A 71172-nucleotide genomic window follows, 5' to 3' on the forward strand; every position below is an offset into this window, starting at 1 on the left:
GTAGCGTAGGAAACCTATAGGTTCTCCATCTATTGGTGTGGATAGCGTATAAAGATTAACTTTGGAGAAAGGTCGGGGAGGATAAAAAATATTTACAGCACATTGATCGATTTTACTTTTTCAATATTGCAGTCAAAAGGGCAAAGCTGTTTGTAAGAAGGTTAGATTTAAGCTGGATTCGAGACTCACTGGATCACATCTCACTCTGGTTATGGATTCAAAGCTTGAGACCTCGGAGGCTCCGTTCCCATCACTAATGCTAAGGCAATAAACATTATCAATGCTCTTTAGAATAACATGTTGACACGAAAATTTCAAAATCTAAGACTATTTGAAACAAAAAATAAAACTATCAATTTAGCAAAGTATGGTCTTATTGAGGCAAATTTGCCTCATTTTGGTCAACTAAGATTGTAGTAAAAGTAATTTTGACGACCAACACCGGTACATAATTTGTCGAGTACCGTTTGTGTTACGAATCACTTTTTTAAAATCAAATTAATTGTAATTTACTTCTCCAACTCTAATAAAAATCTCACTAACCCATCCTTTTTGGTTAGTCGTGACCAGTTCTGAGGGAGACGGACTTCGTTTTCAGCGTGGCTTCAAACTAAGACTAGATGTTGTTCTTATGATTCTGTAAAGGATAATTGAGGAAGAGCCGCCAATTTAGGTTTTCTAAACCATGGAAAGCGTTTCACCTGTAATGAGGCCATCACGAGTTATGAAGCTTCACAGTTGCGGCAGACCTGAATGGCCCACGCTGTAAGCAGGGTCAGGGTGAGCAAGCTGAAGCCAGTTTTTTAATGCTCGTACCTTGGAGCTAGGGGCTTGGACGTTAACCGGTATGAAACTACACTGGCCAAAGAGGTGAGCAAATGCTCATTCTGCGAGCCTTTACAACCTGTACAACCTGGTACACTTGAGTTGAGACTAGAACTTTGGGTCATGGATCAAGATAAGGTATTTTATGCTATGGAATGCGTTTACAGAACATCATGAACGGAATGAAAAGGTTCCTCCCCAGAGACAAAGTAATGCACGAAATATCAACTGCTTCTCTCGCCGAAAAGAAAAGCGAATTCCATCAATTAACTAGTTGGTGTTCCAGTTCATCCAGTTCATTTAATTGATAGAGATGGAGCTACACGAAGTAAGATCCTGCTTGTGTCAGATCGTATCCTTTTCCAGAGGTCTCGGGGGGCATGCAATTCAGGATCAAATAAAAGGAAAGGTCGCATCCTTTCCCAACGTGCAAGGCCAGACCACAGGCTCAATTTTGTCTCTAGCATGGACAAGACTTGGTACTGTCTCCTGGAGCAAATGAAAAAACGGGTAAAGGAACGGGCTCTATAAAAAAAAATCAGTTTCCACGACCATGCCTACAGTATTTAACCATGATAACTTTCTGCACTTAAGGAACCATGGTAGCTGAGTGGTCTGTGGTACCCAATAGAGGCACGACATGTTTCCCCAGAGGGTGTGGGTTCAAATCCCGCCTACGGAGAAAACCTTTGAGACCAAATTCATTTGCACTAAAAAAGATCTTCATTTAAGAACTGTCATACTCGCACATAAATTATGTGTCAACTACACGTATCAATTATGTCTTAAATCTTGAAATTAAGTGTCCATACATCTACGGTTGATAAGCAAAAGGGCAATTTCCTAAAGACTACAAATGTGCCATGGATGGAACGAAATTCCTGTTATAGTTGAAAATTTACTAGGATTATTTCTAAACAATCTTAGTTCTCTCTCATTCACTTGTTGTATGTAGCAATAGCAGACATAGTTTATCTGTTTTGAAACGAGCGTCATTTAATCCATAGAGCTTGACGCGAGTGTTGTCAATCATTCAGGGGCTGGTAATAATTTTGCATGACAGGTTCACCTCATAACTTTCGTTTGTTGAGTAGCGAAAAAGAAAGCGGCATAATCAACGAATGACTGAAGCCACTTAACCGCAAACCTTTTCATGAGATGAGTTTGGATGAGGATGTTTCATCTCCTTTTCTGATTGTTTTCCTTTGAACTCAGGTCATTTCTCAAGATTTGTGAATGAAACCAAATTGACCAAAGTAAGAGAGTCAAGCCGTTAGTGTAAAACCATTTTTTGTGGACTTCTCTACCGCTGCTGGGAATGGAATTCACAGCAATTCAAGACAAAAAACTATTTCATTTTATTAAACTTTATTTTCATCATTATTTGATCAATCAACGAATTTGAGTTGGCAGACCGAGCTAGTCCTTGAATGTACGGTAGATCTGGAATGTTATCTAAAAATTGGTCCAAGTCTGACTTGAAAGATGCTACCGGATCAACAAGGCCTACTACTTATTCTCTACGAATATTAGAGGGAAGCACATAAAATCATGAAGGAGCCCGAGAAAGAAGAGATGTGGACTTCATTGTTCGAACTAGCTTGATTCTCGAGGGCTTAAAGGTGCTCTCAAAACGCACATTAAGCCTCTACGGTCACTAGAATTGACCCTAAATCCTGGGTTGGGACAAAGCTCATGGATGCTTTTGAAAACGTACAATATCAGATACCTTTCTACCTTCTCTGAGTACTGTACAATCCCAATCTCTCTAACCTCTCCCAATACGAGAGCTCTCTCATATCCTCAATGTTCCTAGTAAAACATCTTTGGACCTGATTGACCTTTTGCAAACCTGCTGAACTCATTAGAGGGCCAAATGGGCGAAGCATATTCAAGATGTGCTTAACAATCGACTTGTACAGAGTTAGCATCGTGATGCTATCTCTGGACTTAAACGCCCAATATATACAACCACATGTTTGAGCAGCTTTGCCCCCTTCAATTGGATATGCTCATTGAACTTTCCATTATTTTGGATATTTATTCACTTGGCTCATTTTGGCCTTCATCACTCACTTTGACTTTCCAGATGTTCCTGAAGGCATGGCTTAACAAGAACAAATATAGCTGTTTGGAATATGCCTTCAAATGGAAAAAATACATTAAGGGTATCACTTCATTTGGGATCAATAACGTACTAAGTCTTCAATTTACCTGATTTGGATACGGACAAGACTCACTCCTGCGCTTTAAAAAACTGGGCTCTGGAGTATGACATGTTAGGGTTGATCAGGAATTTTGGTCAGGAATTTGTCCAAGTCAGATTTAAGTCTTACGAAGGATCAACATCTCCATATTCTCCACGAATATTTGAAAGCAATTTGCTCAATGGTGGAGCCCGAGAAAAAAGAAATTGGACTTCATTGTTCGAACTCGCCTGGAGCCACAAAGGTTTGAAGATGTTAGCCAAACGTACAATTTGCAATCCGTTTTAGTAAATAAATTGCAAAGGACTTCCTGAAATATTGAAATTGTGTCATGTTTTAATGTACACATGTCGTTGGAAAGAGTCATTTTTGATCAGGTCTAATCTCACTTCATACAGTGCGAGCACAATAATCTTTTTGGGGCTTTTTTTATGGTCTAACGAAATTTTACCTATTTCATCCACTTTGTGTATCAATTGTGTCCGTGGCCATATAATTGGGCCTAATGACCACACCAACTACTTGCAAACGTAGTTTTGTGCATTGTGTTTTCAATTGCGTTTTTCCAACTTTTGAGGCTTTTTGTACACATTCAAATTCTTTTTTGCCTATTTTTATTGACCTGTAGTTTTAAGCCCTAGTGATAAATTAACCTTTGGATTGTCATGACGTGTTCAAATACAATGGTTCTCTTTCGCAAGGACAAAGCTTAAGCACTCACCCCGTTCACGAGTTTGATGATTTTGTTTCAACGAAATGTAAGGATGAGTTTCCTGACGCCTTTGCGTTGAACCTTCAAATGAATTTGTTTGTGCATTAATATTTGCCCGCCTTTAATGAGAGCGAGAACATCAAAAGAGACAAGTTATGTTTCCTTCATCCAATAGAAGTCATCCCCAGATTTCGAGCTTGGAAACTTCATACTTGAAAAAATACCCAGGTGTTCGTCAAAAGGGTGTTGTTGGCTTGCCCAATGTGAAAAGGTGCTCTTCTATCCAAACACAATTTTCACAGCTTTCAGAAGTATCAAATCAAGAGCTTGAAGATCCTGTTTCTCTTAGCAAGTGCGTAGAAAAGGGATTATGGGTTATGTGTCTGCCTCAACGGCAATGGCTCTTTGGGTCTCCTGATAACCATAGACATTCACTCCCTTCTCTATCTCGAAATTTAGTTCCCCGGTTTGTTTCGTGTTCCAGATGTGGCCTAAGCCACGCTGGCGACCGTGGTCTGCACCGCAAAACTCCGTTCGTCAAATCCGTTGAGGCTCGAAAGAGAGGAGCGGATCTTCGAGCTCGCTTTCTTGGGCATAATAAATAGAGGAAGCTAGGTTAGTTACTAAGGATCTAAGCTAATACCTAGACATGTGGTACTTGTTCTCTTGAACCTTTTCCAGCATAATGGTGTTATAAAGAGAGGAAGCGAGTAGTGCTTTTGTTCCAAACATTAAAAATCAACCGACAAAGGTGGAGTTCTTAAACCGATGATCTTCAAATGGTGAGCGTGCAGTTAGAGCTTTTGACTACCATGTCCTTCGGTTTCAATGCACTAATAGTTGGCATGAACGATTTAATGTCTCTTTTGGAGGTAATAGTCATTACATATGAGTTTTCAGGCACACCTTTACCTTGCAACTGGCGCATATGGGACCAAACTTAGAGCACTGTCATTGCCATTGCCAACTTCTGTTAGGGATTCAGGCACCCAGAGTGGAGTAGAAAAATCACTCATATGCTGAAACAACAAATTCCTTTGCTCCTTCTTTGTTTCCAAACTTGGTTAACTTGCGAGTTCGGTTGAAAAGTTTTGAGGACTCGAGCAATGGCATCACATCTAAAATGTAGATTTTTGAGACCGTACCACATGATAAATCTCGCAGAGCTTTGTGTCTTTCATACTTGCGTCAAGTATGTCCCATATTGAGCAGATTGTTTCCAAATGCTCTCCTTCCTCAGATTATCCTTTCACTGCCCGTCCAAAGGATATCCTGTGAGTCCTAAGCGCTAAAAACATGCAGGTTTTCGTTTGTGGAAAGACATCTAACATTACGTACTTTTTCCGTTCTCATCTTAAAGAGATATTTGCAGAGATCATGGCCGTTTCCCGAAAACTTGTAAGAATATCTGTTATTGCAGAGTGTCTTCATGGGAGAGGCCCTTTGGAACATTGATTTCCATTTAATTTATTTTCACAGGACCAATAGAGTTGGAAATGTTTGAAGCTATCAAGAATTTAAAAGAGATTGTCCTGAATATGTGAATTCCCAATGAAATAAAATCAAAAGTTTTGAAACCCTTTACTGTTATGAGTTGGAAGAAGATCTTAGTGAAAATTCGTGGACGTCGGCAATTCTTGAAAAGTGTGATAAGCATGGTCACTAGAATATTCCAGTTAGACTTATTCTATGGATTTTACTAAAAGGGGTCTTGTAGTCTTCTCTTCAAATTTGGTGCTTTTTTGGTAGTGACAAAAATAAAAGATCAAGGACAAAATGTCGCAATTTAGAACAGCTTTGGGGGTACCTGATCCAACTCCTTCATGTTCGCAAAAATGTCTGAATATCTGCTCAAAAATATCCCAAATTCGATTATGGGTAATCAAATTCATCAGTAATTTTATTCCATTTACCTTGGTTCAATTCCCCAAAAGCATGAGAAAAGCCAGAAGACGTGCTATCTGTGTGAGATGTGCAGCACGAAATCTGAAATACGTAGATAGTGAATCAATAATTTTGGAACCATGGGATCACTAACGTACAGCGAATGAACAGTTCTTGAAAAGCTGTCATTGCATAATTGGAGAAACCCCTAAACAACATGAGGCTCATGCCTGCCGGAAATTAAGCTTCCAACCAACCTGACTGGCCCTTTGTATTGAGGCGGTGGGTGCCCAGAAGCTGTACTACATTATGTAAGGGGCTTTGGGAGTCTCGAGGCTTATCCGGTTTTAGGTGGAAAAGGAAGAAGCATTTAATGAGGCTAGCTTTCGTGACCAAACTATCTGACCACAAAGTCCATCACCTTGTGAAAAAACGTCGAGCACAAAGGGATCCCAAGAAATTGATCAATTCAATCGTTGCCCAGGAAATCTCGCTCACCTTCCTCCAGACCCAATTGCAGTCTAGGGGTCATTGTCTAAATAAGAATACCAGTCTCGGCGATCCATTCAATTGATGGAATGTGCTTGCCTTAATATCAGTTTTGGAGACCTTTCACCATCAAACTGCTGCCATTAGAGTACATCTAGGGTTGAAGGCATTTACATCTCGATTCAAGCTTAAGATTTGGATCTTCAACATTACAAGTATTATGAAAGTTGTTCGAATCAAAATCGAAACAAAGTCAATATGTTCAAAAATGATTTATAGCAGAATATGCCACCAATCATCTTGACTCAGGACTTGATTGAAGAGTCAATCATGGCCTTTTAAAATTCCAGAGACAGGTTCAACTTTCAAGAAAATGAAGTAAGGACAAAATTCTTGATCTGCAAATAACTGAGGGCATTATGAATTGTTGAATATCGATTGATGAAGCCAGAGGAAGATGGTTACTACATCTATATATTCTGCGTTAGCATCCTTTTGTTAATTGAATTCACGATTCCGTATATCAAGCTCTTCAATATCAATGCAATGTAACAAATTCACGCTAGATTTGCTACTCTCATTGAGGATACTCTACCAGAGTATTTCTGCTACTCATACCTACAGCCAGGCTTTGACAATTTTGATGCAGCTTTCATTCCACCTTTTCAATCCAGCCAAATGTTATGTTGTGAAGTGTAGAAAAACGAGTTAAGGTCACAAAACAAGGGGCTAAACAGGACCAGAAGGACTGTGTTCCCAAGACATAGGATTGATGGTTAACCATTGATAATTCATGATTATATGAGATATTTTTTATCAAATGCTCAATCCTGATACGACATTGGGCTATCGCCTTGAATCGTCAATTACGAGCACTGTCCGAAATAAATCTGGAATTAAGTGCAGTATCGATTCTCCACTCCTTACGATTCTCATTTTGGCTCCTCAAAACGCTTAAAATAACGATGTGATTGCTACCTTGAAATATTGTAAAATGAATGATCAATTAACTTATGGTGGAAGACAAATTGTCGTCAATGGCAATAAATACGGTAGGTACGATAATAATCTGAATAATATCAATTGCTATCATTTGGGTTTGACTGGCTCTCGTAGTGTAATTGTCACTCCATTAAAAGCATGTTGGAGTCGTAATGCTTCTCTCCAATTATCCGTCAACACTCATCCACTGTTTTGCCCCATATTTGCAAAGTATGGGATCTCGTTTTTCCAGAACGATTACTCGTTAATAAAACAATGCATAGCAGAGTTCTTCACTTAATCCAAACGAAACTAATGATCCACCCGTCGACAAAGTTGACATTTGTTTTCTTATCGGCCATTCTTGGCTAAAGTCCAGTCAAAGCTCGTTGTCACAATGTTGTTGTCCTTGTTGGCATTGCTGGAACACATGTCACTCGTGAGTAAGTAGGGCTGTAAATAAAAGGCAAATAAAATGGCTAAAAAGAGCTTCAAAAGTAAAAACACAAAATGAGCAATTCTGTCGACATATCTGCACGTTGAGTAGGAGCCAGAGAGGACAGCATGTTTCAAAATGGCTAAATCACGTTGGACCTTGTCATATCTCATGGTAGAACGATTGTTTCCGTCGCATTATCTTCTGTTTCATGGGACCAGACATGTAATGACTTTGTCTGCCGGACCTTAACACAATTCATTTAATCTATATTTTATTTATAATATATTCTGACATTTTGTCTCTTCGTTTTTAATAAAGGCAATCCAATTTCCGTCCTAGAACGAATTGAATTCATATTGAGACACTTTTTAGCCTAACGAATTTTACATTTAGATAGGATATTGAAAAAATATTGCAACTTAAATTAGATTTCTAATGAAATCAAGCGTGCCATTGTTTAAATCATTCAAGGTTACGTCATAGGGACTTTTTAACAAAACTGGACGCTTGTAGAAAGGAACGAGTTGGAGTTGGCAGACCAAGCTAGTCCTTGAATGTACGGTAGATCTGGAATGTTATCTAAAAATTGGTCCAAGTCTGACTTGAAAGATGCAACTATGTAGATCAACAAGGCCTACGTATTCCCTACGAATATCAGAGGGAAGCAAATTAAACAATGAAGGAGCCCGAGAAAGAAGAGATGTGGACTTCATTGTTCGAACTAGTCTGGATTCTCGAGGGCTTGAAGGTGCTCTCAAAACGCACATTAAAAACAATGACCCTAAGCTACCAAAGGTTTTAACCGGATAAAAACATGATTCAAATTTAGTAAATGCCATTTGCATCCTGACGTAGAAAATTGCACGCAATTGTAGCCCAAAAGAGTATCTATTTGCTTAAATTTGAATTTATTGCCATGAGATTGGAATACATGAGTCAAGCTCGGCAATCTTTTGTGCTGCCAGTTTTGGCAAACTCCGCTACCTTTTATTGTTTGTAGTTATCTTTCCGGCCATCTTTGAAGCTTTTTCCTAGGTCCACTCATGACACAGAATCTCTCTATACATCTTCATTTGCAGACTTGGAAGGACGACTAACTATCACAACATTCCTGACATTTGTGAAGAATGTACACAATGGGAATGCTGCGATTTGTTTCACAACAATCCAAAATTCATTTGGTCAGAATGGCGAGATCTCGAGCTTAGAAATCTCAATTGGATCGCTGAAAAGTAGTGAGAGATCAAAGGGTGTAGACATCCAAATGTTCCGTCTCTCAAGAGCTCAGTAAACTATTTTCATTTCTTAGTTAGCCTTGGGGAGAGCACAATATTGGATGGGGAACGAGTGTGTCCCACTTAGAAAGAAGATAAATCACAGACTTGACCTCCTTGATCTCACATCCATTGGAAATCGCCTTATGTGTCAACATCATAAATTTCTGCTCAAGACCAATTTGCTTTTTGACATTTGACATTATTTTGAGCAAAGGTCGGGCTCCGACAGAAAAATATAAGGAAACACTGGTCTCTGGAAAAAGATATTCCCGAGAAATTGTGGAGGTGGTTGGCCTCATGAAAAAGAAGAATCCAGTTTTACTTGGAAAGAGGATCCAAAGAGAGCGTCAATTCCCTATAAGTTCACCAATATCAATAGAAACGACACTAATAACGCGTGTTGTAAAAGGAAATTAAAATAACAACTGTGGGTGCCCATCGGCTACTGCAATCAACTAGATTAATGTAATTAAATATTGGTTCAAACTTGTCTTTTTGTCCTCTTTTCAAATAAGCGATATTTGCCGGCGGGATTGCTAGGTTGACTTCTGGCATTGGGGTTTGAACACACGACACCTGAGAAAAAGATTCTTGGCTTGTTCACGCTCGGCCAGAAAAGCTCCTTATAGGTAAAGAAATGAACATTTATTTTAATAAATGACTAACCCATTAAGTACATTGCTATTGTGTTGTTGTTTTTTAGTGCACGGTGTTACAAAGCGACCCGTCATGAGAGGCATCATCGAAATGATTATTGCGGAATGAATTTGCAGATTCGAATATTACGGGCTGGATTTGTAGATTTTAAATTCGCACCTGCGGGGCATTGACCTAGCCAAAAAAACTGAATGAGGATGTCAAGATGGCGATAAACGAGATTGTTATGGATTTTTATTGTACCTCACATGAGTAACATGGAAGGGTTCTTCTGCAGCCGAATTATGGCTGCGCACTCTACCGTCAATAAACGTTTCCCAGCCAAAAATGCCTTTCGACCACCATCCATGTGTTCTAAAAAACTGGTCTGTCTGGCTTAGCCTTGCTTGTTTTGCGCCCTAATTTCGGTTTTCGGTATATAATACAATGACGTCTTGATTTGCTTTCCCTGATCGGGGGTCATGGTTGGTCTCTGAAAGACAAGACATGGAAGGGCGTTTCATTTTTTTGGGGGGTCAAGTTATGTCGATTAATTTTCAGGGTCCATTTTTACTTCTATTTGGACGACCCTGCTACTCAATTTGGTTGTCAATGTCGGTGGGTGCTCCGAGGAAAATACGTTTGTTCCGAAACATGGAGGCAATACATCAATATTTCATTCCAGTTGAAATGGAATCTTCTCCTCCCTTTCTCTTTCTGTTGGTGAGAAAACACCTTTTCGAGATGAGAAATACATTTCCAGGGCCATGTCAAGGTTAAAAGTGATAAAAAGATCAATGCTGTCAAGTATAGTGTACCCACGTAGATGTGAGGGAAGTTTTGTCACATTAATCTCCTTGTCAGTTATGTAGATATATTTCGGAGCTTATCATGACACTTTCAAACTATTGTAGATCCATCCCCACACACAAAAAAAGTTGTGTTTCTTTACCTTCATTGTTTCTTTATTCATTCTATTGTTTTTTTGTAAGTACCGCTTAAAACACAATGTGTACATATATATAGAGCAATGGTAAAGGAGAAAGAAAAATGCCCCCAAACAGCCCAAATGCAAGCTTAAAGCTAAATAACGAATCCCAAAACATCGAATTTTGGTACGTAAAGCATCCCACGGGTCAATGGTCCGGATGGTGAACGCCTTATAACGGACAGCATTCCTCGAGTGACAAGGGGGTACACCGAGAACAAGTTCATAACTATAACGTGATCTGAAGCGTCTTTGAAGAGCCACAACAGATCAAAAATTAAGCAGTGGCAGTCCAAAGAGAGAAGGTCCCAAACACGAAGTTTCTCAGCCTATGGTACTGCTGTACCGTACATCCGGCAGTGGCAGTCCAAAGAGAGAAGGTCCCAAACACGAAGTTTCTCAGCCTATGGTAATCCACGGGTCTTCTTTGGAAGTCTCGTCATTCGCCTTTGAATTGACTCCAATGCATCAATCGATAATTTTAGAGCTGGAGACCAACACGAGGATGCATATTCTAAAATCAGGTGGACTTCAGTAAGGGTGACTTTACACTAGGATGGAAAACCGAGACTGAATCTGGTTTGAGGATTGAAGTTGAAGTAGTGCTGGGGCGAGTTCGGCAAAAGACACCAGTCCAGAAGAGAACTCCAGTCTTTCACTGTACTCCAGTCGAACAAAAATCTCGCCCCAGCACTAGTCCTACTTCCATCCTCAAACCGAATTCAATCTCAGTTTTCCATCCTAGTGTAAAGCCGCCCTAACGTAGAAGGCACGCAGTGTCTCAAGGCGTTGAGTCATGAAATGAAGCTTCGATATCGATGATGGGATTGGCTCTTGAGCTTGCAGGAGAACAATAAGAAGCAAAAAAGAGCTTTTGACTCCCATGTACGACTGATAGATGGACCTTCAAGAACATTGGCCAGAGTGACTGTGTTAAGGCCAAAGCTCATTTGATGACATTTGGACCCGTTGAAAACCATCTGATTTAGTGGTGCCCAAACAAAACTCGATCGAGTAAAGGTTTTCTCCGAAGCGGGACTCGAACCCACGCCCTATGAGGAAATAAGACGTACTTATATCGGGATTATTAGACCACCTAGCAACCATGGTTCCGAGTAGTGTCTGAAGCACAATTCCTTTGCTTTAAGTTACATTTTAGAGCTTAAACAGACTTTGTAAGTAGATGAGGGGACCCGTTACGTGATCTGACAACATACGTAATTAGAGAGCATTTAGCCCAAGAAGAGCTCGCAATAGGCGATGCCTATTCAAAAAACTTAGCATTTAGGTCACTGCAAGAGTCACCTGTTTCAAAGTGCCGACTGGATTCACTGGAAAAGAAACGGTTGGATGTGTCTATTTTCCTTGACTTTCTTGGGTACAAAGACCCCCCTCGAGGATTACTTCAAATCAGAGTGATCAGGCAACTCAGCGAGCCTCACGGTCGAGAAGATCAACAGACCGTGAAAAGAACGGTAAAGGTCTCTGAGCACTAATTTGGAGACGACTAGCTTTGTGTCGTATTAATCATTCTGGCATAGAGGACACCATTAACAGCCATTGCCCTTACTCAACTAAAGCGGGCTTATGATTGCGTTGAATCAATTTACGCTTGGCTTCCCTAAGTCACACTCGACAAATTGGTAGGACCTTCTTTGAGCTTGAGGGTTGTTATTGTGTATCTTGATTGTATCTTGGAACCGTGGGTCATAATTGCCATTCTTGCTCTGATGGAACTTGGGCTCAAAACACTTTTCTATGGTAATGTATCCACTGTACTAGCCGCCAAAATGGATCAATGAATTTACCTAACCAACAGCGTCTGTTTGAGACGTTTTAGGTCTAACGAAGAGGAAATTGTGTCAATCAAGCGAAGTGACTGGGCAAAGTGCCACGAGCACTATGTATTTGGGTCTGAATTACCTCAAGGGATTCGGGCGACTACTCATTATTAAATGATTTTTACATGACCTTGTCTTAATTCTGAGCCACGTTGGACGGCTAGAAACTTGCGCACTCTCTGTTTCAGAGAAAACCTGAATATAGTCCAAAACTAATCGTAACCCCATCGATAGTCTTCAGCATCTCCATGAGGTTATAAAAAACCTGATTCGAGTACAGGAGATATTGATTTCTTATCCCAATTGGACTAAATTGATACAATGTCGCTGCATGGGTCAAACATTGAAAAAGGGTTTAACGACATTGTAAAGGCGTCAACCACACCTACAACAGTGTGATACATATATCGTAAAATGATACAGTTGACATGTTTCTTTTATCTGGGAGTTTTAGGGTCTCGTACATGGAACAAGTTATGAATCACATGCATTGGCAAGCATTGGTTTTATGTTATCATCTTTTTCATGATCATCTCCCTATTTGTTGCGGGGGAGGGGGGGTCATTTTTAATTGGAATTTGTCTCCAACAGTCTGTGAGCAATCTGTCAATTGCAATTGGTGCATCTCGTTTATCGAGTGTTACCCGTGCCAAGAACGTGCAAATTCTGAGCTACTAATTCTAGTGAGAGAGATGTAGTGTAGAATGTGTGCTCAAAGGCCGTCAATAATCCCGAAAACACAAGAAAAATTTTCAACATATCACCACTGTTGACAGGCATGTCACTGCACTCTCAATGCATATTCATGACCCATTACCGTGCCATTTAGCACAGTATATAGGCCAAGTCGACATTGGCTGGATTCTTAAATCCTGGTCGCTTAACGAATACACTCGAAGTAAATGGCCTTCTCAGATCTTGAACCTCATGTCTCAAATCAGACTTCGAAGCTCGTACAGGAATTGAACCACGTTATGCATTGTTTGATATTGAAGTTTATTCCATCTAGTTGGTAGTTGGAACTATTTTCACATGTTCCAATGTCTGTTCTGGGATTTGTCCCGGGATGCAAGGCTCAAACCTCAACCAAACCAACCTCGTTGGTGATGTGGTCTTCTGGGCTCTTCTATACTATTACAAAACCCAAGAGCGTTTCACTTGATGCAGAGGGCACTGATTATGCCTGGCAAGCTTCAAAAGCAGAAAGTAAATATGTGTTTGAGCATCGCTTTGAGCATTTCCACTTTCAGCCTCTCCGTTTACAGCCTTCTGATCATCGAGTTTTTAAGGGGGTGCTTTATGGGGCGTGAATTTGCTCCTCATGAAAGCCCTTGTGCCATCGTGTGCTTGCCAAAAGGGCTCTCATTCATCGCAATATTTGATTGGGTGCTCAAAACCTCAATGTCAAAACCTACTGCTATTTTAGCAAATCTACAAAGACCCAAGTTAGAACCAAGAACACAAATCAGGTAGTTGAGGGGATTATGAGGTTTATTGTTTGAAAGATGGATGAGTTGGGAGGAACATAACTATTGTGTGCAAGTGCATAGCTTAAATAGCAAGCGAGGAAGGTACAGGAGCGAGTGTGGAGACTGTGTCAATTTGTTCCAACTTAAATTAATCGAAAGTTGTTACAGAATATTACGTACTACATTGTCATGAACATTTTTTGTAAGGATTTTTCGTTGATTATATTAACTAACGTCTTGAAATGCTCTTGGTTAGAGCTCATAAAAGTCCCATTTTAAGATAAGTTTAAATCTATAATGCATATACACCTGTGCAATATTTATTTTCAACCTAAGTTTGCTCTACTAACTACCAATAAGCTAGACAGTCTTAATTTGCGTTGCTAATCACTACTAAATCTTTATTTGGTCAAAAATCATGACAAAAATATTTGTCAAAAGTCTACTTTAGCTTGAAGTAACATGGTCCACATTGATAATAAGATAATGAAGTTCTTCAAGTTCTGAAGACGGTTCGATAAATCATCATACAACTTTATGGAGAGGTTCTAGTAGGATTTTACTACTCATTGCTCATACTTTGAACCAGCCCCCAAAAATTGTTCAGTCCAAACCGAAGTTCCTACAGTCAGCTTTTTCCTCTCTTGANCTGTGCAATATTTGTTTTTAGCCTAAATTTGCTCTACTAACTACCAATAAGCTAGACAGTCTTAATTTACGTTGCTAATCACTACTAACTCTTTATTTGGTCAAAAATTATGACAAAAATATTTGTCAAAAGTCTACTTTACATGGTCCACATTGATAATAAGATAATGAAGTTCTTCAAGTTCTGAAGATTGTTCGATAAATCATCATACAACTTTATGGAGAGGTTCTAATAGGATTTTACTACTCATTGCTCATACTTTGAACCAGCCCCCAAAAATTGTTCAGTCCAAACCGAAGTTCCTACAGTCAGCTTTTTCCTCTCTTGAGTCCACGTCGAAAATCTCTAAGTGCATGTCGGATATTAGGGCATCAACACTCTTAAAAGCGTGATTATCTGGCCCAAACTTGGTGCTGGCCCATGGAACTTTTCCTTGAACCAATTTTCCATCCATTAGGAGACAATAGCGGATAAAAGCAAATGTTCAAAGGGCCTTAGGGCCTCTCCGTCGGCTCACGTTTCCCCAACAGGGAGGGAGTGCTAGAGCAATATCAATATATCACCTTTATTAACCGCATCTCGAGATACCATAGCGTGCGAGGGAAGTACGGACCCAAGAAGACCCATTGACGGTTCAGCTTACTATGTAGCGTAAAAGCATATAGTACTTACCGCTATCCTTGCAGTGCTCTCACAAAATGGAACTCCAGAATGAATTGCTCAAGCAATTGAGAAATGTATAGGATGTCATTGAGCTCCAAGCGCATGTTGGTTTCCATCATCTGGAAGTCTTGAGGCGATCCTACTATATTATCAGTTGAGCGAAAAGGAAAACGGAAAAATAAATTCACAAATGGATGTGCAACTTGAATTAGTATGAAAAAGAGTGCCCGATAAAATTAAGCCCTGAAGTACTTTTACATTTTTGTACAAAATCGCTCAAGTCCAATGTCATGATAAACCATCGGTAAATGAGACCAAAAGGTGCAGCATTTAAACTCATCAATTAGCCAAGTCACGTTCCGAAGAAATTTGACTTGTCCTGTACTTCAACATCCGGTTAATTGAAACCTTTGTTGTTCGTAAGCTCATCATTGGCCAACTAACTTTTGGGCCTTGCTGTTGTTTTCTGTGGATGAAGACAAGAGACAAACATTACGACCAATCCAATTCAATTTTCAATTGTCGACCAAGTCAGGGCTCAGGGCTAAGCTGTGTATCAAATTTCAACAAGTTTGCACTTTTGGTCTAGTTTTGGCTTAATTTCAGAATACCTTTTGGCCCATCAAGATGATAACATGAAATGAATAACTGATTTCATGTTTGCAAAGTGCAAGTTGGAGGTAACATTGTCTCCATCTTCCACACATGAGGTCGTTATCAGCTGTGGGTTTTAGCGGCAGTTTGAAATTAGTATATTCTATTGCCCCTCTCCGTTAGCTTTACGATAAACAACGTTCTTAAACGCGGGAAGCACATCTTTTTAATCTAAGATATCATTTTCGCTGTTTCTTTATAGCGTCTTAAATCAGGATCGACCTTTTATCGCCGATTAGTTGCAAGGCTGGTTAATGATGTAAGCCACTTAGATCTGTAGAAAATAAGTAGATCTGTAGAAAATAAGTAGATCTCCTTGCTTTAATCTCTAAGTTTCATATGTGCCATAACTCATATCATTAGCGAATTATATTTTCGTCAATGACAGTCGAATGCATGAGACAGTGCTTGAGTTCCTCGTGAGTGCTGTAAAAAAACACTCCATTCAGAGTTTCAATGAGTACAATGCTTGCATCTTGAAACTAATCACCACCAGAGATCCTGTCTGGCATGTGGTTATTAATAAGAACAACACATTGGGTTCAAGGCCTACCTTGAGCCCCTTAGCAAAAGCGAATCCACTTATCCTTGTTATTGCAACCTAAGCAATATATAGACACACTCTTCCAATTTCAAGTTGAATAGCACATTTGTTTTCGTTTCAGCAGAGTCTCGAACATCCTCGAGCGATGAGGCTCTCCCACGCTTCTGCTATCCACTCATCTGTTCCATTCAACGGCAAATAGAACTCTTTAGTGTAGATCTCTAGGCGGCTTGGGTTGTCGGCCTTGATTTGGCCTTCAAGCCTCTGGGTGAAAGGCTGTCCGGTCGGCTTTTCTAGAGACATTTGAATCTCGTTCTGAGTCTCGTTGAGCCACAGAAACAATGGTGGTGCCCAAGGGTGCGGAATTACTCTGGCAAGATCAGATTCAACGACACGGCGTGAACCTCACATTTGAGGAGTTCCTTCTGAATCAGACCAATTTTACCATATTTTATACGCCCGTACCCGAGCTCAGCGAGGAGGTGAGCTGTGAGGAGCCATCCAAGGAGCAAATGCAATTCTACTTTTTTGTCGCTTGGTGGTTGGAAGGGGTGATCCAAATCGTCCTCGGATGCCTTGGTTTTATTGCCAATTCAATGGCCATTCCCATCCTTTTGAGCAAGGAGATGAGCAGTATCTTCAATCGCTTGCTCACTTGTCTGGCCGTGTTCGACAACATTTTCATCGTGTGCAGTGTCCTGGAAGCCTTTCGAAAGCACATTGGCAGCACCCAGCTTCACGAGTACGTGTTCGGGTACTTCTTGTACCAGTTTCATAACATGATCTTGTGCTCGTGCATTTATATCACAGTGGTCTTGGCCTTGGAACGTTATCGAGCTGTGTGGCGACCAGTTGAGTACCATAACAACGTGAATGGCATCAACCCATGGCGAAGAGTGATGGGCTATATTTTGCCCGTCATGGTATTCGCCGTCATTTTCAACCTTCCAAAGTTTTTTGAGGCCAAATTTGTGGAACGAACCATGTACCGGGAGTACTTTGACGATGTCCAGGAGGAAATGGTGGAGGTAAGTGAAGCAGGAGGTACAACAATTGGAACACTGCCCCCCAACTCCAAGGCTGATGGTGCCAATTCAACATACGGAAACCTCGATTTTTTTTCTTCCTCTTCTTCAGGTCAATTACACCACGACACTTATGGCGCCCACAGCTCTGCGGCTGAACGTCAATTACGTCTTGTGGTACTCGAACGTGGCGAGGCTTCTGGTGACGGGGATTTTCCCTTTTGGTGCGCTCACCTACCTCAATTTCAGGATTTACACCGTCATCAAAAGAAGGCGCCGAATGACCAACCGGCCTCGAGGAGCGCCATCGGCCGCTCAGAAGGCCGAGGAGGCTCGACAGGCCATCGTGTTGCTCGTGATTGTGGTTCTGTTCCTCATCTGTCATACCTTGAGGATTATCCTGAACATTCATGGGTTATTCAGCTTGAAGATTGTCCGCGAAAGCCTCAAGAACGGTTGCTCGGGAGTGGTGCAGACGTGGACCCTCATCGGCACCTCGATCTCGCATATCATGCTCACTATCAACTCGAGCGTCAATTTCATCATCTATTGCTTCATGTGCACCACATTTCGAAGGATATTCTATCAATGGATCAACAAACTGATGGGATTCTCCGTACTTCCGGATGTGCAACATTCTGAGGCCTCAATTGTGGTCGAAGGACAATCCAACGTGAGAGAATTGGTACCGACCCTAGTTCCCGAGAATGAATTGAACACTCACAGTAAGTCCTTCGTGATATAAAGTCCCTTTGGATTCACGTGCTCTCTTTCAACGAGAGCTTTTCTCGATTCTTTTGTTTCAGCTCAGTTGTCAAACAACCCTGATCTCGAACCCAATGGTGGGAACATGGAAATGAGGTCTTGGAAGGACAAGACGAACGGCGTGCTTATGCACTTGTTGAAAATCCGCGCTCAAGATGAATCGAAAGTGACGAGTGATGTTTGAGATCAACAGAGTCTAAAAACCTGAATAAAAGTAGACCGAAATTGGGTCGGTCCGAGCTCTGTGAGAAACCTTCCAGATTTCCACTCAAATGGCTGTTGATCCAACCAAATCAGTGGAGCTGTAGCTTTTGCAATGCCCTCGAGCACTATCGAATCATCGCCATTGGTCAATAAATTGGAGCTCTTCCCGTGGATCCTTTGCTTCAATGTCAATGTCCACGAAGCAATCGAACGAAAACGGAATGATTCATTGATGAATGTGATGGTAGCTGTGTATATTGAGCTATCTGATTCGTGTTGATTGTCTGTGATATCCTAACTTCCTACCAGTAAATCATACATAATTGGATCGTCTCGTTGGTCCCCGCCCCAATCCCCAATGAGAGTGGACTCCATGTTTGGTCGTGTCATAGCGTTTTATTCTTCTCGTTGATGGTCAACATGGCTTCAATGAACAAACATGATTTTATCCTTGTCAGATTCGCCGTGATTTTCGCTCCAAGTGTTGTTTGGGAATTTTGAGAACAGCTATATTTTGTGTTTGATCTGCCGACAATGCTTTGGTGTTCTGTCTTTCTCATAAATGTTCTGAATAAAAAAGCTCAAAAGGGTTTATCCTCCGCTCGTCTGATCTCTGATCGCATGAAAACGGCCTTTTTTCGATGATTGCTTCATAATTATCTTCTTTTATCCGGGAGCGAACCCTCTTTCTTCAGTCTTGTGGAAGAGAAGGTTCTGGTTTTTGTTGAATGCCAGGCAATGTTTTAGTCTGATTAGGTCACTTCGTTATTTGTGTTCACTCACTGATTAGTTTTATTTTGTTAGTTCAAACATTCGCTTGATCCAAAGTTGGAGAATTCATGATCAACGCTGAAACGAAAATAGTGATTGGCTTCAGTTTTCAATTTCTCCACCGTTCTGGGCTGAAGATAGCTTGTGAACCCCATTAGCCATTGTCTTTGAGTATTATAGAATAACAACTTTACACATTCCAAGTTACCCAGTCTTTTCCGCAAACTGGTTTAAGAGTCTCCATCTAATATAATCCAAAAACGCTAACTGATACAGTTAACGTGCAACCTCTATCCAAGGTCATTAAAAAATGCAGCGATAGCTCGTAAAATTGTCAACACGAGGTTTCACTGTGCTAGTATTTAACGAATGTAATGGCGGTCACTTTTTGGTCGGGATGTGTTGTCCCGGCCAATGCATTGGAAAGATGCTTTGCTTCGTGGTGGCTGAAAGATGGCGTGGCATGCTGATGCATGTGATACATACCAACATGGAAGCGCCTCTCTCGTGTCTGAGGCGGTCAATCTGACCTTCAGCATTGCGGGTACGCTCCTCGGCATCCTCCATTTGTTGCTGAGCTTTTCGGAACTTGGCCAGATTCAAGGCCGCAATCTCCTCGGCATCCTCGATCTGTTTCTTGTATCTGGAAAGGAAACCAACACAATGGAGGTGGATCATCGAATCTGACTTTTCCATGTAATAGGTGAGGATCATTACGTGCGATTACGCATGTCAGAACAAGATCGTTCTGACACGTGTGAGAGTTAACAGACCAATACACCACACGCGCATCAGACTAAATAGGCTAATCTATTGCGATCGGATCCTAAGTTTGTGCCTAAATATGGGTGGAGTGCATCTGCATTTGGTGAACAACGACCTTTTCGACACGATTTTTTTCGTTTCGTGGGATTGGTAATTGGGATAGCTTGGTTATATCCACCACCATCGTACCTTTTTGGGCCAAGCAGAGATGTGTGCACAATACCCATGAACCACTGGTATCAAAATAGCCTTTGTTGGAACACGCCTTATTTTGTGTGTATGTCCAATCAAATAACAGCGAATACACGACGAAGTTATCAGGCTTAATCGTAAAGAAAACCCATTTATTCGTGTCTCTCTGGATTTTCCGTCGAGAATGCCTTTTTTCCCCCGCAAAGGACATGGATACTCACGCCTGAGTGTTCATGCTTTGAAAGACTAAAAAGGGTACTACGACACCAAATTTGGTACAACTTCGCATTTCATTCTCAAGCCATCAAGTGCAGTGTAAGTCCTTGGTGTATTCGCTTGAAAAGAAAGTCTATCAAAAGTTCTTTTTTCCCCCATGTCAACCTCATTCCCCATTCAAGAAATCGAGATTGGCCAGGCGTACGTTCAATTCGATCCAAGTAGCTTAACCAGTGCAAAAGATCACGACCAACAGAGGACTTGGATGGAACCTTTTAAGTCTTGAAGTGCGACGCCATCAAAGGAAAATTGGTCACCACCGATGTGGTTCTCAAACTGAAACCTGGCCTTTGGAGTTTGGACGCCTGTTCCATTCACATGAGCCCCTATTCATGAAATTTTATGCTTGATACTATAGAGTTCAAGCACTGCATTCCTGTCTACTGTAGGTAGGTGGATGGTGCACGTTTTGCTCTCTGTTTCTCGGTTATATTGTACGAAAGAGCGTAAAACTTGAAGGGGTGTGTTAAAAATGGAGCACTTCTGGCTCGTTGTTAAACGTGGTAGTTGAGAGACCATTCCGCGTAATGGCAGGCATCCACGTATGAAAACGTGAGCTTGTCTGGTCCTCTCGTTGATATTCAGGTTCGTGACAATACACAGAAAAGTCATTTCCTCGGAGAGACCCCAGAAACAGATGATCTTGTTTCGCAGATGTTGAAGATGTTTACCCTTGGCAATAAAATAGTAATCAATGTTTGAGCCACTCAAACACTATCTTCCGTCTCTGGGTAAATGGGTAATCAGTTCCTCCTCGAGGAGGACTATTTGCCAGGAATCTCTCTTTTTGTTCCAAGAAGTCTTGGTAATGTATAGATAAGAAGTGACTCACGTTCGAATCTTGCCCTGAAGTTTGTCGACGAGATCGCTCATATGATCCATGTTCTTCCTGTTTTCGTCCGATGTAAACTGCATCTCTTTGATGCGTCGATCGGCCTTAATGGCGTGCTTATGGGTTTCGCCTGACCGAATTTGAGTGGTTCCTATGGGACAAAACATGCGAAATGAAGATATCAATAACTCTCGCCTTTATGGCAAGCCATTCAATTCAAATGATTAATCTCAGGTTCAAAAGAGTTATTGGGCTCTACCAATGCACTACAGCTCCTGCATGTATGCACCTAGTAATGCTCATATACGGTACATGCAAATCCCAATCCCAATGATGAGCGTCTAATCTTCTTCGTACGTTTCTACATATACCGTACATCATACAATTTATGCGGTCAGAGCGTAAGAAGTTGCGCATAAGGCAAATTGAAGAGGAGACTAATTTGTTGAATGCCCGAAAGAACATCTTTTCTGTGTACGATGGGGATTTTACATCAAACGGGGACGGGAAGGAAACCTGACGAATGTGGCGAAATCGCTCAAGTTAAGAGGATATTTCAGCCTTTTTTTCCCCAAAAAGATACATGTCCAATAAAGCGGATAGAGAGATGTTATTCATATGTGTGCCAAAGTTATTTGAAATAAAAGAGCACAGCTAAGGGTGGAGGAGATGATTTGAAAATTCGCTTTTTGTAGAATATCCTATATAATGATCAGAGTTAGGGTCTTAATTTTTCAATCATGGACTGATGTTGCTCCGACAGAATATTGTACTTCATCAAGTGGATTAAAAAATAATAATAAACTATGCATTTATCAAATATTTTATTGGACGATCTTTTATGTTTTCAATTGATTTAACTTCAAAACGTTTAAGGATTTTAATAAAGGGGAAAAGACTGAGTAACATCGTATGCTCTAGGGGTTCAAGCCTTGCTTACGGGGGTATCAAACTAACCCAAGTATCACAGGGTAAGAGTTTGCTGTCAGAATGCATCGCTTCATGTTTTATTAACCGTTGGTTGAACACCCTCGGATGACAAAAATGGAAATGCGTGTTTGGCAGTTTTGAGTTTTATTTTTAACCAATAATTGAAAACATGTGAAGTGAAATTAATTTGACTTTGAAAGCATCGCGTCTATACTATATATGTATGACCAAGATTCCTATCGTAATACTCACCCAACTCATCCTCGAGGTTCCTGACCCGCTCTTCCAATTTGGCCAAAACCTTCTTTCCATGTCGAATAGCATTTTCTTCCACCTCATCCAAACGTGCTTGGAGCTCCATGGACTGGCTTTGAAGGGCTTTGGCAGCCTTGTTGGCCGACATGCCATGGTCTTGCTCATTGCGCAATTCATCAGCCAGGCGTCCTTTAATAGAGAATCACGGAGACGTACGTAGAGAGATAAATGAGCGGAAACGCTGAGCCCCCCAACTCAGGGGTTTCATGGCCTTCATGGCCTTCTTGGTCTTCGTGGGCCTACTACCAAGTTTGAAAGAAGGAGTTCGTGATCAGATGGATGACAATATCTCGTGGGTCTGCGTCAATTTACTTTCGTTTCAGGATGCAAACAGTCGCAGTGGGCGGTTTTGTGGTTATATCAACACGTGCTCTCGAGCATGGTTGATACCTTACACTATGAAGGGTCTTAAGGTGTCGCCCAAGCGCCATCGCGCAAACATGGGCATAAAAGTTTTGCGTGGCTCAATCCTCATCGTGGAAATAAGCAATGCACTCGAACACATTAGATTTGGCAAATGTCTTTGGAATGGCCCTCAACTAGGCACTTTGGTTAATTACCTGCATCAATCATGGCCTTCCTGGCCTTCTCCTCGGCATTCTTCACCTGAAGCATGAGATTGTCCAATTCGGCCTGCATTCCACGGAGATCTCCCTCCAAACGGCGCTTCTCCACGGTCAGCATGGAATTGACGTTCGTCAGCTCGGAAATGTTGGAGCGAGTCTCGCCCACATCACCCTCCAGATTTCTACGGGCACGGTCGGCAGTATCCAGAAGAAGGCGAGCTTCGTCTAGTTCAGAGGTCAGGACATTGGCTAAAAGGAGAAGAGCAAGATAGAATGCAAATGACGTCAGATGAAGAAGGCGAGTCCATTTTCAACATGCCATAAAGAGAGAATACACGCGGTAAAAAATGCAGGTTTTATGAATCATTCATGCCCAAGCACTGAGGCTAATGCAAGGGAAAGAGTCGGTTGAATGAGCCCGATTTTCCCTTCTCATTTGACAGGAGCTTTGCAACAGAGACTGCAGAAAGCAATGTGTCGAAAGGTCAGAAGGTTGAAGAGATCTGGGAACTTGTTTGGGGATTAAAAAGAAGGGAAAAGATTAAGGGTTGGAGAAGAACACAATGGAAATGGGAGTGAATTTGAAAAAAAAAATCATGTATCTTTTACTTTGGCCGGAACATTCTCAATAGAAAAAGCCCCCAAAAATAAGTTTGCTGAAATATGAGTATGACAAAAACAAAAAGACCTCCCAAGTCTACCACAATAATCATGTCGTTTTGAATGGAATGAGACCAATCGTTCAACTTGAGGGTTTCCATTAGACCCTCTCAATGTTTTTATGGAGAAATCGATTGGTGCTGCAGACAAAATGTTGGTTTCCATCAACAAAGAAATAATTTTCTCTCTCCAACCGCATTTTTTGTCTGGGGTTTAGCTGTCAAAGCTTGCCACCTTGGTTGGCAGACCCTCCTTGCTTTTAGTTCAACGAGCAATGACTTTACCACATGGCTCTTATGTGACTTATCATTGAATCATTCTGCCTTATGAGGTGTCACATACCAACATGTCCGTATTGTAGTATCTCTCTTATGAGGCCTTGACAACATGTGACCGCTTAATAAATCTCCTCCCAGTACTTTCTACCCAATCAAGTAGATGAATCAAATCCGTAGAATTTGATATTGAAACAACCCCTGCTCAATTCTTTGTCTGGACTCTCTAGAGTATGCAAAACATCATGTTTGCCAGGTGCAATTCATCTTTTTTTGCAAAAAGTACAAGGGAAATAAATTCCTTTAAAGTCAGGTTTCATTTTAGGCTTGCTGAAGCAATGTCAAAGAAGTTGATTCAGGGGTGTTTTCTTAAAAGGCACATTCTCTCCATGACAGACACTAATTTAGTCATTTATTTGTCTGGGATTTCATTGAGATGTTTGGCCCCGATTATGTGCCTGCCTAGTTCTCTCGATCGCCCCCTATAGTAGGCCTACCTTTTCTGTCCGCAATTCCTGCTTGATCCTCCAATTCCGAGCGAGCTCGAGCCTCTTCTTCGCAGGCCGTGTCCACCTCTAACAATGTGGCAGCATGGCGCTTGATCTGCTTGATATCTTCCGCGTTAGCCTTGTTCGAATGATCCAAGGCCATTTCCAATTCATTGATGTCGGCCTCGATTTTCTTTTTAATCCTGAAAAAAATGATCGGGAACCGGGAGCTCATGAGTCAGGTGGCGGTGGTTAAGTGTTCTCCCTCTGCCCTCAATTGATAGGGATGGATCAACGTACCTCAAGGCCTCTTCCTTGGCCTTCACCTCGCCTTCAAGAGAGGCTTGCATGGAGTCGATGGCACGCATGAAGTTCTTCTTTGTGTTTTCAAAGTCTTCCTCCTTCTCTTGCAATCGTCGCTCAATCTCCTGGCGGACTTGACCCACCTCCAATTGAGCACGTAGCACCTTGTTCTCTTCTTGTTCCAAAGCAGATTCGGCCTCTTCCAAAGCGGCTTGAAGCTCATCCTTTTCCACCTACCAATGCATGGAGTGATACTAATCGAATCAAAACGTTCGTTATCCTAGGTTGCGACATGATCGGACTTGATGGATCCAGGAAGAGTTTCTCGTTCGTGTTTAACCACAAAGGATTAAGTGATCAAAGAGCAATGATTCCATTTATCGTACAATCCATCATGGTTAGTAATTAGAACGCTTGAGACTAGCAAACAACATGTGAGACTCCCAATAAATATGAAACTCACACTATGAATTAATATGGCAAGAGAGTATCGTGATTCTCTAGTACTCTCATAAGCCCCGATGACTTACAATCCGATCCATTTAAAATCTTAACTGTGCCTCGTGAGCCTAAAATTAGTATCTCTTAGTTTTTTTCATAAGGCTTCAAATATCATCAGTTTCAGGATATGGCACCTTGAATACCCGACGGAAAACTCAATACTTTGATAATAATTGCTTTTAATGAGGCTACACAATGGATTTTTTAGCGTCTACATATCAATTTTTCGAATGATTGCGATTGAAGAAATACCGAAGCGATCTTTGAAAATCTACCTAATGAGCCTTTATCATTGAAATTTTTCAGGCTGATCTCAATTGAATTTTAAAGCTATTTCAGACCGTTATGTTTTTCAAACCATAAGAAGAAGTTGTGCGAGATGTTTTTACAAATTTGAGCTTCAGGCGAAGAAACTTAGACCTGTACTCCTACAATGAATCTAATAAGTTTATATGGCTGTTTTAAAGTACATAATGAAGTTATTTTAGTCCGTTAGTTACTTCACACCATTAGAAAAAGTTGTCTGTGACGTGTTACGAATGGCAAAATTGGCTTTAAAAGTCCAAGGATTGGAAATTATACCGTGATTAGTAGAGATATCACCTTGGTGGAGTATCTTTTATTCAAGGCATCTGCTTGCTTCGATCCTGGGCCAGCCGGCTACCAGCTTCTTTTCATTCTTACATGAATAAGAGTAACACGGCAAATGAACTATTAAATATTTCATGGAGTTTCACTTGCCAGGGCTCGCCGCAACTTGAACTCATGATTAGTTAACAAGGGCCTCAACGGAGCCTCTTCCCAGCAGGATTACGGGAAATATTACATTTGCCAAAAGGAGGTGCTGTTTCCTTCTTCCATGAGGTTGGTTAGCGAGGCCAAGGCCAAGGTCTAAGCACGTCCTTTCCATAAATTTCCATGTATTAAAACTTGCTGATCCAAACGCTCCCGACTCTGTTCACCCAACCCTTTAGCCATGCATGCTTACATCCATGTTCAACACGGTATTGATAACCTTAAGGTAGAGGGTAAACATGATTACCACGGTATTTGAAATTCAGTTTCAAGTACAGCCAAGACTCTGGACCAATTAACAATGCTCAATCAACACGAGTCATTTTTTGTCTAAATGACATTTCATTCCTGGTTTGAACGAGACCTATTCATGTGCATCAAGGGACCATGTATCAAAGATGTTCTCCAATGTCTCTCCCTAACACACTCATTGTCCTACCGTGCTCTCTGAAAAGCTTTACACACTCGGCTATGGAATAATGCAAAGGCCAAAATTGTGACCTAACCGACCGTTGAGGCCACGGACAACGAAGGCTTTACTACCTTAGATAAGGCATTTTTGGGACAATTTTTTTCAAGTTCGAAAGATGACAAACCAAGTACAAAATGATGTAACGTATTGGCCGTGCGATGGCGGACAAGGATGGAAAACTTCCAATAATCTGTCAAGGGCTCACTCAAACCCATCCCAAAAGAATCGACAAGTTTGGACTAAAACTTTACCGAGGACTTAAAAAAGCACTGAAGGAAACCTTTTTGACACAGCTAAGTACGCACTTTGAGACTATCCTATGGTAAAAGCGTTTTTGTAGAGAACGTGACTAAAACATTGGACAGGGATTGAGTGTGTTTTGGATAACTTTGGCAGGTAATATGATTCAAATAAATAGACTTGGCACGTCAGCCCAACCAATGAACGCTTTTTTGTTGATCAAATGATCTCAACGAGAAGACAAAAGTAACCTACAACTTGTGGAACAACCCATTTACCATGATACATTGACATGTTACCAGGCTTCAGAATTACGTTAATGTGATGGAAAAGCTTAAAAGCCCCCTACCCTCGACAATGTATACATTTTCCAACTCCATTAACTCACCTGCAACCGCTTTCTTTGCTTGTCCAATTCGTGAATGGATCGTCCACCTTCGCCCAATTGGTCCAAGAGATCCTTAATTTCATCAGCCAGGTTCTTGTTCTCCCTGCGGACTGTGTCCAATTGTTCCACGGTTTCGTCCCATGCCGCTCTCAAACGGAACAACTCCGAGCTTTGATTCCGACATTCCCGGTGAGACGAGTCCAATTCCGTGGATAAATCGTCGCATTTCATCTTCCACTCACCAACCACCTAAAAAAAACATGGATCCTTTTTGTTGTCTTCCCCTGAGCCAAGTTGAGCTGAATGGAACACCACTCTATCTACTTTTGCATCTGAAATTTCCATTGTTGTAAGATCGGCTTTGTTCACCTGACTTTTTGTCGCACAAGCCATTTGTCTAGTATGCTTCATGTTAAGAAGGGTACTCGAAATCTCTTCGACGTCCTTACTCAACCAATATTTTTTGTTGGGGGCTACGAACAAATCGATGAGAATGGGACATTAAGGCTAGCAAATTTGAAGCATCCATCCATTCAAGAGATCTGGCACGAACTCGAATCAGACGCACAGAAATTGTACAATTGGGAACAAATCTGGATTTCAGACCGGAAGCCCCATTCTTCGTTGAGCTCCTTTCTGAGAAACGATTCTCTGATCTTACCTTATCAAAGGTTCGCAGCTTTTTATCCGCCACTGCAACTTGGCCATTGATCCGTTCAAATTCCATTTGCAGATCCTCGAGCTCGATCTGATATCGATTCTTCAATTTCTCGGTTGTCCCCACCTTTGAATTCAGTCCATCAATGCATTCCTCGGCCTCCTCAATGCGAGCCTAGAAATAACCCAAATCATTCCCATAAAACTCAGTGCCAACCTAGACTCATCAACATGGCGGGTATTCCCATTCACGAGATTAGGCTCTGATTCGGCCTTTGGCCCGCTCGGGGTCCGAATTAATGAGAAAATCTGCATTAGAAAGTCTTCTATGACTGTTTTACAATTTGATATGATATTCCCATTTGATGCCGAGTTGCATAAGGTTTAAATGTAAAGCTGCCATATCAAAGCCTTATCACATGACGTTGACGAGGTGAGCGAATGGAATGGCCATTCTTGTGAAAACCTTTATGGCAATCATCGGCGAATGTAAATGAAATGATTCTGACAGTTATAAGGAAAAACTAAGGAAATTATTACATAGAGTAGAGTCAAATATAAATGCCAAATAACATGAGGAAGAGGTGTGCAAATTTGGTCCTCGCAAAAGTGCGGAGTCATTGACGAAATATCATATTTGAAAACAACGCAGCAATGTAATGGCCATGTTAGCATTAAAATAATGAAGGCAGTTGAAGGCCGATCCAAAATCTTGATGCAACCGAGGCCTGCCAGCACAACACCAAGTGAGGTAATTACGCTATTTATACAATTTACTTTGGGAGTGAACAAAGAATTTAGGTGGGATTAGATGCGTCTTGACGTAATCAATGATTTCATTCAGTCGGATGAAAAAGGCCCTATCTTCAAAGTGTATCAAGATTGAAAGAAAAAGAAGAACTTAAATGGAGAACCCAGGAATTTTCCAGCAATAAGGCCATTCATTTTCTCTCTAAGCGTAGTAGAGTACATTTGGTTGTTCATGGATGGTGGAGGGCTATAAAAGGCTCTATTTGAAGTGGAGTGAACAGGCCGCAGAACGTGCACAAACAAGATTACTTCTTTGTTCCTTGGATTTGGGCAATAACAGTCAATGAGTAACAGCCCACCCTAAAAAAAAGAGGACGTAGGAACAAGCCTAAATGCTTGGGGGATTTGTCGCTAGGACGAGTATTAGCACTACCGTACAAGTGTTACCTCACTGACGACACAAACCAGCACTAACCAGATCCAGTTCAGGTCTGCTTACCAATAGTTTAGCTCGTGCATTGTCCAGATCGTCAATCCTGGCCAACGCCTCGGTGGTGAATTTGCCCTTCCAAACTTGGGCCTCAGCCGAGGCTCGGGCCATGGCCTTTTGAATCTCAGCTTTGGCCTCGTTCTCGAGGTCGATCTTTTCACGGATGCTTTCCAAATCCGCCTCCAAGTTCCTGAACTTGCCCAAAAGATTGGCCCGGTCACGTGCTTCCGCCTCAGCCAATCGACGAGTATCATCCAACTGCAAAAAAATGGCTCATGAAAATGTGCAGCCCACGCAAACCAACATGGTTCCAACTGGTTAAGGTCGTCAACCAAGGCCAGTTCCAAAGCAAGCCAAGGCTGTGGAGAGAAGTGCACCCTCAAAAGTAGAGAGTAATATCCCCAGCATGGCAACTTTATGGAGCCCTGCTGCATTTTGTACTGTCGCTCTCGGGTTTCTTTTTCGTTCTACGTACCTCGGAGAAAAAATTCATGGTCATGGCCAAGACGGGCAGTAAAAACTTTTCCCACATAATGGCTAGTAAATTTGTCGGAGGAGCCATGAACAGTTTAAGTTTACCTGGGTGCTCAATGAGGTCTTGAGTTTTCCGAGCGACCTCAGCTGATTCTCGGCGTCCTCAATCTGCTTTTCCATGTCGTCCTTTTCGATGGCCAATCTCTTTTTCTGGCCATCCGCATCATTCAAGGCTTGTTGAAGGTCCTCTAGTCGCATGGATCCGTCGGAAATGTCACCCTGCAGACACTTGTTCATTTTCTCGATGTTGGCCTGAACAAAACGAGATGCTCTTAGTTCAATGGTTGTAGGCAAGCTAAGTACTATTATACCTTGTCCATTGTGAGCTCCTCCACTGCTCTACGGGTGTCATTCATCTCCATGATCAGGCCATTCTTTTGTTGTTCGGCCCTGAAAGCAAGGAAACAAATTTTTAAAAAGATATAACGCACTTTTCGGCATTGAGCTCCGTTTCTCACTCGTCCACGTTGCGTGACTCTACTTATAAGAAAACTTTCAGATGACAAGGAACCAAGGAGCTTTAGGGCCAAAAGTGAAATTTGCAATTGGTGCTTTTCATTTGGGTTTGGTTGTCCAAGCAATTAAGAAGATTAATGCCAACTGACAACCCATGAATTTGAACCCCATCTGTCTTACGATGAAGGCCGTGGAGAGCATGTTATTGTTTCTATGCCCTCTCTTGCACTCCACAAAGTGTTGGATTCAATTACTCAGCCATTGTAGAGTGTAAGAACATGACAAACGACCGGATAATGGTCCTGGAATGGATTCCAAATGACAAGTAGCTTTCCCAAGCATTCGACGATTTGCCGTACACTCACTTGGATTTGGCCTTGTTAATCTGATCAATTTGATCTCCCAGATCTGCGATAACGGCGTTGTGCTTCTGCCTCAAATTCGCCAGCACGGTCTCGTGTTGAAGTGCTCCATTGTCATAGTCGTCCTTGAGCTTGGCCAATTCGGTTTCGCGTTTTCGGTTCAGTTCGATTTGGGCGGCAGTGGCGTTGCCAGACTCCTCCAACTTCTCGCCCAACTCTTCCAATTCTCGGCTGAGGATTTGTCGAGTCTTTTCGGCCTTGGAACGGTTGTTGCGCTCAATCTCCAACTCTTCTTCTAATTCCTCCAAACGATTCTAGGAACAGCAACATTTTCGCTTATCATTTCGTTCTGCATATATGGTACAGACGAGTGCCACACATGAATGCCAATTTCGAGCAGGTACTTTTCCAGATGAATGGGAATTGGAAAATCCCATATGCTTCAAACAAAGTTGAGAGGATGATTAATACCGTGGAAAGAAAACATGGACCGAGGTTATTTTGGAAAAGCAACCATTTGGGGCATTTGGGCATCAGATATGTTATCTCAACAAGTTTGCTTTTATTAGCGTGGCCTTTTATAGATGAAATACAAAAAATGGATCAAAAGGTCGAATTAACAATCTTGAAATCCATTGTAGAACAAGATACCTGTGCGGTGTTGTAAAAGATGAAGTTTCATATGGCAAAATTGAGTGCTTTCCCCTCATTTCAACGATGAAGCTAAAAGAGTTTTTTTATTTGGGCAAGTTGATGCAATCATTTGATAAAGACTTGATCAAACAATGTTTATAACAAACAGAGATTCCCAAGGGTGTTTTCAAAACTTTGGTCAAAAAGACTTCTCGATGGTTGATGACCAGAGAGCGGAATGTCATGTATTTTATATCAACCAAAGTACAATACGTACTATGGCCTATTTTTTTTTGTAACAGCAAAAAAAGGTTTGTTTCCGACAACGAAAATTGAACCCACAACCCGTGGAGAGAACCATTGTTTGCCTTGTTAGACCATTTGACAATATCTGCTTCTCACAGATGTTACTGACTTCAAAAGCTTGCATTTGACACCAACTTAAAATCATTCCGACTAATGAATAACCAAAAGGGGGTAATGTCTTTTCTTGAAACTTAACACTTTTTATTTGACAAGCCATGAACAAACAATAACAATTTGGAATTTAGTTAAGGGTTTGAGCGCTTCTCCAAATGAGACTGGGTACGGGTGGCTGTAAAAACGTTTTTCAATTTTTAGCACTTTCGAACGACTGGGTAAAAACTTACTTACACCCTCTCAAAGCTCATTATTTAGCTCTATGTACGTCGAACGAATGAGCTAATTCTCTTGTTGTAATCAATTACCAGAATAGGGCCAGTTCATTCATTCTATGCCCTGTTATTTATTGCACTTTGAGAGGGCATAAGTTTTAGCCCAGTTGTTGGATCGAGTTGAACTTTGAAAGACATAATTCAAGCTACCTGGGGTCAGATTCAGTTAAAGAATAGTGCAATGCATTGCCTGCTCAAATTGAAGTTATAGATTCTCGACCTCAGCGTCCTCGTCCAGATTCTACGCGTTCATGGACAATTCGAACTTGCACAATTTGTGTGCGTTTGTCAAGTATTCCTTTGTTACTCGAATCATATCTACTCCAGAGGTTCACATTAATGCTTGCAAAAGTTGTCCAACATTCCATCTAGACACAAAAAGGAGAAGAGAAATTCCTTTAGTTCTTAGCATTGGACAACTGTGGAAGTTTTTTTCGCTCGGTTTTTTCAAGATACCCAAGTGGAAGCAAACAATGGCACATTTAAGCGCTAGGCACTGGAAGATTGGACCAAGTTCCTTGTGGCGTCATCATCACTGTCATTCGTAGCAACAAAGCGCATAAATTTTGGTCAATATTTTTCACTTTCGATTCCTACCTCAATTGAGTAAAAGAAACATAAGCTGCAACTTTTAAAGCCAAAACCAACATCGCCTTCAATATCCGTTTAGATTGAAGTGATTGATGAAATCAGCGACAAAGGGGGTATGTTCGTGAAGTTAAGCTACAGTGACGGCTCAGAAATTCTTTGATTCTCCAACAGAGCCAGATCAAAGCCTGTAAAGTAAATCTCTTTGAAAGTGATTCTCTATCACCAATTCAAGAAATAGGCATATTCAACCACGTTTCAGAAGCTTCGGAGAAGAACATGGATAAAATTAGAATAGTGGTGACGAACAATAGCATAACCTCTATTGCTCTATGGTTGGAATCCTAAATGAGTTAGACCTTGCTCTTGGTAATTGCCATTCGGGGGAAATAAATTCAATTCGTATTGAATCTGAATGGAAATTGCCCTCTTTATGTGCGGGTTCTAAAAGCTTTGTTAGCATCAACCCATCAATCAAGATGTGGCCTTTCAAAAGTAGCTCTGAAACCTGGCCTTTTTCCTTTACGCAAAGCCAGGGAATTGTTTTCAAAATCTTACGCCTTTGCTCTCACGGAGATTCTGAAAGTTTAGACGCTACGAGTACGAGTAAAGTACATATTACTCAGGACAGTTTTCAACGAAAGTACGAAGAATATCTGTTGCTCTTTGTTTTGAAGTTCGAAAGTACGAAGAATATCTGTTGCTCTTTGTTTTGAAGAACATCCAAATCCTTTGGAAAAATGAACTCACGATAATTCATTCTTATAGAGAGGGCAAACACAGAAATGAACCGAACCACGGGCAAATTTAGAAATAAACAATTATTGCATTTGGATTTTTGACGGTTCGTCATTGCGAATGATGCCATAGATAACAAAACGACCATTCATCGTTTTCGAGCTATTTTTCTGCACAAGTTTTCAAGGTTTTAATCATTAAAACTTAACCATGGGTGGTCTCCTCAAACTCGTATGTGAGCGTTCACGTTTCATACCATGAATAGCGTTTTGAGGTTATAATTTTCATTTACTATCTTTCAAAAGCCCTGGATTCATTTCTTAATCATGCGTTGCATGTTGGCTCTGCACATCGCATAAGGTTTGTTTGACAGCTTTAGTGGATATTCATTCTCTCTTAACTTTGTCGACAAAGTTTCAAGTGGTTCTCATTTCCCATTTAGCCCATCGTTGGTGATCCCGAGAATCGGGTCTCATTAAAATATGCATGCATCGACCAATATATGCAAAAATATTCAGCACCAATGGATTACATCCTTTTCATTTGGAGAGGAATATGACCGCCTTAAGGCTGTTTTCCCGAACATTGTGTTGTTGTACTGTAAGCATTCAAATTTCACACAGAATTGCCTCGTACGAATGAGTCTTGTGTCGCAGCCAATCTAGTACCAGAAATGGAGTGACAACAATCTGTTTTGGATTGCACTTTTCTATCTTTGCAATCTAGCTCTAAAACATATTCCTGAGATATTTTTATGTATTATCAGAAGAAACCGTGTTGGTTCCTATAGATAGACGGGTCAAAAATTTCCGTGGTTACGCGGAGCTTCCTGAACGAGCTAACTGACTTTTATTGTAACGTTACTTTCATCATCGTTGTGAATTACAGGGACTATATCCTTACCGGGAGGGCCCAGGAAGAGTAAAAATTGTCAGTCTCTATCTTATTTGATAGATTGAATTTCTTTTTATGAAAAACGGCTTTCATGGGTATAGTTTTTGTTCTCTTCAACGGATCAGGAAAGGAAAAAACGCTATCGTTGGGAACTTTGCTTCTATGAAAGGTTTGATTCATTAGTAAAAAAATATTCACAGACCAAAAATGACTTTTGATTATTTTAAGTAACAGTTTTCCATCCCTTGAAAGCCTATTGTCATAAAATGAAAATGCATATTCAATGTACGGCACTTTGCAAGAGGTGTATTCAAAGTAAGATTTCAAAAAGCCGAAGTGAACATCACACAAAACTCATTTGCTTTATTGTTTGAGCTCATATAAAGAGTACCTGAGGCAAGCCTTTGGTCTGCTCATCAAATGCGATTTGCATGAATATACAACTTCTTCAAAGATGTTTTGACCATATTAATTTTCTTCAAATCCCATATCGAAAGAAATTAACGGCAGTTGAATAAATGCCTATTTTTTCATTCAAATTTGGCTTTGGTGACGTGACCAAGAATGTATTGGCCTATGTTTACTGGGTTTACACATTTGTGTCAAAAGTCATATGTACAGTCCAGTTATAAACGTAGAAAGACTGATCTATTCCCTTGGTAATGATTCTTGCTTATAACATCAATTTATCTAACCATGAGTATTTCATAATATGGACTGAGCTTTGAAAGACGTTTAGACCCAAGTGTGACGGAGAAGATCAAATCTGAAAATCGAAACAACGGACTGCAGTAGAGGTAAAGTAAAAGCTTGTTAATCGGATGGTTGTGGAAGAAGAACGCAATCGGTTGGTTCCTAATCAAATTGTCAATATTTACCACTAGCATCTCTTATATGGATAAGCGTCCTTGGATATGACAAGTCGGAGTGGCTCTCCGTTGAGACAAATCACATCAGTCGGATTAGTAACTTTGTCTTGAAAGCTCTCAAACAAAAAAGAAAACTTTTATCAGGTACATTAAGTAGTTCCCTATTCGTGGGATCTCAACAGATAAGCTTTACTTAAACGATAATTTACGAACTCAAAATACCCAACTTTAGAATAGGAAATATTATATTCGTTTAAAAGAGTCAACATGTATTCTACAACATGGACATGAAAGCATGACATATTTGCGTTCTTTTACATTTAGTTTCACATTTTTCTTCCAAAGCTCTCGGATTAGGGCTGAAACAGAGATTTGAAAGCGTCATTTCACCTTCAAAGGCCTTAATTGTAAGCTTGCCACAAGGTTTTTTCGGCGTGCGTACTTGACATCTACCTAGATATTGGTGTCGGTTCGGTCCGTTAATGAGGTAATTTTCAGTACATAGAATGTTTCGAAAAACGAAATTCGCATTTTCATCCTGAAAGGCAGCCCATATACTATTTCGAGAACCAACTATTGGGAATCGATTCGTCTTCAAAGCATTCTGTAATTAGTCTGTATCTTAGCTCGTAATTTGAACCAGACACTCCCGACCCAAATTTCCGGCCTTCTATTGTTTATGTATTCGATACACCAAAGAAGATGGCCACAACATGATTGGTTAGTCGCACAAGTGTTGGCATATATACTTATAAAGGGTTGTTCAGAGAAAACCGACCAATCACGGAAACAAAATTTGCAAAGCTAATAAGATTTTTGGTAAGTACCTAAAGTTCTTAAGGGCATTGCATATTTTTCTCGATCATTTTGAACTTCAACCAAAGCGAAAAATCCTCTTTGGAAGAGACCCACTTGCAGTACGTTCATTGGCAGGATTCTAAGATACTCTTTGCGGACTTTATTGCTAAGTTAAAGACTGCAGATTCGTTCCATTACGAACCTAAATGTATGACAGCTATTCCTCTTGAATATATTCGTTGAAAAAAAGGAAATTCCCAGTTTGAGACAAAAAGGGCATTTTCTGAATGGTTGCCCGATCGAAGCCCGTTACTTAAAAAAACGGGGAAAACCCTGTCATGATCATCAGTGTGACAAGAACTCAGTCAACAATCAACACATGGCTATTGAACAGTACATCATGGATTGACGTATCGAATGACCAGTGAACCAAGCATTAGAGAACTGATTGTATTAGCCCGAGGGTCGACTCAAAATTCCGTCGATTTTTTCTTATATTTGGTTATGAGAAAAAAAAGACAGGCAAATGAGAAACTCGCACTTACGGATAGCTCTTTGGTTTGTTTATGCATCTTCCCACCCAAAGCTTGTTCATCCTCGATTTTGGCAGCCAAAGCTTGGAGCTCCTTATCCTTTCGGGCAATGACTTGGGAGACCTCGTTCTTATTCCGTTCCAAATCGCTCAAGGTCTCCTGAGTACAGCGGAGATCGCCTTCCAGTTTCCGCTTGACTTTCTCCACGTCATTACGACTCTGAAAAAAATAATAACAACAACAGTAGTAACGCCAGCGGGTCGAGTCAGTGGTCTTATCTTGCTCTGCCTTAAGGCGTGCCGTACTTCAGTGTCGTTTCTCGTTTGAGGCAATCAAATGAATCAAGTTGAAGATGGTAGTACGTGTGTAACTCGAACAGACTCTCTAACGCCCCACATAAACCATGATAGGCCATCTGACTCACTCATTCATTCGGTGGTTGGCCAGGCCAGTTAAAGAAGCCAACACTCGTCTGCCTTACAAGGGATGGTTCTCAGCTCTTGAAAGATGGCCGGTTTCAACCTTCCACGTTCGGTTGGAAAGAGGAAAGATTTAGGATTGCTTCATGTCAAGTATTTCTAGTTTCTAGTGTGATTTGAACAAAAGTTTTTGTCCCTAGGGGAGCCTTAACTTCCATCCACTAAGTTGGACCTTGTCTCAATTAAGAAAAGCTTCCATGTAGAATCTCTTCATGTTCTCAGACTTGGACGTCATGTGGGATTCAAAAGAGTGCCATGCTTGCCTTTATACTTGTATGTATGAATGTACAGTGTATGTATTAGGTTACCCGCACGACATGACATGGACACCAATACGTTTTCTCTTTGCTTACGTCATGGCTTGAATTAAGCCGCACGAATTGAAATGGTTCAGGGAAATCATATCAAAGGCTAGTGTAAGTTCAGGTTTTGATTGACCTCTGCACAATTGAAACCTTTTTGCAAGATCAAAAATTTGAAGCCCTTTGGTGTAAGACAAAGAATAGGTTCCACAGCGAGATTGACTCTTTCAGTAACTTAAAGAGACAGACTCTTTTGTAACAGGGGACTTATCACCTGGCATATTGACGATACTAACAGGGAATTAAACCTAACTGCCCAATTCCGGATAAAGATTAAACCTTTCATCCATTTTGAAGCTGTCCGCATCTACCTAAATGAATCAAACCATCCTTTCAAAATACCTGTCTCTCTTTGCCATCTTGATTCCTTGCGTGTTACTGTCACATATTTTGCATATAAAGTATAAGTGGAGTTAGCCTCACTTTTCATGTACGTTTAATTTAAAGAAGATCTTTTCCACCAAAGGTTGAATAGAGTGTACGTAGATCATTAAGGACTGAATTTCAGTTGAGGAAAAGTATGTTGCGTCTCCCCCTCTTTCTAGAGCAGCTCTGTCATTAGTCAAGTCAAGCTCAGTTTGACACATCATTTTTTGACTCGGAGGAGAACTTTTTTTGTCGTCCTTTAGCAAATGGTGGTATGCAAAATTAGCCTGTGAGCAACGAGATTCCAGAATTCGGCCGATTCAAATTGAGGATGGTTCAAATTGCCTGCCATTCTTGGGAAGAAATGTTTCAAAGATCCTCCCAAGTGATGGCCGTGTTTTAGCAGAAAATATCACAAAGAATGGAGGAGACATTAAACTCGAAATGTCAAAAAAATAGATTCAACTTTTACATCATGAGTTATATGCAGCATTTCAGAATTTGATCAACTAATTAAATAAGATTCACCCTACTTTTTTTTCTCGCTCCACAGAATCCTCCATTTCGTCCAAATTTTGTTCCAACTTGACCTTGAGTCGATTCAAGTGGTTGGCCTTGTCCTCGGCAGCTTGCAGGTCTTCTTCGACCTTCTGTCTGGAATCGCCAAAAGATCGCTTCTCCTTTTGCAATTTGGCCACCAGTTCTTCCTGATGTTGGAGTTCCTCTTGAAGGGCTCCGATTTGAGAGTCCTTAGTCACCTTGTCTTCCTCCGCTTGCGAAAGCCTGTTAGATTAAGAGCAATTCAGTGAGATAAAGGTCCAACTGTCCTTGATTGTTGTTCCCTTTGGCGAGAAGTGCAAAATTGGACTTCTCTGGACCTTCGAATCATCCCCAAAAGTACCGATCTACTCGGCTCACAATGCTCTATTCAACTCGTCCAGTGATCTGAGTTCCTCGATCCACGAACTTCTAGAAACATGGACTGTGAGCGAGCTCCCCGCCAAATCGGCCTGCTCTTGGTCATAGCAACTCTGAGCCACTTTTCGAATTAAAGCAATACAGTAAGGAATGTAGATCTCTTCAATCAAAGGCAGGTCATTTTTATATTATTTACTTGTAAAGTGGTTCGTTTCACAGTTGAGTTGTCCAAAGCTTATGTAGCTGACCAAGAGCAGGGCGAAAATTCTAATTTTATGTAGTGTTTACTACATAACTTTGGCCATTTCTCCTGAGTTTTTCAAGCATTGCTTTGAGCTCAAATTTGGCTAAGTTCGTCTATTCAACCAGATCTTGTGGTCTTATGAAAGTGCTTATTTGGAATATAGTAAGCGGCTTAGGAGATGATGTATTTTTGCTTCCGTTCGCAGTCCGCATCTCTAGAAGTCCGTGCCCGATCACTCAACCCATTGAGCATTTCAACCCACGGTTTTGGACCAAGTGCCCATTTTTTAGCCAGCTCATCCTACGGGCATATCAAGTTTAAATATAATCTTTTTTATTTGCTTGAGTTGGTCCAATTAATGGGAAAACGTGAGTGGGCATCGGAAAAGATTGAACACTCAAGTTGGGCATATTTGTGAACTTTGACGAGTGGGACGAAAAATGACAGATGCTCGCGTTTTCATTAAGTTTCCACAATCTTTAGGAAAATTTCAGAGGGGAACAATCCTACTTGTATTTGAAGCAATATCGAGATCTTCAAAGCATCTTCAGACCATCCGAAATGGGCTCAATTCAATTGAAGCTGCGCTGCAAGCGAGTTCATTGTAAATACAGACACGGTGTCTTGGAAACTGGTTCACTAAATTTATGGCACATCTCTTCCTACGTATATCCCATTTCTCGTTTCCCAGGAAGGAACACCGCTCGTGAGAACAAACAAACTTGGCCATCAAGTTAAAGAAAGTCTGTAAGCTTAGAAGTCAGTTTCAAATTGAAACAATGACTTTCTTCCCATTGGCTCTGGCATAACACGTATTGCTATTCGGTTTGTCAGATCCCAGGAATAATTGGTTGGCCATCGATTATTTACCAGAACTGACTGGCGTCAAAATGTGCCCTAAGGTACACACACACACTGTCAGAGCCCTATTTGTCTTTGTGAGTCGTGACAGGTTATAGAAAATGCGTTCCGAAACAAAATTGGAATATGCGTGGACGATTGATTGTTCGTTTGGACAAAAATGGAATAAACGGGGAAGCATATCAGCCTTTCTATGCCATCAGCCTTTTCCCACTCATTCAAAGTTGACCTAGGTGAAGGAATTTTCATATGACGGTCCAATCTTATTTATGTCAATGGTTGATTGATCAGGAGCCACGAATGACGTTCTGTATATCATGAATGACATTCCTTGATAACATAGGGTTTGACTGACGACAAAAAGGCCAGGGAAGTTGTATATCGTTGGAGCCCGTCTCACTTGGAACAATACCGCTACTTCAAAAGTTCATCAATGAACAAGTACAGTTTTGGTTTCATCTCTAGATTTAAAAAGAAAAAGAGCTTACTTCTCCTCCATGTTTTGCACCTCTTCGCGGAACTTCTTCACCTCACTGTCCAATTTCTTGGTAGCATTAGCAATGGTTTGACACGCCTCTTCTTCTTCCGCCAATTGGCGGGCAATTTGCATGGCCTAAAATGAAAAGATAAAGACAACTGGGGATACTGAACCAACTGTTGCCATGAATTCCATTGCATCATTATAGGGCAAAAAAGAGTTGGGATATTTTTTGTCACTGAAGTCCCCTTTTTACACATTTGCTCCTTTCGCCTTTTTTGCACTTTTTTTAAGATCTAGTTGCACCTAATTTGATTTTTTAGCTAAATACCTTCATTTGTTCAAAATGGTGCTTTTTTGCTGTATGATTGGTCACATATTTTTTTTGTTATCAGCTTTCGTCGAAATGAATTCACGTGAATCTACCTTCTGAACACTTGTTTGGTACTTTTCAATTTAAAGGTCTGAAACTAACTCTCCCCATCTCCTTTCTAAGGGTGCTTAGTACGAAACAGATTTGGGAGTTTTGCCATGCCATCTTATTGTTCTTTGGTAAGTTATGCATCACCAGGTGCCTAGTTGAAGGCCGAAGGCCACGCCATGATTGAAAAAACACACACAAGTGAAAACAATAAATTGCTCGTGAGGTGGTTTTAATCTTTTTTTCAAGTCCAGCTTTCAGAGTAGAAGTGATAATTTGGATTTGCATGTCAATCAACCTCAAATGTCTGCCTGTCATCCAAATGTAAACTGAAAGTTATGAAAAGCACCAGATTCAAATTCGAAGATATAAGGTGGGAGGCGTTCAGACAGTTGAGTAGCCCAAAAAACGCACCAGAGCTCGTCTTCTCTTTTTTTCTTCAGGCAATGAAAAAATTACATCACTTTTTTATTGTACTAATGATGCAGACCTAATGCTGAAAAATATGTTAGGATATATCGTGCTTGACAATTTGCCATTTTTTCTAAAATTGTGACAACATTTGACGGTTAAACAAGCTACTTTTCAAATTGGTACAACATACTTTGTGCGGTAAAATGCAGATGTCTTTTATTTGTTGATTTTATTTGCACCTTCTGTTACATTTTTAGCCCTTTTTAGCAAACTTTTGCCTCTAAGAGGCTTTGATGTTTTCCACTTATTTCCCCTCTCCCATCATGGCCTCGGAAAATAACGCACAAGTGAGCTTTAATGACGAGGAACTACTTATGAAAATACTTAGTCAGGCTTTGGACCCGTATAGATCCTTTCAAAACACGAGATCAGTTCATCTGCTTGTCGATGAATTATGATTCCAAGGACATGCTCAACTTGACTTTCATCCTCTTGGCAAAAGAAAAGTTGGCCGAACCACCTGGTAAATTTCAGGACTTTACCCACTTACTTGTCTCTCCACTTCTTTCTTCTCGTTTTCCATCTTTTTCGCCTTATCTTCGAGTTCACGAACGGCCTCATCGCCCTTGGCCAATTGCTCTTCCAGCTCATCCTTTTCCGCCATTAACCGTTGGTTAAGAACATTGGCCTTTTGGCGGTTGACTTTGGCTCCTGAAATCCAAAATACATTTTCTTTTCTTTCGTGATGGATGGATGGATTGTTTTCAAGCACTTTTGATTCATTCAACCGGTGAGCACTTTTAACCAATATTTTGGCCAATATGTATGTATTGTTGATGTGGTGCCGATACGAGCGAGCAGTGCACATTTATTGGCCTTCGCTCTCTGTAACCTTCGATAACCCATATTGAGATGTCCATCCTACCTTCGATCTTTTTCTCGGCCTCTTGGCGTTTCTCCTCGAGCGTGGCTTTGATTTCCGCGAATTTGGAACTTCTCAAATGGGGCTTGATGAGAAGCCACAATTGCCACCACAACCAGGTTTTGCCCACCATGAAGTTTCGAATGGTCCTTTGCACACAATACAAAGCCAACTGAAAGTGTGAAGGAGATCAATTACCGAAAGTGGCCAATAAAAGGTCAAGCAAGTGGCCAAACCCAGTTCCAAATGGGATAAGGAATACTCCATAGATTGTTCCATTGGGACAGATGTATGGGAAAGAGCGGTTCCCAAGGATAATGGGTTCGTAAATTGTTATCCATTGAAAAATGTCCGCTGTGTGAAATTTATCTTTTTCATACAAATCGCAAAAGCTGTGCTTGCCTTTTGTTCTTGCAGCTTTTTATAGGCGATTCTGGCCAGTTTTCCTCGGGCTGTGGCCTGGAGCCAGCTTAGGATCTTGGAGATCTTTTCTTCTCGGATCTCTTCCATCATTCCCAGGACTCCCGCACGGAAAAAGACCTAGATGGTTTGAGAAAAGACGAAAAGTGAGAAAATCAACTTCGCCTTCTCCGTTGTCTCCACATAGGAAATTGTTCAATTTGCAAGAGGCGTGTTTTTTAAAGCCTATGAAATCATTTCGACACTCACAACACCAAAGCCGTCTGCCGTTGATTAGGTTCCGGCAAAGTTCCACAACATTCACTCATGCGAGATTGGTTATCGAAAGCTCTATGGGTTAGCTGATAGACGAAGAAAAGATGCGTCAAGCAGTTGAAAAGAAAGAGGCTTTCTCAGTTTGCTCGCTCCAAATGACTTCCCCTCAAAACCATTACCCTTGTCCGTTAGGTTCAGAAATGAGACCTCTACATGTGCCGTGAAAGAGGGCAAAAAAGTTTCAACTCAGTAGGTTTTATGTGAGGAAGTCAAAGAGGGCCCTCTTCCTTTAGCATATTGCATGAACCGCCGAGCCCCCTTAGATCGAACCCGACCAAGTCCTATTTCAGTGAAAGAACGCACATTTTTGATCATTCAGACTGTTTCAAAAGTTTGGGTAAAGTAAAGCTCGATTGAAAAATAATCTCCTCGTGCCCTACTAGGCATATATAATTAGCTAATTAGTGAGTCTAGAAAATAGACTCCTCATGTGAAGTACACAAACTCAACCATGAAGTACACAAACGGACTAGCATCCGCCACATTTGAATACACGATAATTTATGTTTTAGGTTCAAACAGCTGGCAGGCGATATCCCCTTTGTTAATCTTGTCACATCGATAATGACGCTAACGCTAAGGGTCTGAAAGAATGGAAGGCCTCTCCATTCTAAGCAGGCCTCTAACAACGAATATCAACGTCAACTGTGCAACAACCAGACATACAAATGACTAGAGGCCTTGCCAAGATTACCCTTAATGACCTCTGGTCTTTGAGCTTACATCCAACAAAATGACCAAAAACAAGAAACAAGTTTACTATCAATATGCCCACGGCTATGACTTGTTTTGCCAAGCCATTGAATTCTGTTTTACCAACACTATCACCAGCATCACAACAAGGAAACCATTCTGATTTCATTCATCGGGTAATTTACGAGGTTTGTTAGGAAGAATGTGTCGGAAATATGTTTTCTTACCTCGCGAAACCTAGCCAATCTAAAAACTTATTCTCGAATGTTAGTTACATTTTTTTCTTAGTTTATCTTCACTTTACTTGCTTGTCCTTAGAATCAACCAACTAGATTCGAATGGCATCATTTATTTCCTCTAGCTGGTTCATTCAACGGACGTTTAAGTCAAGAATAGGCCTCGAAAATACAGAAAGTTCGAAAATGTATTTATCAGAGCACAAGGCCTCGAAAATGCAAAAAGTTTGAAAATGTGCTTATCGGCGCTCTCCACAAGTAACCCCATGCACTCTCGATCTCGAAACATGGAACCATCAAACACCTATTCCAAAGCACACCTTCGTGTAACCGAGTCTGTACTTCTCAGGTTCGAGTCCTATCGTGTCAATTATGCACTTGGCCATGTTCTTATCCCGTTTCTCCACGTCCATATTGGTGGCTCCTGGTGGAAGGATCATGGCCTTTTGTACCCCTTCCACGTTCAAGCAAGCATATCTGAATGATAATTAAAGCCCAAGGTACTCAAAAAGATCGATATGAAGCCGGTACTATCAATAAAAACTGTGTACCCGGAATCTTTTCCATTCGAATTATGAACCTGCCTGACATTTTAAAGTTAATCTTACAATAGAACTTGGTGTAAACCCCATTTATGTTTCTCTCTCATCAATGAAGGGGTAAGTAAATCTTTGTAGACTATGTTTTTTTGTTACTTTATGTCGCAAGGGTATAAAACGTTTGGGCAAATTTGGTCCGTAAAAAGAGCCGCATCGTCAGTGGTCAAAGAATTGCAACACAACAAGCAAAAAACCAAACCAGTGGAAAGAGTAAATCGTTCCACAAAGAATGCTTAAATAAAAGTGAAAAAATAGCGTTGACTTTCCCAAAAAGCAAGTTAGTATTTTGAGAATTTCAATCTTGAAATGTTCTTAAGGTGGGTCAGGTCTGTATTGATTTTATGGTTGTGTAGGTGACAGGAAAAGGAACTAATGCCACGCAAGTGGATCGGAATTTTCAATGTGGTCAACGGGCACTGGCACGAAGTAGTCAAACTGAAACTAGCCTTGGTGTGTCCTAAGCGATATTTCTCGGACTCGAGACCAACAATATCAAAGAGGCCCTTAGCAGCCATCTTATCATTTTTAGCTCGAGCCACAACTTCCGCCGCCAAGATGTTATATCTGAAGGGCAAATAAATTGAGCGTGAAATCGGCAGAGCACTTAAAAAGAGGCATGAGTTAGGGTCATCTTCCTTCCCATCCCAGTCAACTGGTGCTCAATGGAGTGGATTGGCCTCTATTCTCACACATCGAACCCCATACGCAGCAAATGATCCTTTTACCTGGCCTTGAAATCCGAATAGACCATTCGATTTGGGAACCCTTTGCGACAGATTCGAATTCCCTCCAATACTCCGTTGCAAGTCAGCTGATGCATGACCAAGGGTGAGTCAATCTCTCCGGGCTGTTTGTGCGTATTGGGCACCACACAGCTGTGCAAAAGGAGGAAGATAGACGTAAGCTCTTTTGAATGACATCACGTGGAAACCCGCAACAGATCGTATTACCGGATAAAATGAGGCTCCGTAGCGTGCAGAGTGGTCATCAAGTTGCTGAGCTGCTCTTTATAGAAAGACGACACAGTTTTTCCTCCACCTTTCTTCTTCTTTCCGCCGGAACTCTTGGCGTCTTCTCCATCGCCCGATTGGCCGGGATGTTCTCTGAAGATTTCCACGATCAACCTAGTGGTGAACAAGTGAGACATTAGGGGACCCCTTGCTTAAGGGTGGAATCTTTAAGGTGAGGGAAGAAAAGTTATCAAAATTTCATGCTCCGTGCTCCATGTTTAATGGGAGAGTGACAAACTCGCCGCTTAGCCATCGCTGTCGCGCTTTAAGAGCTGACTAAACATGTAGAGTGCCGAACTTCCAGCCGCAAGTTTCCCGCCTGAAATTTAGTCGAGTGTTCTTGGCAGAGCAAAGTTTGGCAATTTGATATCCCTCATCGTTGATGAAGCGGGCCTAAATATAATGGTGCTCAGAGAGGGAACAACCTTTGCCGCTTAGACTCGGAAGTTCTTCCCTTGAGAGGGCCATATCGTTAAACTGAGGCTAATTCAACCCAACCCCAGGCTCCTCCAGCCTTTGTCCATTTACGTGTGCTAGATCAAATTGCACTTTTCTCGCCAGAATGAACCATCATGTTTTCAAGGGAATGACCACCTTGTTGGATAATAAGGTTTGTACTTGGATGATTGATCAAACCTACCAACCCCAATTACATCCAGTAATTATTGCAAATTTCAAATTACATACGAAATATCTGAGACTCGTATTTCTTTCACGTATTTGATCGGTTTTGGAATTGATTTACTAACACCACAGTAAAATGAACTGGCGTTGTTCATAATCTGCATCGCAGGTATTGCCCTTTCATTTCCGCCAGCAATGAACAAACAAATAGTCTAACAAATGTCTTCTCTGCTAACCTTAGGTTAATGTTATTATTAGTCATAACTGATCGTTGTAATATACGCAATGCGTTAGCTGTCCCTTACTTGTTGGAGGCATTCTTCATTTGATCCACGACGGTGTCATTGAGGGGATCTTTGTTCTTCTCCAACCAGTTTGTCAAGTTGTATGCCACAGTACCTAGAAGCAAATTGAAATGCCAATTGGTTTCTTCATCGGTGCTCAGGCTTTACCTCAAGACGCTAAATTCCCCGACATTTTCGACAGAAACCTGTGGAATGCTTGTCAAAGTCGTACAAGCTTGCACGTTGTGAAAGCTGTCCCAAACTTTTGCAAATCAAGAGCAAAAGTCAGCGAAGTGGTTGCAAAATGCAAGGATGGTCAATGACTTATTCACAAACAAGGAACAAAATAGCAGAAAGTTGGACCAAAGCTTGGGAGCTACGTAATAGGAATTCCTGTGTGGTTCCTAATACCGGATATGGTCGGAGAAAGATCCTTAGGAGGCACGTGAAACTTGATCGTGTTAACGAGACCCCCAGCAGTATTTCATATTTGCTGCATCTCACACCTTCATGACCTAGTGACTCACTCCCCATAACGGATCAATTTTCAAGATAATCGTGAATAGAATTCCTGGTAAATGCACCAACGATGGCCTCCATAAGTTTTTATAAGAGGCTCACTCACCGGCATAATGAACGATTGCAAAGTGGGCATTCTTATCCGGTCCTCCGGGTTTGGGTTTCTGGAAGGTCGGCGATTTCCCGAGATGGTTCACCATAAGCTTCTCCTCAAAAGTCTTGTCTGTGGCCTTTGGGAACAAGGATTCCTCCTCGAGAATCGAAAGTAATCCCATGGGCTTCTCGAACATGTCAATGCACTTTTGCAAATCCATGCCAAAGTCCACCATGGCCCACTCAATACCTGTTGAAAGTGCGTACAGTAGTAGTCAGTAACAGTCAGTCTGTCTTGATGAAAGTAAAACGACAAGAAAGAGCGAACCAGTGGACGAGAAACGTTTCATCACACTTGTTCCTCATGTTCCAACCCAGTGGAAATTATCCTCCACCTCCTCACAGAGTAAACCTCAAATATTTTCTGGATGAAACGGGACGTCTAGGCGTATTTTCAGAACCAGTGTTCATACATATCCTACTTCACCCTAGTGGAACTCTCCACCTATATATAAGAAGCCACCTCGAAAAAAAAATTGAAAATCTTTTTCGTTGGATCTAAATACCTATGAGTAGAAATGACGTCTGTTCGAAAGTTAGAATGACCTTTAAATGAACTTCAAAACGAGGAGATATCCTGTGTATTAGTTTTGCAAATGTAAAAGCCCTCTCCAAGCTAAATGGTAATGAGAAAGAAAGAACAACGGACTCCCAAGTGGGACAAAACTTTCGTTTTTACATTGGTTGGTCTGTCTTAGACTGTTCGCGAGTTAAGGGCTGTATCGTTGAGAGCCCCGTTAAACAACGAAGAGGTCTGAAATCCCGGATTATATAAAACTTTGGAGAAGCGAAAGTTACCCTCTTCTGGCCTCAAACTGTCCTTCCCCTTACTGCATTGCATGAATTGTCAGAGAAAAGGCTAGAGAGGTTTGATGGATGGTCAGTTGATTGATTACCTTCCCGCATGTACTCCTCTTGTTCCAAAACAAACATGTGATGATTGAAGAATTGTTGAAGCTTCTCGTTGCAAAAATTGATGCACATCTGCTCGAATCCATTGTAGTCAAAGATTTCAAATCCCGCAATGTCCAAAACACCAATAAAGCTGATCCTGAAACGACATAACAAACCCGACCCGTGTTTATCCCCCCTCCTCGTTCGAAAGCAAGCCCCATGCCAACTTACTTCCTCATTGTGGGATCCACGAGTGTGTCGTTACACTTGGAGACCAGAAATCGGAACTGACGCTCGAAGATGGCCCTGGCAATCCCAGACACTGCACTGTGGGCCTGGTCCATGTTTTGCCCTTTTGTGACCCATTCGGAACCCACTTTGATCTTGGGGCGGCAGAAATTCTCATACAAAGTATCGGCATCAATACCTGCCAGCCAAAAGTCAAGAGGAAAATGTTCAAACAAACTTGGTCTGAATTTTTTTTCAAAGGAAAAAAACCTACCGAGTGACTTATCATGTTTGGGTAGAAAGAATAGTCGAGAGAAAAGAGAAATAAGTATTTGAATTTCTCAAAGACACGCCAACACCAAGGGGTAAGAAGCTCCCTATTCATTCCGTTTGTGAGCTCGGTAGCTTCAACTTTTCACTTTTGAAGTGAAAACTACGAGAACGGTTCTTTTCCTGGTAGAAATGACTCGACTCACAAAGAAGAAGTTGTTTATATGATGGCATGGACAGAAAAGAACATTGGGTTGCCCATATGAGGCTTTGGGTAGGAAATACTGGATGTAAAGGGGCGACTAACGGATCTGGTTGGTACACTTCAAATGAAATTCGAAGGGGAAAACTGGGATCGAGTTTCACACGCAGCCAAAAAAACATGATGTGAATGGTATGCAATATATGCATTGTCCTCTTTGTTTCACAAAAGAAAGCAAACATCGTCTGACATTTTGGTACCACTCACATATATATAAAGATGTTGCATTATTCAAAAAGACCGAGCTCCCCTCTAGTCATCTCTTTGAATCGAGAGACTCGAGAGACGACCCGCGTTGTCCTTCATGAGCCTTCAAGAAAAATCAAGTTCCCCAGACCCTCACGTACTCGGTGGTGGCCGACCAGCTTACCCAGGAGTGTGGCCACCCGACCTCCAGCCTCAGACTCATCAGCCACGGCCTGGTCGTCTTTGGAGCTCTTGGTCTTAAATTTCATTTCGCCCAAATGCATGACCACAGCGGTGACCCGGTACACGTTGTACTTTTCCTCCTTGGTGAAGCCCAAGATATCGAAGGCCTCGTCCGCGAATTGCATGTCCTCCTTGTCATCAATGGACTCGACCGAGACCTGGAAGAAAGAAAGAACTGGATTCCATCGAGAGGTTCAAACGTTTTGTTGATCGTATCAAGGCTAATCTAGCCTTTTGATGACTTTTATTTGTACTCTGCATAGAAGAGGACCAGAGGGGGCTCAGGGTATTTTGGAATTGGGCTTCAAATCCGGGTCCTAGAATCAAGGATACTTCAAAAATGGGATCTTACCTTGCCTTGGGAAACGTAATGGTAATCCTTGATGTTGTTCGACAACAGACAGGTCTCTAGAATACAAGATGGGTTAATAAATGGCTGCCTCGCTCAGCCCGGAAAATGTGTGTGGAACCGTCGTACTTTTTAGATCCGAAACGGCATCCGACATGATGTTGTAGAAGATATGGTAGCAACGTTCTAATGGTTGCTGGAAGGTGATCCGAGACTTTTCCAAAAGGTACACCTCCATGTCAGCGCCGGAAAGCTTTCCAGCTTGGTTGAAATGGATGCGAATGAATTTTCCCTATGGAATTAATCCAGAAAAACAGCTCAGCAAGCATGAATTCTTTATGATTAAAGGACCTACTAATAAAGTTTCAGAACTCAGTGTGATGTCACTCTCTCAAGGAGCGGACTCATAGAACGTGGGAGAACACCACATTAAGATTGCGTCCTAGTCAACTTTGTAAATGCAAGGATTTTCACTGATGTCACATCCCCAATCGGAATTTGTGAAAGACATCGATCCCATCTAACAGGGTTGGACTTGGCGCAAAGCATTGTGTTCCAAACTTGAACGGAAATCGACAGCGACAGATACGATTCTCAAGTTTGGCCATGTTTCTGTTAATTGAAACTTACAAATCGAGAGCTGTTGTCATTTCGAACGGTTTTAGCATTGCCAAAAGCCTCCAAAATCGGGTTGGTTTGCACAATTCGGTCCTCAAGCGAGGCTTTGCCTTCCATGGATTTGCCGGTGGCTCCCACGCATGCAAAATACCCGATCACTTTTTTGGTATTCTCCGTTTTTCCAGCACCAGATTCGCCACTATACAAAAATATGGACTCATTTACAAGTACTCTCAACCTTTGGCCCCAGGAGCTCATTTCTTTTTTAAAAAATACACTTACGTGATCAAAATGGATTGGTTCTTGTTTTCTGAAACGACCAAAAACATTGAAGGTTCTTGCTGGTACGGATGCATCACACACTCTCACGTTGTGAAGGTGGTGGTGTTAAATCTAGTTGGGGCATTTTTCTTCATTTTCATCCGAACAAACTTGCCCAACTTTTTACGTGCCAAGAAAGAATACCAATGAAAATCAGAATATGCTCCCAGTGTTTCCACTGTTGCATGTAATACGGGTTTTGGAATGCACTATGCACTCGTGCAAATTATTCCATGATTTCCAGCTAGGAAAAGGTATCTTCCTCAAATAAACGCCTCAAGCGAAGCGTAATGCCTTGTTTACATTCAATGCCATGAAAATCAAAATAGGGGCGAATTGCAAAACATCCCCTGGCACGTCTCATCAGTTTTAAAATCTTGCATTTTCGAGCAATGTTCAGGGGTTTACCGGTATGATGAATAGAAAATGTAGCTTACGGGTCAGCATGCTTTGGTAAGCCCCATCCGCAATGGCGAAAATATGAGGCGGCATCTCGTTCCGCCTTTTGTTAATGTACATCCGAATGGCCGTCTCGGTGTAGATGGGAAAGCGCTTATAAGGATTCACGGCCACGCAAAACAGCCCAGAGTAGGTCTAGAATGGGAATCTTAATCAACGGTCTGTTCTAAGAACCCAGTGTGTGCCAATCGTTTCCTTTCACCCTTGTCTCATCCCACCCAAACTAGTGCTTAAATAGACCTACCGAGCATTATGGACACCTGTTCAAACTTGCTGAATTGAGTCGGGTGGGTGGAATAAAACGTTTGGATCCTCACCGGACCTTGGGACACTTACGTAGATCAATTTCGAGATGTAACGGGCCTTGAGGTTGTGCAACACCGAGGCGTCGTTCAAGTAGGTCAAATTGGACATATCCTCGCACCGCTCGAACTTGGGCGGATTGACCTGCTGGACCTGGTCCTTCTTGAGGACCTTACGCTCGTCCTTGCCCACTCGGACGGTGACCTTGTCGCCTTCAGCCGACTCGATGCTGCCTTCCTGGAAGCCCCCTTCCTTCATGGACACCCAACAGGACCGTTTAGGATCATAAGGCTGGAAAGAACGAAAAGTAGGAACGAGGCTTGACCAACTGAACCTGATTCAAAAATGGTTCTACACGGAAATATGACTGGGGAATATTTTTTGGACTACTGATATCCTAGGGGAATATGAATCCTTTCCTTTAGTTTGATGACAATTGTTGGTATGATATTTTTGGGGAAAGCAGTGGTGCACTTATTTGCAAATTAAAAAAAAACAACTTCCTTTGTCTCTCTGCCAGAGAACGAGTTTGAGTTTGGCAAGTTCTTCGTAAAGTGATATGCGAATCCCAATCTAATTTGGCGAGATCCCCTTTCTGTGTCTTCAAACAGGTCAGGTTGTTTAAGCAAAATGCTTTTGATAAAGCCTACTCGAGAGTTTGAATGCATGTCTCCTTGAAATTGGAGTCATTCATTTTGTCCTAAAAGTGGTCCTCCACGGTTTTGCAAGACCTTTTCCTGGAAGCCAATTTTCTTGGTCATCGTCATCACATGGTTTTAATACCCAATCCTTTTAGGGTTCTTGGCAACTCGACTTCTGTCTTCAAATTATGGATGAGCCTGTGCCAAGACAAAGTCTACCCCAACCCATAAACGTAATGAAAAAAAGGCCTCGTAAGAGGTGCCAAAAACCTTCAGCGGACTCACCTTCGACATGTCCTTCTGTTTTTGCTCGAAGGACACGAACAGGAATGGGGTGGGGTCGGGATCCGGCTCCCCTGTTCCTCCTCGTTTCACATGACCAGGCATGGTGGCAAAAGTCAAGAGCGCGAAAACCTGAAATCGAAATCACCATCCACCAAGATGGTTGAGAATGATCTCAGAAATATTCCAAGATATCAAGACTGATACTGAATGTATGTACCTTCAAGCAAGAGATGCAAGAGTCTGACTCAAAGCAAGAGCTCTGCAAGTGTTCCAAAACCGATCGGCTTCAGAGTTCCCACAAAACTGATCCCAATCATCAAGGTGGAAGCCCACAAGCTCATTCCACCCATTTCATGGCCAGTTATTACGCCTTCGCAGAAGTAGAGGGGTACGGTATTAGGTAGTAGTAGTAGTGGCAGCATGAGTGTACATACTCTCGCCCCAGTTCAATCTGCTAGAAGCCTGTGAAGACGAGAGATATTTCCAGATCCCGAAATTCGGCCTTTCAGGATCGTTTTGATTCGATAGGCATACATATTCACACTCACAAAAGCGGGTTCCGATTTAAATTGAATTCCAAAATCAGGTTTCAAATATGCATTCAAGTTCAATGAAGGATGCTCTCCAAAGGGACAGATGGTTTCCGAGAAGAGAAAGATCCACCACGGACGACTCTAAATTTGGAACGCTTCTTGTGATCGAGGACTGGAGCCTTGTGGCGAAAGCACGATATCCCCAGATTTGTATATCTTGATTGCTCGCCACCTACGTACACATCCGACGAAAAAAGGTACGACCGTAGGAGAGGTGGTGGAGATAGAGCTGGAGCTGGAGCTGGAGGTGGTGGAAGATGAGGAACTAGCTGCAGTCAAACAAAAATGTGAGAGGGGATCATCGGCTCTTTCGAATGTGTTTCAGTCAGCCAGCTTCGTGCATGCGAACACTAATGGCCAAACACGTTGAACCTACGTACACAGACAGCACTCCATTCACATCGCCCTGGCCTTTGGACACGATCTCTCAGCCAAGATTGAGATAAATATAACTGCATCCGTTTCGTTTGGGGCGATCAGAGAATGCCTCGGGAATGGAGGGAGGGAAAGCGCTACTATTACATACACCCGAAAAAAATGATGGGGAATCATAAAATGTCAGATCTCGGATAGCTTTCCAACGGTGAGATTCCTCTGATTACTCATCTCCGTTGGAGTTGATATACTTCAGAATTTGGAACACGAGCCTTACGAGCGTTGGCATTTGCGTTTAAGACGGGAAGTACGGTATGCATGTCTGAACGTTATTTCATTTCAGAGGATAAGGAACATGATTAGTGGGTCTTACAGAGTTTCCAATCAATGGTACTAATTGGTCCGGCTCATCCAGAGAATAGAAAGGGTTGTGCATGGAATCTGGCACTGATCATTTCAGTTAAGGCTGAGTCAAAAAAGCCTTGTAGGGCAAATCTGGGCCCTTGGTCTCTCCAGCGTCTCTGAAACCAGAGTTCGCTTCTGAACTCTGAGTTATGTGTGCCAACGGATTGGTCCTATGGAGAATTGGTAGTTCAGACTCGTTCCGAGCTTGGCATAGGACCTTCGATAGAAAGGGGAAAAAATTAGTGAAGCGGATCCCATCCACACTGACAAATAACTCGTCATCAGGACAATTTACGGGCCTTTATGTTATCAGGAAAAGTGTCCAAGCTGGCTAGCTCACTCATGTAATTCTGGGTTGGCTTGTTTGTTTGTTTGTTTGTTTGTTTTTCGTCGCATCATCCTCAAAAAGAGAAGGATGTATAGTAAAAATATGGCATTCCAACACCTTCCAAGTTGTCGATAGAATGATAATGGAATCTTTTGTATCACGTATTATTATTACCTGTTTTAAGGAAGCAAACCAAGGAGACAATACAGGCAAGTCAAGAAAAACACCGAGATAGATCTTTTGGCCATTCTACCGGTCAAATCAATATTTCTATTTTCATAGCAAAGTAGTTAAGGTAGACATGAGTTGTTGCTATGGCGCAAGAGCCGGCCATAAATCACTCATGGTATATGAAGCATTCAACAAATCAAGGAAAACGAATCTTTGATCCAAACTTTTTAAAACTTTTTCATTTCGTAGCCTTTTGGACCAACTCAAGAAGTGCTCAGTGTCTGCCTTATTTGCTTGCGAAAGCATTATAAAGGGGTACTCATCTAAAATAGTCTCAAAATTTTGATTTTTCACTCCATGAAGAAAGCGAAAGAAGACCACCAAAGTTTACAAAATTTTGTGCAAAAACCCAATATGAAGAATCGTTTGTAAAAAAACCATTTTTTTGACTAAAAAAGAGGAATGTCCTTTAGGTCTTCGTCTTTTGTTTCGAAATAATGGAAAACATATTTTGTAGAGTCTTTTTCCATGCTTTTTTTTACAGGCCTTTTTTGGCAATATTTTTTTCTAAAAGAGGATATTTCATTTGGACATATCTTTCACGATTATTATACCCCTAAAAATATCACCGCAAAATTTATAATAAGGCTAGTGTGCACTACAGAATAAGGGTATACCCTCAAAGTAATAAGCGACACAGAGGCAAAGGACATCGTGTTTTGCTTCAAAATGGATGGTTTTACAACATCGTCCTAAAAATTACTCGCCATGAACGACTTTTGAAAATGAAGCCCCTATGACTCCATTCTTGCAGTGGAGAGTTCATGAAGAAGTAGAATGAGACAACGAGTGGGACAAGATCCAAATGCTCGAGGGGCATTTGAAGTAGAATTAGAGTGTTTCCACGGTGAGCTGAGAATGAGTGTAAATCCTTGGTGTGATCTCGATTTAGCTTCTTGCAACTCGAAGCCTCAAACGACCTCAGACTGGTGTAACTGTACCAACTTTAGGATCAGTCAAGGACTGAAAGAGGTTACGTATGTACGTATGTAAGCTAAGGCTCCAGGATGTAGGATCCTTTATGAACGTATTTACCATATGCTTATTGGATACCATAAAGTGTGATCGTAACAACCTGGTCTCAGCATTATACATCGGACACTCCACTTCTAAAGGTGGAAAATACAAGTGAAGGCAAACAAATTGTGCGGAAATTGCACATGTACTACATGTGTAGCTGTGTTTCAATTTATAAACAGGGCCGGTCAAAACTTGCATCTTGCAAATTCTACAGATTTTGCAAAAAAAACTTGCATAGCCCAGATTTTCTGTAAATTTATTGCATGTACAAAGTTTTCAATTCTATTAGCAATATTTAACACTTCTCTACAACTTATCATGCAATTTCACCCATTTCAACGCAAAATTATAGATATTTTGACAATTTTCAGAAATTTTTCATTAGTTTAATTTTGGGAATGAGATCATGAGGTTGAAGCTCTCTTGATTACTTTCTACAAATCTTTTTGACATGAAAGTACAAAATAAGATGCACATATGTTGCCAACCGCCTGAGTCTATATTCCACCCGTCCTTGTAAAATTGTTGTGCCTATCTTTTATCATTGCATTTTTTTGGTGATACACTCTGCGATGGGTTTGGGTTTGATAAGCAAAATAGCCTTTAGAACCTTCAAGAACGTGTCGGTGTCTATGTTTGGGCAAGTTTGATTGCAAACTTTTATGCAAATTCAGGTGAATTTTTATGCAAATTCATTGTCAATGAAGACCATATTCATCTGCAAGCTTTGGCCGGCCTATTTATTACAATATTACGTTCACGTAAGGTCTGGAAAATATGCATCTATCGTTTAACGTAAGTGCGACTTAAACTTGAACGGTGTTAGAGCATACCTGTGCCACATTCTTGGTGGACATGACGTTCTATTGTCCCTGTGATCAATTAGGTCTCTTTTTTCACGTGCTTTTCTAACCGCTACAAGGAATGTAATTCCCAGCACTATTAAAATGAAAGGTTATAATGTAATTCCCAGTACTATTAAATTGTACTAAAAAATATTTATGTAATATTTGGTCTACCAACGAATTTGAGTTGGCAAACCGAGCTGGTCCTTGAATTGGGTTTGAATTCAGAGTAACAATAATAGTAATTGTTATTATTTAAGCTAGGGTTTCTGAAACATGTCAGTCAGAAAATAAGAATCATCATGAATTTTTTTATCAGCAAGGAAAAAAATAACCCTGATGTAGCACATAATAGGATGTATTGCTAACATTTCATTCAGCTGTTTTAAGTCAAGCTTACAATCCCTTGCTTTTTTGTTGTTCTAAATTCAGTTCTGATGGATGGAAAATTGCCAAGCACAAGCTGACGATATGTCTTTAGTTTTCCCAATAATGACTTCTTCTGTTTTGTAGATCTGAATTGTAGTCATTCTTCATATTCAAATTGTCTCAGCACTCGAAATCATTTAGAACAGATGGTGCCCACCATTACCGTGTAGTCGTTTGACATTTTTTCAAAATTTAATCCGACTAGAAAAAATACCTAACGAAAATGTTGCGCGTTCGACCGTTGGAAATTTCTATCTAATACTAAATAGGATGATTGATGACGGGCTAAGGTTTCGAAATAAACGCCAATGACTCTGTGATTACTCATGAATAGGCCAGGCTATCTAGATTATGGCCAATTGCACGACTGCCCCCGTAAAATGCTAGTTATGAGGTCAAGTCATCAGTGGATTAAATTAATGGGGTGGAAAAAATGACCAATGATATTCTGATCCAAGCTGCGTTCAATAATAAAAAATAGTCGCAAATTTGAATGGTGATTTTTTTTTGGAAAATTAAAGTGAAATTTTTCGAATCAATCGGAAGAACCTGATAAAACTAGTAGGCTATAAGTATACTTTAAGGGCTTTAATTGCATTTTCGCCATTTCATTCAATTTTACATTCTTTGAAGCTTGTTTTGGGGGGGTTCACGCCGTTCTTTCAAATGAATTCAAATATTAAATTCTACTTGTAAAAAGTAACAAGGTGTTTTGAAGATGTTCAATGAAATACATTGAAAACGGCATGCCAAGTTCTTTCGGAACGACCAATTGCTTGCATTTTTTTTTATTATAAATTTGAATAACAAACTCGAGTCTCATCACATTCTGCTTGTGATTGATGAACTCGAACGGTACCAGTTTCCCAAAATTTGAATAAAAATTCCAGTTCTGTGATATCTCAAAAGCCAAGCAAAAAGCTCATTTCCACATCAGTACATACTAAATGTTGGAGCAAACTTAGAGCGATAAATCTATGACGTAGAAAATTCCTATTTGTTAAACCCCTTTTTGAGGATGAAAAAAAAGACTTTGACTTATTTTTTGTGTGGTCATGAATTTAAAGATTACATTGGAGCTTTAGTCGGGGACTTTGGCACTTGCAGTAATTGTAAAATCCGCTGCGATTAGTTCTATGCAGAAGCTGTAGAGAAATAAAATTATGCACTCGCGGTAATGACCATCAAATAAATCACCACTGTTTTGACTCTATGCGAAGTTGAAGAATGTATTTTAAAGTGGCATACACTATAACCCAATTTTAATAACGGAGTATGAATACAAGCGCAAGCACAAAGCACAGTGGAACAAAGGCTGGTTGTTCTTGTATGAATTCCAGGATCTTTTCTTGCTTGTCTCTCTATCAGGAAATAGTTGTAGTGCAGTTTGTTCACGAGGGATTTTGCGACGCTCAAGATCATGAACATCATTTTTGGTTTGTGTATCTCGCTCTCAAACTCGATCAGCGTTGCTCCAAACGAGAATGGGACCCATTTGAATAACCGCAACTGATTTTTGTATAAACGTTTGATCCAATAAGACATAACCTCAAAATATCTTTACTTTAGAATCCTCTCTCTTTTTTTCTTTTTCTTTCTTTCTTTCTTTCTTTCTTTCTTTCTTTATCTATTGATCAACTTTTTTATTTGCCGAAGAAAAATAGGTTGAATGGTTGCATACTAGGTTTGAAAGTTTTAGGTATCCGTTATGTATCAAAACTAAAGTTCAGCTTTTAATTGCCTTTTCCCAACTCGTTTGTTGAAACATCACCCTTACTCTTGAGTGGAATTCTACATTAAGATGTTTCAAGTCACAGCCTTGAGCTGTCGAAGATTAAGAGCAATACATATTTTAATTGGATCTTAGGGTTAGTCATCCATATCAAAAGCAGATCGAGAATATAAAAGTCTGACTAGGTTATCATTAAAACACACGTATCAAGGTTGCGCGAGCCTGGCTTTATTTTCTTCCGTCTTTCCCGCAGAAAAAAGATAATCACGAGCTTGCTCCTCCAAAATATGCCGACATAAAAATCAAAATGATAGCAAGGTATAAGATGAACAATACGCGATCCAAGGCTTGAGCCAATGTGTTCCAACCCGAATGGTTGGGATTATTGGCCAACGAGGTATTCGTTCCACTCTCCGTGTTCCCAATGGTTAACGCCGCCATGTCAATCGTGATTCCACCCGAAGCCGGGATCTATAAAGTATCGAGGTTTCTTCAGACTGCCCTGTATCCTATTCACAGATTTTGACTTACTTTTCCCACCAAAGGAATGTCCGACAAGCACAAGATCTTGCCGCAAATCCCTTCCAACGGAGTGAGTAGAACATCTGGAGGCGAATCCGATCGAACGAGGACATTGGCATACGCCAGGGACAACATCAGTTGGACGGTGACCATCACCACCAAGGATCCAGTAAAAGCCACTGCAACAGAAATGCGATGCCTTCACAAGCAACCCCTTGTGTAGTACGTATGTAGGTATGTAATCTGACGAGAGAAAGGCCTTTAAACAGCCCAGCGGAGAAGGCATCTCGAAATCCCAGACTAATTAGCAGTGGATCGTGTTCTTACCCACTAAGGGTAATTGGCCACCAGCTGAAGGCAGACGAGAGCGAAGGTAGATGAGAATGAGGATGAGGATCAAAAGATTGATGCCTCCCAAAAGAATCCGACTCCTGGTCATGGGGAAGGTCCAAAATAGGGCCAAGGTCAGGGCAGCCACCACTACAACAGAGAGAGAGAGACAAGTAAGTAGCTTTGGTTTATGTTGTTCTCGGATTGACATGAGGATTGTCTGATGATAATAATGGTGACCTAATGGTCCCTTACCCACAATAGGAAGTACGGCCAGCTTTTGATCCACGAATGATATCCGTCTGAGCGTAAACTTGGCCGTCACATCCGGCCAAGGCTCGGACAAGTCTCCATAGTATTGCACAGTCTTTTTAGCCACTGCACTGGACACCGACCAAATCCCGGGTGCGAAATTCTCCAAGTCAATTTTGGATGACTGTCAGTAAAATGAATAACCATTACCACTGACCTTGTATGACCATCACCCAAAGCAAAGCATTATTTACTTATGTCTCCTAATTAAGGCTGACTAAATGTATGTATCATATACTGAAAATATTGCCTCTCTTACGTTCAATTGGTTGCCCAGAATCACATCGAGTTCCGTTCCTGATTTGGTCCAGGAGCCCAAGATGATATTGCAATTTTGCTCATCCCAAGGCCAGTATGTGTAATCGAGTTCACAGGTTGTGTGAAAGTTGACAGGAGGGATCCAATAACAGACTCCACTTGCGTAAGCCACCACATCCGTGTCCTCATAATCCTCGTGTAGAATACTTCAATAGACAACGATGTAATAATGATCAATGGTCAAGTTGGGAAATCAGGGAGATTAAGTGAGAAGAAAAAAGAAGCACAAAATGTGGCCCTCTGCTTATGAAGACAATGAACTCCGATATATGTATGACAAAGGGGCATCTAGTACGTATACCTGTTGTAGGAGCGGATATCCGGTTTCCAAACTTTGGTGGGCGCGAAATGGACCGAGGAGATGTTTTCGTGTTGTGTAGGACTCCAGCTGAACCTATCATCTTTCCAGGACTGAAAAATCAGGCCACGATTGATGCTAATTAGGGGGTTCTTCGTTACTAATTCTAGATTGACTTGTGCTACTACTCTTCAGCATAGGCCGTAGGAGCCTGTGCCTAATCACTACCTTTGAAAAGGATGCAATTGGTCAGGCCTCCATTAACATTAGCACAGACACAAGCAGCATCCTTTTCTTTCACTCTCAATTGCACTCATAATGGAGTCGCTTAATAACTTTCCATATAGTGCACAGCTAGCAGCTCTGTTTCGTTGTCTCTGGCAAGTCGTTGGACGGAAAAGCCTTCAAAATTAAAAATGTTGGCGAAGTTCTAATTTATTTTGAGAGCCATTTCTACGAAGTGCCGCGTATAAGGCAGCTAGAACCAAAGCTTTTGACATTCAAGATGTTTTCAATCGTAAGACGATGAACAAGAAAACCAATTCCTGCTTTGGCCAAGTGGAAATATTTGGTATCGATTTCCAGCAATTGCAATTGCAATTTAGTCTCCGCAAAAGATAATTCTGCAATTTCCATTTCGACCGAATATGAAGTCATACAATAGTGCCTGGAGATATTCTCTATTTTACTTGCACTTCCAAGCACAATCGGATGATCCACTTCCCCACAAAAGCAAAAGCAAATCAACGCCCACATGAGCTAAGTTATTTATGAACGACAGCAACTACGAAGAGGAAAACCATATACATCTTTAATTGGCTAATCGCTCTGAATGAACCATTTAGGTCGTTGTGATTTCCAGGGAGTCGTTTCATTTGTCTTCCCTTCAGCAGGCCTGGTATTTGACATGTCACTTGTTCCGTTTTGAAACGGACCGCTGCCCTGTCCAAGGCACGAAATGTCAATACCCAACTCTCACACTAGATTTCGGACTCTTGGACACATACACACATTGTGTGAGCATGTCGAGACATCACGTCCTCGGAACAACAAGAGACAGTTTTCCCCATTTCCCATTTCCCACTGCTCTCTGTCTCTGGCCCTATCGGCGAGATTTGCAAAATCAACAGGGCAACACCAGCCCGGACCTAATGCCCAATTCTCTGTGTCTCATCCTATGGGATGATTGACCCACCGATGAATGAATGTCATCCGTTGGGCCGGGAAATCCGACCCACTCAACGTGAAGAATGCGAGCCTGTCTAATCCCCAATCGACTTGTCAAAAGAGAGTCTCCAATCTACAACAGTAGCAGAAGTGCTTTGAGAAGATGCTCTCGGCTTATCTCGTCCGTTTCATTTGAATAGCTTTAGCCACCAACGTACTCTCTACATCCATACATACTCCAAGCTACGTACATACTACAGTGTAGATGGATGGATGGACTGGTATAAGATTAGAAGTGGCTTACCAATACCAACCAGACGTGAGATGTCATGGCTCGAACCTCTTCGTCCTGTTGGGGGAAGGAAAGAGAGGGACAGAGAGAGAGAGAGAGAAAAAAAATTGATGAAAATTCGGATAGTTGAGGGCCTAGATTTTCCCCCCTCCTTACCTCGGACACACGTCCCACTTACTTACCAGGTTCACGGTGATCGGAATGATGGAAATCTGGATTTTGATCGAGTTGCCGTCCTCGACCCGAGGGTGAACATCTTTCTTGTAGTTCTCCAAAGCCCGACTGATGATTTGATCCGTTTGATCGGCTCTAGAGCTCTCAGAGACAGCAATCAGCCATGATTGAACACAGATCAAAGCTAGATCGAGGGATGAGATGGAACCATTGAGAGCGAGAATGAGATGGGTGGATTGATGGATGGATGGATGGATGGATGGATGAATGGATGAATTGATTGATTGATTTCATTAATTCCGCGACCAATAATAAAAGACGACGAATACTATGAGGACCCTACCTAAAATGGTGGCTGGTAACCTTGCCATTGTATGACTTGTGAGTTAATGAGCTCAGGTGCTCAATGTGCCCAAAGTGGGCGTTTGGTGGGGCGAAATCTGATCCCTCTCATGATAACAGTCCTCATGTCCGAGAGCATGAGGCATTGAGGCATTGAGGCATTGAGGCCAGGAGTGTCGGGATGAGGTGAAAGAAAAACATCCCGATATCCCAGTTTGTGTTGCCAGTAGTGCATATTCCACCCGCCCAAGAGCGTGTGAAGACGATGATGCATTTTCAAATTGCATTCTCCTCAGACCTCAAAAAGCTGACGGAGCCACTAAGCTGCAGGATCTGCAAGACCTGCAGAATGCAAGGGCACACATTCTTGGCCAGATCTTCTTCCCGTCGTCGTCGTCGTCGTCGTCGTCGTCGTCGTTGTTGATGTTGATGTTGTTGCAGTCGGGAGCAAACCACATCCCTCCGGGAAAGGGAACGAGCGAGAGAGAGAGAGGGAACACAACTAAGGCAGTCAGAGACGCCGAGGAGGTGTGGGAAAAAGGGCCAAGTTCTTAAAGTTTTCGTTTCCGATTTTTGTGGCATATCCCATCTCATGTCAACGGCCTTGTCGCCTTTCTAGGTCGAGGTTGAGAAAGACAGAAAGAGAGAGCGAAAAAGTGAGTTGGGAGGAATTGCTGGAGCTGCTAGAGCTGCCAGAGCTGCTGTCTCCGGTAGTTTCCCATTTCCTGGCACAACAGACAAATGGAACAACGAAATGAACTGCCATGAAGTTCAGGGAACACACACCTACTTTTGTACATACTCGTATATGTACGTATATGCATACTACTACATATCTCTGTCTCACTCATTGGCGTTTGACTTATTGTGGGAAAGTCAAGTCAACAACCTCTTCCTTCCTCCTTCCTGTTGTCGTTCGGGATACGTCAATCAAATCGTTCCGGAGCCACTCTATCAAGGTAATTCTATCTACGACGGGAAACTCTGAGTGCTTCCCAATTGATTCCTGCTTGGTGTTGCACATGTAAATGCTCGTTTAGATAGCAATGTGATCTGACATCTATTTCAGGTGTCCAAGGCATTGTGTTGTCCATAATACGTTCGTAAATCTAGATGAAGGCCATATGGGACTCGAGTCACCGTTCTAAATTCTTTTGTTACTTTTCGCTGCTATTTCCAATAACTCACAACTCATTGCTGGGAGTCCCAAATAATTCGGAAAGTAATCTCACATTGGTCCTGGGAAAGGCAAGCTCGAGTGAACAATAAATAATCTCGTCGCCCAGATGGAACTTTCAATGGAAGTGTGCCTCATTCATTCTGGAGTATTGATTGAGACCTCGCTGACATTTTCCGTTCCAATTCGTTGTTTCAGGAGAAACCATCTCGCCGTCGATATTTCTCCTTTGAATCCATGGCCAGAAAGAGAGCACACCAAATATGTGTTCCAATAAGACACAAGACAAACAGACCACGGTTCTTCATTAAGAACACGAACAAAAACTGATAGTACCTTTGACGATTAATACGTACATGGTGACCATAAAGCAGCAGTGTGGGACGAGGATATGAAATAACTCTCCATATCACGATGCGACGGCAGCTGCCAACTAGTATGTTGGTGATGGAAGTCCCGTCTGTTTTCAAAGAAAAGTTCGCAAATGACATATTTCGAGTCTGAAACGAAACTCTGCCTTCAAAAACTTCGTTCGTTCGTTCGTCGTGCTCGTCATGTCTTGGGTGTCTCAAGCACTCTCACTCACTCACATGCCTTAACTTTGGGGCCCAAATGACACGAAATTAATTGCTTGAAATGAGCGGGAAATTAACTTAAGCCGATGCCATCGTCTCAAGAGAGAACGAGAGAGAGAGAGTGAAGAACTTCAGCGGCAGAGATCGCCTCCAAGTGCGCACGTACATTGCGCCGTCGAGAACAACTTGGATGGAGCAGACTCAACGTGCTAATCTTTACATTTCAAATGCCCGACGGCAGTTCCTGAATACAGCGTGTATCAAACATACATTCGTCGCTAAGTTTGTTGACATTTTGAACGGAACGATATGGGAATTGCTTCCCATTTCAAACGAGTGTGTTGTGATTGTTTTTACACTTTGACTATTGACGAGCATCGCACAAGAACTTGCCCCGGCAAAACCCAAGTTCAAACGAGACGTGATGGATAGGAATTAAAATCAACATTAAAATTGCATGACGGAACAAACGTTACGCACTAACTCACTTTTCTTGGCTTTACTCGACATAGGACTAGATAACACTTTTCCCCATTGAGACCAGAACCATTTTTGTCTAGCCCATTTTACGAGTGACACTGCATAGATAGTTCAGGTCTGAATGAGACGGATTATGCTCATCATGAGGATATCTATCCTCCAGCCTTTTAACAAAGGCCAGTTGAGCTAACTTCTTCAGAAAGAGGCGGAAAGCAAGTAAACGCCACGTTCTCAGACGATTTCGTGTCGAGGAAGTTAGAGAATCAAGAATGCAGCGTATTATACATAATGCACAAACGGTTGACAATATATTAGCATGTTCGGGATACAAGAGCAAGGATGGCTTAAAAAGCCAAAACTCATCTGAGCCATTTCCAACTTCTCAAAACCGCTGCAAGACGCCAAGTTGACGTTCTTTTGTTCATAACAAGGCAACCCATTTCAACAAATTTTACAGTCTGGCCTAAGGAACATGATTGGTTTTTTTATCGCTGGTCTTGTCGGTTGTCTGATATAATATACACAATTAGTACATGAGGATTGCTGAGTTTGATGAGGAGTTATTGCCCACATGATTTGGGCCATCCAGTGAGATATTCCAAAGTAAACCTTAGAACAAGGAAACTGGTTTCATTTCGCAAGGAAAGGCGGATCCAAACTCGACAGTGTATTGGGAATCGTGCACGTGCCTTCGGCTAATGAAGTGGTCTTTCTTCCGTAATGGATTTCTCTCTATCGTCATAAGCGAACGTTAGAACTTGGAACCAGTAATTTTCGCCAAGAATCGAGAGGTGTTCCCATTTTCATGGGAAACTTGGAGCACTTCCTGTCGTCATTTTGCCAAAATACTCATTGAGATAATGAACGATCTCCCCTGCTTTGTTGTTTGTTTGTTTGTTTCCCGTGGTAAACCTTGTACGTAGGCACAGTATGTGTATACGTACAGTGTACGTGTGCGTTTGCGTGTATTAAGCAATCCTAGAGGCTGATGCAGTTCCTTTTCCTACTTTTCCAAAATCATAGATCAAAACCCACTTTTGTGGGAACATGTAAAAAACTTCCGTCCGGTTATTCTCGACTTTAAATTTCAATTATGCAGCCAGGCATTCATTTCGCGGGAAACGTTCCCATTTGAATACCCCACCAGGCCCTCCAGCTAGGCCGCAAGTCCTCGAGCTGTCATTCCCAAGAAATCAACATTTTCTTTGGATCTCTTCTACTAGATTCTCTTTTCTCTGTGTAGCTTTCATTTCTTTATCTCGTCTCGTATTTCCTGAATCGCCGATCTGCTGGAGAAAGACTTTCGTCAAACGAGAAAACTTTCCGCATCGTTCCAAGATTCTTCTCTTTGTGCGGATTGCCTCTCTTCACCATTAGGATGACTGGGATCTTGCTAGACTTGCATCCTATCATCGTTATCGGACATGCATTGGGAACAGAGTACCCTTTCAAAACAAGCCCCATGTCGTGGCAATGCCAACAGATTTCCTAGAAATTAAACCCCAACCATTGATGGAACAGCGACGAGAAGTCCTTTCCCAGTCCGATGAGTGGAAATTTCATCTGAAACCCGAGGCAAAATCTAGCAAATCTGAACTTTAATGAGCGCGGACTATGCATGGTTGTTGGTGGTGACGATGGCACCACGTGGTACCGTGGAACCATGAACCACCAAACATGCCTCCAGAAACAACCGGCTCGCCCGGGAAATGATGATGCTAAATGCGTTTGAGGAGTTAATGAGCGGAAAGGATGGACCTCTTCGTTCTCCTGTTCAAATGAAAACCAACTTCCCACCCGCCCCATATTCACGTCACTCTTTCTTGGGCGACCATAAATTGGATCTGTCATTTAATGTGCTCCACCAGCCAGGAGGAGTGGTCTCGCGCTCGCAATATCAAATGTCCACAGGCACTCCCATTCATCTCCAACGGAGAAATCTCAGACCATTCTAGTCCACTATGGCATGTTGTTCCTGCCAGTTTCAGATTGGCTAAACTGCCTTCATCTAGAGAGGGTAGTTCATTTCTTGGACTGAATCTAGACCGAACCATGGAGGCCGTTAAGCCTGGAGAGAAACACTCTACAAAACCTCGCTAGAAGACGTTCGAGCAATTCAATACCTCCTAATCAGATGCGTGCCAATATATTGAGAGGGTGCTTAACCAACTCTTTTTTCCCGATCAAGTACCTGTCGAGGAGACAACGCAACGCTCGAACATCTTCTAGAGAGGTTGCAAAAAGCTTTCCTCTCCAGTCCTCACGGACTCCAAGACCGAACCAAGCCGGTCCCTATTGCGTTTGGAAAACAATGTTCCAAAGATTTTCCACTAAATATTAAAAAAGGACGTCCTAAATGGGGCCAACGTTTCAAGATATCAATGATTGTGGCAAGATTTGAATCTGAATTCGAAGTTTGAGCTACAATGGTTTCAATTTAGTTTGATGTGATAGAGCACGCCCTGACAATCCCATTTTGCCACATGGGGGCGTATGTCTATATGTTAGAAATGACCTACACACTAGTCATGTAAAAAAGTCTAATGGAGAAGTAGAGGTCTTAGTTTGTCATCTTCAAGGTCTTGATCTGTCCATTGTGACAATATATAGGCCCCCCTCTTGTTCAGTAAGCTCGTTCTTGTCAGCTCTCCAATTCATTGGAAATGAGTTGGACCAGTCAGTTTGCTCAAAGGTTTTCTTTGTAGGGGACTTCAATTTTCCGGCTAGCGTTGTAGAGTGGGAGGCTAGTCCAGATGGGTATATTTCCGTATCGAAATCGACGTCTCAGTCATTCGAAAAGCTGGAGGAGTTTGTGATCTTGCGCAATCTCTCTCAGCATGTTGGTGTAGCCACCAGAGCGAATAGCGTTCTTGCCTTGTTTTTTTTCAATGACCCTGATCTGATCCAGTATGTCCATGTGATACCTAGTAATCTGTCAGATCATCATGTTCTCAAGATAGGGTCGACCATTACTCAAAAGCCGGCGTGCTCTAGAGTAAGACCGGCCAAAAAGGTCGGTCTGGTCAAGTTCAAGTTCAAAGATGAACATTGGCCGTTGATTATAGAAAGGTTAGGGGAGCTTGATCTCATTTCAATGCTGAAAAAGGAATCGTCCGTAGATGTAGCCTTAGACAAAATGATTCTAGTTTTTGAGGACGTCTGTTCCACTCTAGCAATCTCTGAATGTGTTCCACAGGGCGGGGCACATTCTAAAATTCCGAAGTATCGGAAGAATTTGTTCAAAAAGAGTTGCAAACTAGCAAAAAGGCTCCAGAGCACTTTGAATCCAGTAGATGTGGCTAGCCTTCAAAGCAAGTTGGATTTAATCCAAGGTAGAATTAAGGCCTCCATTGAGACAGATCAGTTGAACAAGGAAAATAAAGTTGTTCAAGCGGTGAGGTCGAATCCGAAGGCGTTTTTCTCTTATGCAAACTCGAAGAGAAAGATCAAACACCCTGTAGGGCCTTTTGAGGTCGATGGGAAAGCCATAGACAATGTAGGGACTATGGCCAACATACTTGGAGATCAGTTCTCTAGTGTGTTTTCAACTCCACTGAGTTTAGGAGCAACAGTCCATTGCTCTATTGATGAGTTTGTTGGGACTGGCAAGGCTTGTCAAGCTGAGCATTTAGATGATTTTGTAGTCACAGATAAGGATGCTTTAGAGGCCATCAGGGACTTGAGACCCTCGAGCTCCCCTGGCCCTGATGGAGTGACATCTCAGTTTCTGATGAGATGCTCACAGGTTCTTGCTCCTGTTTTCTCGTACTTGATGCGTTGCATCTTGGACCAGGGCAAGTTCCCCTCTTCTCTGAAGATGGCTCATGTGGTTCCAATTTTCAAAGGGGGAGATAAGTCACTCCCCAGTAACTACAGGCCAATTTCTCTCACTTCGAATATAGCGAAGGTGTCTGAGAAGATCATGAAGTTCAAACTTGTTGAATTTCTTGATATACATGAAGTCCTTCCTCCTAGACAGCATGGGTTCCGAGCACATTTTAGCACGGTTACCCAACTGATTGAGCATATAGAGCAGGTTATTGAGGGACTGGAGAGCCATGAATCAGTCGATGTAGTTTATCTCGACTTTGCCAAGGCCTTTGACAAGGTAGATCATGGCCTTTTAGTTAACAGGCTCCATGAGATTGGGATCCAAGGCAAGGTTCTCAATTGGCTAAGAAGTTTCATTTGTGGTAGGAAACAATTAGTTAAGTTGAGGGATCCCTTAGTGACGTACATTATGTTAAGTCGGGTGTCCCTCAGGGCTCCATTTTGGGTCCTCTCCTTTTCATTATCTTCATTGCTCCGCTTCAGAAGCTTGGTAGTAGTAATGTCAGTATCTCTTCCTATGCTGATGATACAAAATTGGTAGTTGGTAGGAATGGTCAGGATTCCGGTTGTCTGCAAAGGTCCTAGACCAAATTTATTCCTGGGTTGCTGCGAGTAACATGGCCTTGAGTGGAATGAAAATTCCGCTCAATGACCTTTGGGTCGACGCCATTAGACACTCCATTATTAGATGATGACGGTAAGGATATTGAGCAGGTCTCCTCCATGAAGGATTTAGGTGTAGTCCTCCAAGATAATGGAAAGTCGATAGCATATCCAGTTGAAAGTTGGTAAGGCTTTTTCAAACATGTGGTTGGATATATCGCATGTTTAAGTCCAGAGATAGTGTCACGATGCTAACTCTGTACAAGTCCGATTGTCCAGCCCCATCTTGAATATGCCTCTCCCATTTGGGCTCCAATTAGTTCAGCAGGTTTGCAAAAGCTCGAGCAGGTCCAAAGATGTTTTACTAGGAACATTGAAGATATGAGAGAGCTCTCGTATTGGGAGAGGTTAGAAAGGTTGGGATGGTACAGTACTCAGAGAAGGTACGAAAGGTATCTGATATTGTACGTTTTCAAAAGCATTCATGAGCTTTGTCCCAATCCAGGATTTAGGGTCAATTGTAGTGACCGTAGAGGGCTTAACGTGCGTTTTGAGAGCACCTTCAAGCCCTGAGAATCCAGGCTAGTTCGAACAATGAAGTCCAACTCTCTCTTTCTCGGGCTCCTTCATTGTTCAATTTGCTGCCCTCAAATATTCGTAGGGTTTATGTAGGGGTTGATCCAGTAGCAAGATTTAAGTCAGACTTGGACAAGTTTTGGACTAAAATTCCGGATCAACCTTATAATTCAAGGATTAGCCAGATCAGCCAACTCCAATTCGTTGGTCGATCAAATAATATATATAAATAAAAGTCAAGTAAAATAAATAATCTTCTCGTCTTGAACTGATGGGATTCCAATCCCGGTAGCGGTAAGGAAGTCCGCACAAAAAAAAATAGGCTTGGAGTGCAGCATAGTAATAATTTGACACTCCCACGTGCGACAAGTTTGCCCTTTTGCCTTTATCAGTTGGTAATGAATCTTAGAAGTGTGATTGAAAATCTCAACATTGGGTTTGTTGTATGTTATTGCAATTATTGTCCGCCGATGATCCACAGCTTTAGCCCAACTGCGGCTTGATGTAGGGGCGATGATATTACTACGAAATAGATGCAATTGTGCATGTTGCACTTTTCCCGTCATCGAACAGATTTCTCGTCAGAATCAAAAGGTAGTCGAATGCCAAAAGTTCTACAACCGTAACGAACCTTCAAATTGACTTTGAAAAACGAGAAAGCTGGTTAAAGAAGAAATCAAGATTACCATCCGCATTGGAACCTTTTCAAATTAGAGCATGTTTTTTACTTTTATGATTTTAAGGTCTCTTTTGCTAATTGCCGACATTTGACATGACTGAATTTCTTACCCTAATGAGCTTACTTTCAAAACTGAAAACACGTGTTTCTTGGCAAAGTAAAAACTACAACTCCTAGTTTTCGCTTAAGATACAACGACTTTGACAACTACGAGTACGAAGTTGATGTGCCAAATGTGTGATGAGTTTTCGACTGTAAACTAATGTAAACTCAGTCAAAGAAAAACCAGTTACACATCCATGATTTGGTAGTGAATTCGGACCATATGGGATACTCAAGTTCCCATATTCAAGAGGGACGGTTGATCTTGATCCTACAACCCAGTCTGGAACCCAATTGAGTCAGCTTGGAAGCTACGTTAAATTCTTCTTCGCTTTTTGCATTTGATCGGTTGGTGGGTGATGGGTTCACTCTATTCAGCAACATGCTTGGGATATGTACGCGTACGTACTGTGTGTGGTCAGTAGGGGTTGAGAAATGGAAAGTTGAAGGTTTCACCAACTGTCACAGTACATATATTGCCAAGGACGAGTAGAGAAGGAGGAGGGCGAGATGGGATGAACGAAGTAAGGAGGGGATCGGGTGTCGAAAAGCAATAAAAAACCAGAGAAATGTCACTCTTCAATAAAGCATGTTCTTACTCCCTCGCTCTCCTCGTATTGCGAGAAACATTAAGTCAAGCTCTACGAGTGGCTGCATGGAGTGTGTACTATGTATGAAGGAGGTTTACTTGAGTAATACTTTGAGATGGATCCTTCCCCGATGCCGCTGCTGATCCCGATCCATATCTGTGATCGAGAGCACTGGAATGGGGAGAAGACTAGTCTGAAGAATTATGTGTGTGCTGACAAACACGATTGAGTGAGAGATTTCTGCGCATTCGCGGGCGCAAAGTTTCCGCCATGAACTGATGAGTTATCGCGGATTGATCTAATTTATGAAACGATGGAAAACATCATCCTCAACCTCATCTAGCCAGACTTTCTTGGCAATCACTCGTCTTTGGCAAGGAATTCTGCGTGCCCCTGTCTCTTACGAAGATTGGGAAATCTTTTTCCTTATTGGATTGGATAAGTTTGACAATGGACTGCTCACAGTCTGGATTGGTTTTAGCAAAATGAATGACTCTAAAACTTTCTGTTCTAAAACTACTGTGTAGTGCTGAAATAAAAGTGTATTTTTAAGAAAATTTCATATAACGCTTTGATATTGGTGGGGAATGCCAACTTTCCAAAGTTACTCCAATTCGAATGACAACTTTGGGGTCTGTTTTGAAACGGACGGTAAAACATTACAAGATTGTTTCAACACGGCCATTATTAGCGAGCGTAATGTTGTTGACGTGAGCAAATATCAACAAAATTAAGAAAGTGACATTGCTCTTAGGTCTCAAGTACCTATGTGAAAGTTCATTCGGTAGGTAGGCAATGCTATAGTTATATTTTCGAATCTGGAGCATTTTAAAACATCTGGGGGAAGCTGACAATGCTTCTAATATCTACAGGCAATGAATGGGTGTTATGTGTATGAAAATGAGAGACAAAAGTTTATGAGATGTCCAAGGCGATGAGTTTAACCGACAAACAAATTAGCCTAATGAAACAAATGATCTCCCTCAAGCTCAAACGAGCCAACATCCTCAGCTCAGTTGGAACGTTGTTTGCCGACTTGATTAGCAAGAAGTGCAACACTAATCATTTAAGATGGGCAAAATATGCACTATCCGTTTTCTGTCCTACAATAGGTTTATTAGCACATGAAGCTTAATTTATGGCATTCTGCATATTTTGACTTGGTATGTAAGCCCAACATTTTTGCGAAAAATGTGCAATTGTCAGCAAAAAACAATCAAGATAGTGTGGCCATGCTGAACAACTGACATGTTTTATAAACATCTTAATTGTTGATGCTCATGCCTGATGTTTGTGATAGCAGGCATGAGCTTACCTGAAGTTCACAAATGTGATACATTTATGACGTGATAGAATCAGGGTGGCTTGATTGAGTGAGTGAATAAAATGCGCACTATTCCTATTATTACCTGTCGTTTGCCTCTTTTAAACAGTTTCCTTATGTCCCAGGG

At 41.5% G+C, this 71172-nt stretch overlaps 3 protein-coding genes and 1 long non-coding RNA gene across 6 annotated transcripts; 2 read left to right on the plus strand and 2 right to left on the minus strand.

Annotated features, from left to right (window-relative positions):
* Positions 1–4291: 4291 nt before the first annotated feature.
* LOC131884432 (FMRFamide receptor-like) lies at positions 4292–18631 on the plus strand. Of its 2 annotated transcripts, none has more exons than XM_059232248.1 (4): positions 4292–4526; positions 16380–17286; positions 17396–18008; positions 18090–18631. In XM_059232248.1, exons 2-4 carry the CDS (start codon positions 16600–16602, stop codon positions 18230–18232), a joined length of 1443 nt encoding a protein of 480 aa, XP_059088231.1. In that variant the 5' UTR covers positions 4292–4526; positions 16380–16599; the 3' UTR covers positions 18233–18631. The 2 variants fall into 2 exon arrangements, with proteins under 2 accessions (XP_059088231.1, XP_059088310.1); XM_059232327.1 differs by having other exon boundaries at positions 16383–17286.
* Positions 18629–51711, minus strand: LOC131884290 (myosin heavy chain, muscle-like). Of its 2 annotated transcripts, none has more exons than XM_059232053.1 (35): positions 51613–51711; positions 51396–51524; positions 50503–50760; positions 50145–50301; positions 49669–49696; positions 49399–49585; positions 48898–49060; positions 48772–48827; positions 48361–48577; positions 47462–47657; positions 47233–47387; positions 46290–46526; positions 45686–45779; positions 44697–44870; positions 44472–44621; positions 43468–43624; positions 41886–42023; positions 41487–41655; positions 41112–41272; positions 39737–39861; positions 37759–38008; positions 36031–36237; positions 30274–30584; positions 29764–29842; positions 29498–29704; positions 28928–29176; positions 27683–27853; positions 27022–27270; positions 24623–24858; positions 24332–24525; positions 22894–23148; positions 22271–22462; positions 21089–21239; positions 19510–19666; positions 18629–19101 (listed from the first exon to the last, which is right to left on the minus strand). In XM_059232053.1, exons 2-35 carry the CDS (start codon positions 51495–51497, stop codon positions 19096–19098), a joined length of 5838 nt encoding a protein of 1945 aa, XP_059088036.1. In that variant the 5' UTR covers positions 51498–51524; positions 51613–51711; the 3' UTR covers positions 18629–19095. The 2 variants fall into 2 exon arrangements, with proteins under 2 accessions (XP_059088036.1, XP_059088113.1); XM_059232130.1 differs by lacking the exon at positions 43468–43624 and adding an exon at positions 44193–44310.
* Positions 51712–57559: 5848 nt separating this feature from the next.
* LOC131884577 (neuronal acetylcholine receptor subunit alpha-7-like) lies at positions 57560–61430 on the minus strand. Its single transcript, XM_059232442.1, has 8 exons — positions 60775–61430; positions 60605–60649; positions 59137–59246; positions 58777–58981; positions 58461–58641; positions 58203–58355; positions 57885–58054; positions 57560–57824 (listed from the first exon to the last, which is right to left on the minus strand). Exons 2-8 carry the CDS (start codon positions 60629–60631, stop codon positions 57618–57620), a joined length of 1053 nt encoding a protein of 350 aa, XP_059088425.1. The 5' UTR covers positions 60632–60649; positions 60775–61430; the 3' UTR covers positions 57560–57617.
* On the plus strand, positions 57665–58610 carry LOC131884675 (uncharacterized). Its single transcript, XR_009373747.1, has 3 exons — positions 57665–57831; positions 57899–58378; positions 58470–58610. It is a non-coding gene; the product is annotated as an uncharacterized LOC131884675 (long non-coding RNA).
* Positions 61431–71172: the final 9742 nt, after the last annotated feature.

This window comes from Tigriopus californicus, chromosome 1 (assembly GCF_007210705.1).
Source record: "Tigriopus californicus strain San Diego chromosome 1, Tcal_SD_v2.1, whole genome shotgun sequence".
In the NCBI taxonomy this organism is placed as follows: domain Eukaryota; kingdom Metazoa; phylum Arthropoda; class Copepoda; order Harpacticoida; family Harpacticidae; genus Tigriopus; species Tigriopus californicus.

Excerpts from the sequence above, each read along its gene's own strand:
- LOC131884432 (XM_059232248.1), top strand. The coding sequence starts at position 16,600 with ATGGTGGTGCCCAAGGGTGCGGAATTACTCTGGCAAGATCAGATTCAA. Across the intron at positions 17,287-17,395 it reads TCCAGGAGGAAATGGTGGAG|GTCAATTACACCACGACACT; the intron begins GTAAGTGAAGCA and ends CCTCTTCTTCAG. Across the intron at positions 18,009-18,089 it reads GAATGAATTGAACACTCACA|CTCAGTTGTCAAACAACCCT; the intron begins GTAAGTCCTTCG and ends CTTTTGTTTCAG.
- LOC131884290 (XM_059232053.1), bottom strand. The coding sequence starts at position 51,497 with ATGCCTGGTCATGTGAAACGAGGAGGAACAGGGGAGCCGGATCCCGAC. Across the intron at positions 44,622-44,696 it reads ACGGAGCCTCATTTTATCCG|CTGTGTGGTGCCCAATACGC; the intron begins GTAATACGATCT and ends CCTTTTGCACAG. Across the intron at positions 19,667-21,088 it reads CTTCAGGGCAAGATTCGAAC|ATACAAGAAACAGATCGAGG; the intron begins GTGAGTCACTTC and ends TTTCCTTTCCAG.
- LOC131884577 (XM_059232442.1), bottom strand. The coding sequence starts at position 60,631 with ATGACATCTCACGTCTGGTTGGTATTG. Across the intron at positions 59,247-60,604 it reads CTCACGTCTGGTTGGTATTG|TCCTGGAAAGATGATAGGTT; the intron begins GTAAGCCACTTC and ends CTGATTTTTCAG. Across the intron at positions 58,982-59,136 it reads GATATCCGCTCCTACAACAG|TATTCTACACGAGGATTATG; the intron begins GTATACGTACTA and ends TGTCTATTGAAG.